Consider the following 72089-nt stretch of genomic DNA (forward strand, 5'->3'; position numbering starts at 1 on the left):
CCCTCACACCAGGACTACCAGACTTCGGTCAGGATGACACCTAGTAAAACGCTGCTGCATCTCCTGCATAGGTCATCAAACCATATATTTTATTTCTTTTATGTCTTTATGTTTATTTTTTAAATCTTGGATGTGATTCTGGAACTGTTTGAGCCTGTGATTTTCTGCTTGGAGATCGTTAGTGTATTGCAGCGCTCTGCAGTCTCCAAGAGGATTCTGGGAGACAGAGGCAGCATGTACAAACCTCACGGCGGACAGCCTGCGGGACAGGGCTCAAGCCAGTGTTTGACTCCATTTCACTGATTAAAACTTCCGTTGTGTGTCGATTAAAGTGATGAGGGAAATTGAAAGATTGAGGTGAGTACGGAGGGTGAGCTACCTGTCCTTCAATCGCTCTGCTACCGGAGAAGGGCGAGCCTGCCGTTGAGCCCGGAGATTAATTCCCAGGTTTCCTGCGTTTTGAATGTGGACTTGGACTGTAGAATTTTTTCAGTTTTATAGTTTTTTTTATATATTCTTTCTCTAGAGATCTTTCTTGTTTTTTTGTGTGGGGAGGAGGATTTGGGTGTTAATGATCGTGCTGCCTTTCTTTATTTCCTGGTTTCATGGCTATCTGCAGAAGAAGAATTTCAGAGTTGTATACTTTCATAATAAATGATCCTTGGAAAAACAGGAACTTTCCCCAAACAGTGAGACTGATCAACACCTCCACCCGCTAACCCAGCCCTCTGCACCCCCAACCAACACTACTTTATCATTTCCTGTCGGTCACCTGATGTATAGACTCTCCTGTGTCTAGTGTCACTCTGTGGACATACAGTCACTCTATGTATATAAGCTATCTTACGTATTTATGTTTGTTGTGTTTTTTTATTCGAGTGTTCTTTATCTATTGTGTGTTTTTGTGCTCTATCAGATCTGGAGTAACAATCATTTTGTTCTCCTTTAAACTTGTGTACAGGAAATGACATTAAACAGTCTTGAATATTAGCGGTTTTAAAGAGATTGCAGATTAGCATTATTTGTCACATGTACATCAAGACATATGGTGAAATGCGTTGTTTGCGCAACAACCAACACAGTCCGAGGATGTGCTGAGGGCAGCCCACGAGTGGCGCGATGCTTCCTGCACCAGCAGGGCATGTACTAACCCCAGCAGCACACACAAAATGCTGGAGGAACTCGGAAGGCCAGGCCGCATTTATGGAAAAGAGTGCAGCCGACATCTCGGGCCAAGACCCTTTGACAGGACTGAAGGCAGGACTTTTCCGTACATGCTGCCTGGCCTGCCGAGTTCCTGCAGCATTTTGTGTGTGTTGCTCAGATTTCCAGCATCTGCAGATTTCCTCTTGTGTGTACTACCCCTAACCTGCCCATCTTTGGGACGTGGGAGGACACAGGAGAACATACAAGCTATTTCCAGACTGCGGCAGGAATTGAACCCCAGTCGCTGACGCTGTAATGCGCTTTAGTAACCACTACACTATCATACCGGCCACGGAAAAGTGGAATGTGACCTGGAAGGTTGGCGGAACGGATCTCGACAAAAGTAATAATTTAAAAGCTCTTTCTTTTTAAAGAAAAAATCTTGAATGCATTATTCGTAAACAATGATATTTTTCAACAGTCATGTCAGTGTTGCATTTAAGACATTGATAGATGGATTAGAGGAACTGAGCCCTTTTGTATTTACATTGATCAAATCTTAATTGCTCTCTGCGAAACTGCACACTTAATCCTTATTTCATATTGTATTTTGCTAGCTCAGTAGGTATACAGTGGGGGATTTGTATAAATTGCCTGGAAAGAGAAGTGTCAGATTATCACATTCATTGTGACAGTACATTCTGGTTGCTCTGGGCAAAAGACTAAATGCAGGAATACTGAATGAGTTTGCCTGTGATTTTGTCTATTTGGCATCGTGCCAAAAAGCCATTGGCACTGCTAATCTTTTTATGTACAATTGGCGATCTTTTTTTCCAGCTTTATTTATAAAAGAAGGGATTTAAAACTTTTCTTTGACGACATGTGTAGTGTTGTTTGGCTCAGGAGACGTGCTTTGCAAATCAGATCGTTGCCTCTCTCGTTAAACTTCCTCTGATCTTTTGCAAGTCTACTCACCCAACCAGCTTTCAGACCTTCCAGGTTAAAGTTAAAGTCTGTCCCGAGCCTTATAGGTGCTTATGCCGGTTTCCATGGCGTGAAGCGACTGAGAGTGTGAGACTCCCCCCCCACCCCTGGATAAGACGCCAGCTGATCGTGAAGTTAACCCCCAGCATTTTACCGGTACCCATTTTCAGCTGGGTGGACTGGAGCAGCGTGTGGTTAAGTGCCTTGCTCAAGGACACAACACGCCGCCTCGGCTGGAGCTCGAACTCACAGCCTTCAGATCACTAGTCCAACGCCCTAACCACTTGGCCACATGCCACACAGACCTTCCAGGGATACTCATCAATCATTAACTAGGTTTTCATGGAGGACCCCTGCCTAGCAGGGTAACTTGTGATCTTCTCAATTGTGTCGGCGTGAGGTAAAGTGGATGGCTTGCTGAGGTGCAGGCATACTTTCAGCATCGTTGTTTCTGCAGTCGGATATACTCATCTCTGACTCTCGGCTGGTGTGGGAGAACAGGAAGGAAACCTGGTAAGACCCGGAAAACTCGACCATCCCTCGGTTGGGACCATGTTTGTCTTCCCCCGCTACACACCACAGGAATTGCTTTCCCAAAGCTGAATATTAAAGGTTTCAGTACGTACCTGTGCCCCTACGCTGGTATTTGTGGGAATTCTGTTTTCCAAACACTGTTCTGTGAAGTTTGAGCTTGTGTGAGACAGAAGTTGGACGTTACCATGAATTTGGCTGGAGGTGCTGACTCTAATGCCAAAGAGGAATAGCTAAGGCAGAAATGGAAGGAGTGAGCAGTTCAATTAAAAGTAACTTGTGAGTTGTGTAAGTTTATAGGCTGAGACTGACATGAATTCTACTTCCCAGTCCCATTCCAGCATGTGGGTGCATTTCCTCTACTGCCACAATGAGGCCACTCTCACGGTTAAGAAGCAACGCCTCATGTTCCATCTGAGTAGCCTCCAACCTCACAACATGAATGTTGATTCCTCCAGCTTCTGGTAATTTCTCCCCTCTCCCCCTTCTCTCATTTCCATTTCCCATTCTGGCTCCCCGCTCACCCTTTCCATTCTCCTCACCTGCCCATCACCTCCCCATCACCTCCCCCTGGTGCCTCCCCTCATACTCTTTCTCCCATGGTCTACTCTCCTCTCCTATCAGATTCCTTCTTCTCCAGCCCTTCACCTCTTTTGCCTATCACCTGCCAGATCCCATCCACCCACCTTCCCCCTCACCTATCACCTGCTAGCTCGTACTCTTTCTCCTCCCCCCCAACCTTACTTTGGTCTCCTTCGTTTCCAGTCCTGGTGCTGGGTCTCAGCCTGAAACGTCGCTGTTTATTCATTTCTGTAGATGCTGCCTGAGTTCCTTCAGCATTTTGTATACTGCTCTGAAGTTTTCTAGAACTCAGTAGATCATATGCAAATTAAAATACTAATGACTGTCAGCTACTCAGCCGCCCGTCGCCTGGGCTCAGGTGATTCAAGTGTTTGCCTGGGTGTTCAAGGGTTATGGGTCCGTTTGCCACTGTCAGCCTCAGTGTATTCTGTGTGTCAAACACCCACTGTTTTCCAAAGAACCCACGGATCAATATCTACAGTTGTAAATTGTCCCGTGATTAGGTTAGGGTGTTTGTCGGGGGTTGTTTGGGGCAGTGGCGGTGTGGCTGAAAGGGCCGGAAGGGATGTCTCCAAGCTGCATCAGAAAATAAAATCAAATAAAAATCATCGGTGGATTCTGGTCCTGGGTGCCAGAGAAATAGAGGCTGTGTGGAAGGGAAGGCTTATTTTGATGCTAGAGTAGGTTCAAAGGTCAGCACAACATTGTGGGCCAAGGGGTTTGTGTAGGGCAGTAATGTTCGATATTCTGTGTTTTATGAAAGAGAAATTAAAAGTAGCAGGTGCTACTTTCAGACCAGACTCTTCTGTTTACTCTTCCTCACCTTGTGAGCACTTTCCCCATTCCTGACGCTAAGTTTGCAATCTGCTCCAATGAGGAACGTCTTGAATAATGTCCTGATTTCAAACATCTCAATTCCTGAGATGCTGGGAACTCCAAATCTAGACCCTCCTCATAGTGCAGTAACACATAGGGAAAAACCAGAGCTCAGTCTCCAGCCTAACCAGAGAAAATAACCCCCACTCCTAATAATGCTATAGAAATTATCAGTAATATCTCATAGAAGTAGGACACGACACTAGGAATTAGTAGTCAACTCTTCTTCTACGCATGTGCTTCAAGTTGCAAATTCAAAAAAATAATATTTGAAATAAAGTATCTCATTGAAAGATAAATTGGCCTGAAACATGACAAATGAAATTCATTATAGAAAGCAAAAAGAGATGAAAAAAAGTCATTACTTCCAGAGACAAGACATTGAAGAATGTAACATTAATTTGCATATATATAGCCACCTATAGATCCAAAGCGGTCAACACTAAAACACATGGGTACGATATCACCATGGCATTTTTAAATCACTTTCTAATCAGGAAACAAAAAGGTAAATAAAGTGAAAGAACATGGGGACCTTGGAGTACATAGATATTGATTACTGAGAGCAACAAAGCAGGATAATGCAGCTGTAAGTAAACCAGGCAGTGAGTTTATTTCCAGAGAGATAGAACTGAATTGTTTTGAAAACTCACACAGAGCTTCAGACCACACTTGGAATACCGTGTCTCGCTGCCGATCACCGCCTTATAGAAATAATAGACTCACAGGAGAGGGTGCACAAGGTAGATTTACAAGGTTAATAAAGAAATCCTGAGTCCTGCCAATCCGAATACAATGAACAGGTCATGTCTCATCCCTTGAAATGAGAAGGCTGAGGTTTGACTTTATAGTGGATTTTGAAATGATCAAAGATAATGATTTTGAAATAAATGTGAATCCAAATCTAATGATAGAATAAACACAGAGAAAAATCTGTAGGTTATCAATAAAAAAAGTCACTAAGTAATCAAACATGTAATTGTAGAAGTTTTTTTAAAATAGGAGGCAATTCAGCCTATCATATCAATACTGGCCAGCTACACAGAAACTGAGACATGAGATCCTACATGCCACGTATAAGTTTGGAGCCTTATAGGTAACAGCGTTTTCAGTACTCATCTGATCTGAGTAATATGTGTGCTGAAGGCCTCTGTCTTCACACACACAAAATGCTGGAGGAACTCTGCAGATCAGGCAACATCTATGGAAAGAAATAAACAGTTGATATTTCGGGCCAAGATTCAACTACAGGTGTCCCCCGATTTTCGAACGTTCGCTTTACGAAACCTCGCTGTTACGAAAGACCACATTAGTTTCCTGTTTTCGCTAACAGAAGGTGTTTTCACTGTTATGAAAAAAGGCAGCGCGCGCCCTGAGCAGCCAAGCTCCTCCCCCGGAACTGCATTCTAGCCAGTATTGCTTAAACACATGCCTGTGAGCAGCCATTAGCAAGATGAGTTCTAAGGTATCGGAAAAGCCTAAAAGAGCTTGTAAGGGTGTTACACTTAGCGTAAAACTAGACATAATTAAGCATTTCGATTGTGGTGCACGAAGTAAGGACAAAGTGAGTTTGGCTTGTGGAAGGTGACAAAGGTGATGTTGAAGAGGTTTTGGCATCCCGTGACCAAGAACTGACAGATGAAGAGCTGATGCAATTGAAAGAGGAAAGGATAACAATCAAAACCGAATGCAGTAGTGAATGGACCAAAAGTGAAGTGTCCAGGAACTGAACGTGAAGCAACTGCGTAGATTTTCGCTGCAATGATTGTAGAAAAATACGACTTTAATTTTGAAAGGGTACGTAGGTTCATGGCATACTCGCAAGATGGTTTGAGTGCTTACAAAGAACTGTATGATAGAAAAATGCGTGAAGCTAAGCAGTCAAGCGTACTGTCGTTTTTCAAGCCTTAGCCAGGACGCACCCAACACATCTTTAAGAAAAAAGCTGAAGTAAACAAGCTAATTAATTAGGTGCCACCCGGCACGTAAATGTCGGCCCAGATCAGAGGCTAACCCTAACCCCAATATGATGCAATCGGCAATCACCTCTGATCTGGGCCGACATTTACGTGCCGGGTGGCACTTAATTAGTTAGCTTGTTTATTTCGGCTTTTTTCTTAAAGATGTGCTGGGTGCGTCCCGGCTACCGCTGTACCACTGCATGCTTCGCAGATCGGTATTGGTCGGCGGCCTGGAGGTTAGGTACTGCTGCACCACCCCAACTTCCAACGACTCAGCCTAACACACCATCATCAGTGTGCTCAGCACTGTCTTCCCGATTCCGGTAAGTGACACTACACTGTACATACATTTCTACTTTATATAGGCTGTGTATTTTTATGTGTTATTTGGTATGATTTGGCAGCTTCATAGCTTAAAGGTTACTGGAGAGAGTGTTTTTGCCAAGAGCACTTGCCCCGTGTTTCTGCCGAGAGCACTTGCGTGAGATTTTTGCTACGGAGAACAGTGCGGCAATGATTGTAGAGAAGTATTTCTACTTTATATAGGCTGTGTATTTATCATATCATTCCTGCTTTTACTATATGTTACTGTTATTTTAGGATTTATATGTTATTTGGCATGATTTGGTAGGTTATTTTTGGGTCTGCGAACGCTCACAAATTTTTCCCATAAAAATAAATGGTAATTGCTTCTTCACTTTATGACATTTCAGCTTACGAACCATTTCATAGGAACGCTCTACCTTCGTATGGCAGGGGAAACCTGTATTTGTTTCCTTCCATAGATGTTGCCTGACCTGCTGAGTTCCTTCAGCATTTTGTGTGTGAAGACAGAGGTCTTCGGTATGCGTATTACACAGTTCAGACGAGTACGAAGTGTTGGGGCTGCTGAGGAAGGAGATGCCAGAGCTGGTTGTGAGCTGTTGGATTCTATGCTGGTTTGTGATCCAGCCCCGCCCATCTCTGCTGCCCTCCAGTGTTCACTCAGTGAGAGGCAACCTGGACTGCATTCGACTGTGGCTGCACTGCCTGATATGAGAAACTGCTACAAACTTGTTCTGCAGAAACGTGGCTCCAGGACAACATCCATGCACCATCAATCTTCAGACCAGGACATTCAGGGATTGGGCTAGATTATTAATTTTTGTAGCTATGCCTTTCTACTATCATAATTATATGTGTTGTCTTTGCTGTGTGCTGTGTGTGACTGTTAGTAATGGATATTTCACCTTGGCCTCAGAGGAACACTGTTTTGTTTGGCTGTATTCATGAGTATGGCTAAATGCCAGTTCAGCTTGCATTGGAACCTGAAACTTGAAAGGCTAATTATCTCAAATTGTGGGATTTATTGTTGAGTCCTGAAGGTTTAGAAGTTTCCAGTCAGAAAATGAGATGCCATCCCTTGGGGCTGTTTTGGACTTCTGTTAGAACAGTGAAAGAGGCGAACGTCAAAGTTCTTCTCGCTCTACGGATGCTGTCTGACCAATTGAGCATTTCTAGCAGCTTTGGTTTTCATTTCAGATTTGCAGTATCTGCAGTGTTTTATATCTCTGGCATTTCCTTCGATGTCGATTGTCTCCTCTAGATGATTCGGCTATGGTTATCAGGTTTTCAGCATCCTTTTTCACATCTACCCCCTGGGTCGTTCACACCCTGGTCTTCACCCTATTATACATAATACATAAAACAGCACAGCACAGACCCTTCAGCCCACAATGTTGTGCCAAACTTTTAACCTATTGTAAGATCAATCTAACCTTTCCCTCCAACATAACCCTCCGTTATCATCCGGATACCTGTCTAAGAGATTCTTAAATGTCGCTAATGTACCTGCCTCTACCACCACCCCTGGTAGGTTGGTCCACGCACCCACCACTCCGTATGCAAAGAACATACCTCTGACGTCCCCCCAGCCATATTTTCCTCTAATCACCTTAAAATTAGCCATTTCCACCCTATGCTTTGTATCATCCTCTACCAAGTCACCTTTCAATCTCTTTTGCTCCAAAGAGGAAAGACCTAGTTATAGAGTCATAGAGAAGTACAGCACAGAAACAGGCCCTTCAGCCCATCTAGTCTGTGCCTAAACCACTTAACCTGCCTATTCCCATCCCTCTGCACTGGGACCATATCCCTCCATACCCCTGCTATCCATGTACCTATCCAAACTTCTCTTAAACATTGAAATCAAGCTTGCATGCACCATTGTGCTGACAGCTCATTCCACACTCCCACGACCCTCTGAATGAAGAAGTTTCCCCTCATGTTCCCCTTAAACTTCTCACCTCCATTTTGTACACCTCCATTAAATCTTCCCTTGTTCTTCTTTGTTCTGAGGAATATAGTCTTAACTTATTCAATCTTTCTTTATAACTCAGGTCTTCCAGAGCCGGCAGCATCCTTGTAAATTTTCTCTGCACTCTTTCAACCTTGTCCACATCTTTCTTGTAGGTAGGTGACCAAAATTGCACGCAATAGTCCAAGTTAGGCCTCACCAATGTCTTATACAACTTCAACATAACATCCCATCTCCTGTACTCAATACATTGATTTATGAAGGCCAGTGTGCCAAAAGCTTTCTTTACGATCCTATCTACCTGTGATGCTACTTTCAATGAATTATGTACCTGTATTCCCAGATCCCTTTCTTCTAGCACACTTCTCAGAGCCCTACTGTTCACTGTGGAAGACCTACACTGGCTGGTCCTACTGAAGTGCAACACCTCGCTCTTTTCTGCATTAGATTCCATTAAATTCCATCTGATATTTTTCTGCCCATTTTTCCAGCTGAGGAAGAACCCTCTGGAAGCCACAAGAGTCTTCCCTGCTGTTCACTACACTCCCAATCCTCCTCCTGAATTGAATTGAATTGACTTTATTTCATAAATCCTTCACATACACGACGGAGTAAAAATCTTGGTATGTTACATCTCCATCTAAATGTGCAATGCACAATCATAGTAATCTATAATAATTTATAATAAATAGAACAGTCAATGTAATATAGAATACACTCAAATCAGCGTGAGTTCATCAGTCTGATGGCCTGATGGAAGAAGCTGTCCCGGAGCCTGTTGGTCCTGGCTTCCCGGATGGCAGCAGCTGGAATAGATTGTGGTTGGGGTGACTTGGGTCCCCAATGATCCTTCAGGCTCTTTTTACACTCCTTCCTTTTTTCCTATGGTCCACTCACCTTTCTTATCAGATTCTTTCTTCTTCAGTTCTTTACCTTTCCCACCCACCAGGCCTCACCTATCACCTTCCAGCTACCCTTCTTCCCCTTACCCCATCTTTTTATTCTGGCATCTTCCCCCTCCCTTCTCTGTCCTGAAGAAGGGTCTCGGCCCAAAGCTGTCGAATGTTTACTCTTTTCTCTGAATATTGCCTGACCTGCTGAATTCCTCCAGCATTTTGCGTCTGTTGATACAATATTCTCTTTGTTCTCTCCCTTCTTACACTTAAGCTATGTTTCATTTCCAACTTTCCTGGTTCTGATGAAAGGGCATCCAACCTGAAATTTAACTCAGTTTATCGATGTTGTCTAACCCACGGAGCATTTTTAACATTTTCTGATTTAACTTGGTCTGTTTTACACACAGATAAAAAGAATTGGATTGGAAAAATGGATGGCACATTTAATCAAAAAGGGAAAAGTAAAATTGGATTTCTGGGGGCCTTTCCTGAAACTCTGGTCAATCCTGCTCCACCAGGACAAGTAATATTGACTCACAGATGGTGTAAAAGAGCCGAAGGTACATATTAAATTGCAGTACTGAAGGGGCAGATATGTGTGTGGGTGGGATAGAGAAACGGGGCAGATATGTGTGTGGGTGGGAGAGAGAAACGGGGCTCATTTTGCTCTTGTTCTTTGGTTGCTTATTGTGCTCTGTGTTGTTCTGCCGACCGTTGTGGGGATGCTACGCTGGCGCCAGAATGTGTGCCGACACTTGCGGGCTGTCCTCAGGTGTGTTGGTTGTTAACGCAAATACATGTTTAATTGTATGTTTCAATGTATATACACAGTCGTAGGTAGAGGCGGAGTCACGATAGCACTAAATTGTGACTCCTGCACGTTCATCTATAAAAATAGCTTGATTTCATAGAAACGTAGAAAGCCTACAGCACAATACAGGCCCTTCGGCCCACAAAGTTGTGCCGAACATGTCCTTACCTTAGAAATTACTAGGCTTACCCATAGCCCTCTAGTTTACAAAGCTCCATGTACCTATCTAAAAGTCTCTTAAAAGACCCTATCATATCCACCTCCACCACTATTGCTGGCAGCCCATTCCACGCACTCACCACTCTCTGAGTAAAAAACTTACCCCTGACATCTCCTCTGTACCTACTTCCAAGCACTTTAACCCTGTGTCCTCTTGTGGCAGCCATTTCAGCCCTGAGTAAAAGCCTCTGACTATCCACACGATCAATGCCTCTCATCCTCTTATACACCTCTATCAGGTCACCTCTCATCCTCCGTCACTCCAAGGAGAAAAGGCCAAGTTCACTCAACGTATTCTCATAAGGCATGCTTCCCAATCCAGGCAACGTCCTTGTAAATCTCCTCTGCACCCCTTCTATGGTTTCCACATCCTTCCTGTAGTGAGGTGACCAGAACTGAGCACAGTACTCCAAGTGCTGCCTTTGATGTCTCTCATTTTCCCTTTCTGGGTGGATGGGGTTCTGTTGAAGACTCTGACCTGGAGTTACACTCAGATTTCAGTTCTTTGCGGTGGTGGGACCCGCTCTTGGTGTCTCACATCCGGCTGCTTTTCAAAATCCCAAGGAGGCGACCAAGAAGACGAGTGTGCCTCCGGGGTTCTGAGGTTTTGTGACCCTACGGACAGGCTGGTTCTAAGCCACTGCTGCTGACTGAAGCACTGTGGGAGAGAGCGGAACATCGGGAACAACGAGTCAGCTGTAGGAGGTAAGTTGTGCTCTCTCCCTCCCTCTCTCGTCGGTGAGAGAGATCGTTGCTGATTCTTGGGTCGCAGAACTTGGGGGGAGAGAGATAGAGAGAGAGAGAGAGCTTTCAAGTTTATTGGTATCTTTCCTGTAGGCAGGTGACCAAAAGTGGCCACAATACTCCTAATTAGGCCTCACCAACGTCTTACTTAACTTCAAAATAACATCCCAACTCCTGTACTCTATATATTGATTTATGAAAGCCAATATGCTAAAAGCTTTCTTTATGACCCTATCTATATGTGACACTACTTTCAATGAATTGTGTACCTGTATTCCCAGACCCCTTTGTCCGAGCACACTCCTCAGTACCCTACCGTTCACTGTGGAAGACCTACACGGTTGGGCCTCCCATCTTCACACTTGTCTGCATTAAATTCCACCTGCCATTTTTCAGCCCATTTTCCCAGCTGATGCAGATCGCTCTGCAAGCCAGGATAGCCTTCCTCACTGTCCACTAGACCCCCAATTTTGGAGTCATCCACAAATTTGCTGATCTAGTTAACCACATTATCATCCAGATCATTGATATAGATGGCAAACAACAAAGGACCCAGCACTGATCCCTGTGGCACACCACTAGTCACAGTCCACTAGTCAGAGAGACAACCCTCTACTACCACTCTTTGGCTTCTCCCATAAATCCAATGTCTAATCCAATTCACTACCTCATCCTGAATGCTGAGCAACTGAATCTTCTTGACCAGCCTCCCGTGACCTTGTCAAACGCCTCACTAAAGTCCATGTAGACAACATCCACTGCTTTGCTTTCATCCACTTTCTTGGTAACTTCCTCCAAAAGATCTATAAGATTGGTTAGACACAACATACCACATAACCAAGGAGACTGAAGTAAAGCATCAGCCAGTTCCTGGGGAATCATACACTGAGCCAAACATCACAATCAACGGTCAAAGACTCAACCCAGTGAACAGGCTCATGTATCTTGTCAGTACACTGTCCCTAAACGTCATTATTGATGGTGACGTTAACACCAGGATGCCCAAAACAAGTGTAGCCTTTAGCAGACCTTATACCAACGTCTGGAATAGAAGTGGCTTAAGTCTACAGTTGAATCTGAAGGCGTATAGGGCTATAGAACTTCAAACTCTGCTTTACACCAGCAAATGGACAGTGTACCAACAACATGCCATGAGACTATGCCATTTCCAAAGTCTGCCTCAGAAAACTCCTCAACATTAAGTGGCAAAACGGAATCCCTGACACTGAGATACTTACCAAGGTGGGCCTGCCCAGTTATCTACCCTATCCTAATACGCTGGGCAGGCCACATAGCTTGTATGCCAGACCAGCGGCTGCCTAGGAGACTGCTTTATGGTGAACTACAGAACAGAACCCTTTCCCGTGGAAACCAAAGGAAATGTTATAAAGACGCCCTGAAAATTTCACTAAAAGCCTTTGGCATCAACCCAGACACATGGGAACATATTGTCCAGGATTGGGTTGAGTGTCGCTTCACCCTCCATAAAGGTGCAGTGACACATGAGGCAGAGAGGACAATTGCAGCACAGAGACATAGGCTGGCCAGGAAAGCCCGAGCCAGCAACCCCCAGTCCAACGTGGCTGCCATCTTTTGTCCACACTGTCAAAGAGCGTAGATTGACCTCGGTAGCCATCTATGTACCCACAGACCAGTCCAGCCTGTAGAGTGGTTCTCATCGCTGCATGATGGAAGAACGAATGAACAAATACATATATACATACATATACATACACACACACATAGGAGAGAGAGAGAGAGCAAAAAGAGTGAAAAACATAATGAGGTAGTGCTCATGGGTTCATGGGCCGTTCAGAAATCTGATGCTGATGGCGGATATCTCACTTCATCCCCCCCCCACCCCACCCATCTACTGCCTCACCTGCTCTCACCTACCACCTGTCAGCTTGTACTTCTTCCCCTCCCTCCCCCACCTTCTTATTTGGGCTTCTTCCCCCTTCCTTTCCAGTCCCGATGAATAATCTCATTGATTCCCTCCATAGATGCTGACTGACCTGTTGAGTTTCTCCAGCGTTTCGAGCAGCATCTCCTGTGTTTATTGATTTTCATGTGTTTTTTTTGCTGAAACTAAAACCCACAAGGCAATTTAACTTTGAAAGATTTATAACTTACCAATTGTGACAATATTTCCCCTTTCAGTATCGTGCTGCCGTGGTTCTATGATAGGGTCTGTGCTGTAATATCCATTCCTTCCATTGTCAGTCTGGTCTTAAATAATATGCTCCTTGATTTGATTCTGCACTAATGTGGTGTGTGCCTGATAGGTTTGAAGCTGCCTGAGTTATTGTACCTAAATTAACACAGAATTGTGCAGATATTTCAGCTCTTCTAAATCAACCGGTTTAAATATGTAATTCATCGACACTGTGCCAAGTCATCCGGTGCATGTCAGGCTCCAGGGCTCCAAGAAATAAAATGTCCCCCCAAAAAATTATATATATATACACATACACACATACATACATATACATACATATATAAAAAAAGGCATCCATTAGTCTTGCGAGATCATGGATCTGCGCCTGGAAAGTCTTCACTCTCCAGGGCGCAGGCCTGGGCAAGGTTGTATGGAAGACCGACAGTTGCCCATGCTGCAAGTCTCCCCTCTCCATGACACCGATGTTGTCCAAGGAAAGGGCACTAGGGCCGATACAGCTTGGCACCAGTGTCATCGCAGAGCAATGTGTGATTAAGTGCCTTGCTCAAGGACATAACACATTGCCTCGGCTGGGACTCGAACTCACGACCTTCAGGTTGCTCGTCCAATGCCTTAACCACTTGACCACGTGCCCACACATATACATACATACATATACACACACACACACACACACACACACACACACACACACACACACACACACACACACACACGCACACACATATATAAACACACATACACTCAGGATCCTCTTTATTAGGTACCTGTTAGTGCAAGTATCTAATCAGCCATTCATATGGCAACAACTCAATTCAGAAAAGCATGTAGACATAGTCAAGAGGTTTAGTTGTTGTCTGGACCGAACATCCAAATGGGGAAGAAATGTCTTTTAAGTGACTTTGGCTGTGGAATGATTGTTGTTGCCAGATGGGGTGGTTTGAGTATCTCGAAAGCGTCTGATCTCCTGGGATTTTAACACACAACAGTCTCTAAAGCTTACAGAGAGCAGTGCAAAAAACAAAAAAAAACAAAAATCTGGTGAGTGGCAGTTCTGTGGGCGAAAATGTCTCATTAATGAGAAAGGTCAGAGGAGAATGACCAGACTGGTTCAAGCTGACAGGAAGGCAACAGGAACTCAAATAACGACATGTTACAACAGTGGTGTGCAGAAGAGCATCTCTGAATGCACAACACATAGAAGCCTGAAGTGGATGGAATATAGCAGCACTTTATTAGGTACATGACGTACATAATAAATGGTCACGGAGTGTGTATATATGTAACTATCTAGTGATCTTTCCAGCATATAGTACCCTTGGTTCTGTATTTTTCTCTAAACCTTTTAGTTTTCAGTAGCAGGCGTCATATCACTTGAATCTGGCTATTTGATAGGTTAATTGTTATCACTGGAATTTGTGTTCTCCCTAGTCTGGTTATGACAAGACACAACTGCTTTTTCCTTTGTATTTCCTTTGTTGTCTTGGCTCATCTTTCATTCCTGCAATATTCAGTAAAACAGCGAAAAGCAACAAGTTCTATGCTTCATTCTTGCCTTTCAAATAACTTTTGATTGCAAAAGTATCAGGATCCAACAAACACAAGCATATGAACTGACAAAAAAATAAACTATGCAGGAAACGACCCTGGAACTGCATGCAGCAGGAGTTCTGCTGGTATTTATATCTTATCTGGCTCTTCCTCTTCCTTTGCTCCCTTGGTGAACGCATATTATTATGTGAATTAAAGGTTCTCAGAATACTCCGACAGAAACATTAATTGTGAACAGTCAGTGTGGAGACTATAAGTAGTCCACAGAAACTCATTCCTGGTGTCCCAGATTTGGAGTTATCAAATGGTATCCGTTTGCAGAGGGGACTCCTACAGCTTCCCATGTAAACCTGTCACTTGCACCCTCTTGTTTCTCAGACAGAACGATGTTTGTTCATCTAGGCTTGAACAGGTTGAACAGCGAACGTGAAATTGCATGGAACCCACAGTGAACTGGCCATTTGGATTCAGACCAAACAAGCCCGAGCCTTCCCATTACCCCCATGTGTCCAAGTGACCTACTAACCCATGCGTCTTTGGAAGGTGGGAAACCGGAGCACCCAGAGGAATCTACGTGGTCATGGGGAGGATGCACAATCTCCTTACAGACAACAGCGAGAATGGAACCGCGGTTAGTGATTGCTGGTACTGTAAATCACTGTGCTAACCACTACTCTACCCTGTTGCCCCCAAGTATAACTCTCAGAACGTTGATTGAGGGAAGGGAACACTGGGCAATGAGAACATCATTTAACGTTGAATGAAGGGGATTAGACTCTCCTCTGTCAGAGACAGTTACTAATTCTTACAAATGTGGTTACTTGCTACGTGGTGTGCATGTTACTTGCTACATACACTCCGATATTATCCAGGTCTTGCTGCATGCAAAGCTGCCTTATATGCAAAGTCTTATCGACTGAACTAAATACTGTGTAATTAACAGCAAATCTTCTCATCTTTGACTATGTGATATAAGCAGGGACATGAATAAAGCTGTTGAAAATTTCTGGACACATCCAGGGTGTCACGATGCTTGCAGACAATGTCAGAACTCAAGTGCGAAGGAAAGACAGGTTCCAATGTAGAGATGGTGACTCGAGTTTACTCTTAAGAATTTCAACAGAATATCGGTGGCTCAGCCAAGTAACAGCACAAGACGTAACATTCTCAAAACTAGGACCCCGCGGCTAGTGCTAATCTGGCATCCACTTAAATAATCCAAGTAACATGAAATCCCTGAACAACAGGAATTCTGCAGATGCTGGAAATTCAAGCAACACACATCAAAGTTGCTGGTGAACACAGCAGGCCAGGCAGCATCTCTAGGAAGAGGTACAGTCGATGTTTCAGGCCAAGACCCTTCGTCAGGACTAACTGAAGGAAGAGTGAGTAAGGGATTTGAGAGGGGGAGGGGGAGATCCAAAATGATAGGAGAAGACAGGAGGGGGAGGGATAGAGCCAAGAGCTGGACAGGTGATAGGCAAAAGAGGATACAAGAGGATCATGGGACAGGAGGTCCGGGAAGAAAGACAAGGGGGGGGGGACCCAGAGGATGGGCAAGAGGTATATTCAGAGGGACAGAGGGAGAAAAAGGAGAGTGAGAGAAAGAATGTGTGCATAAAAATAAGTAACAGATGGGGTACGAGGGGGAGGTGGGGCCTTAGCGGAAGTTAGAGAAGTCGATGTTCATGCCATCAGGTTGGAGGCTACCCAGACGGAATATAAAGTGTTGTTCCTCCAACCTGAGTGTGGCTTCATCTTTACAGTAGAGGAGGCCGTGGATAGACATGTCAGAAGGGGAATGGGATGTGGAATTAAAATGTGTGGCCACTGGGAGATCCTGCTTTCTCTGGCGGACAGAGCGTAGATGTTCAGCAAAGCAGTTTCCCAGTCTGCGTCGGGTCTCGCCAATATATAAAAGGCCACATCGGGAGCACCGGACGCAGTATATCACCCCAGTCGACTCACAGGTGAAGTGTTGCCTCACCTGGAAGGACTGTTTGGGGCCCTGAATGGTGGTAAGGGAGGAAGTGTAAGGGCATGTGTAGCATTTGTTCCACTTACACGGATAAGTGCCAGGAGGGAGATCAGTGGGGAGGGATGGGGGGGACGAATGGACAAGGGAGTTGTGTAGGGAGCGATCCCTGCGGAATGCAGAGAGTGGGAGGGAAGGAAAGATGTGCTTAGTGGTGGGATCCCGTTGGAGGTGGCGGAAGTTACGGAGAATAATATGTTGGACCCGGAGGCTGGTGGGGTGGTAGGTGAGGACCAGGGGAACCCTATTCCTAGTGGGGTGGCGAGAGGATGGAGTGTGAGCAGATGTACGTGAAATGGGGGAGATGCGTTTAAGAGCAGAGTTGATAGTGGAGGAAGGGAAGTCCCTTTCTTTAAAAAAGGAAGACATCTCCCTCGTCCTAGAATGAAAAGCCTCATCCTAAGAGCAGATGCAGCGGAGACGGAGGAATTGCGAGAAGGGGATGGCGTTTTTGCAAGAGACAGGGTGAGAAGAGAGAATAGTCCAGATAGCTGTGAGAGTCAGTAGGTTTATAGTAGACATCAGTGGATAAGCTGTCTCCAGAGACAGAGACAGAAAGATCTAGAAAGGGGAGGGAGGTGTCGGAAATGGACCAGGTAAATTGAGGGCAGGGTGAAAGTTGGAGGCAAAGTTAATAAAGTCAACGAGTTCTGCATGCGTGCAGGAAGCAGCGCCAATGCAGTCGTCGATGTAGTGAAGGAAAAGTGGGGGACAGATACCAGAATAGGCACGAAACATAGATTGTTCCACAAAGCCAAAAAAAAGGCAGGCATAGCTAGGACCCATATGGGTGTCCATAGCTACACTTTTAGTTTGGAGGAGGTGGGAGGAGCCAAAGGAGAAATTATTAAGAGTCAGGACTAATTCCGCTAGACGGAGCAGAGTGGTGGTAGAGGGGAACTGATTAGGTCTGGAATCCAAAAAGAAGCGTAGAGCTTTGAGATCCAAAAAGAAGCGTAGAGCTTTGAGCTCCCTTACCACCATTCAGGGCCCCAAACAGTCCTTCCAGGTGAGGCAACACTTCACCTGTGAGTTGACTGGGGTGATATACTGCGTCCGGTGCTCCCAATGTGGCCTTTTATATATTGGCGAGACCCGACGCAGACTGGGAGACCGCTTTGCTGAACATCTACGCTCTGTCCGCCAGAGAAAGCAGGATCTCCCAGTGGCCAAACATTTTAATTCCACATCCCATTCCCATTGTGACATGTCTATCCACAGCCTCCTCTACTGTAAAGATGAAGCCAGACTCAGGTTGGAGGAACAACACCTTATATTCCGTCTGGGTAGCCTTCAACCTAATGGCATGAACATTGACTTCTCTAACTTCCGCTAAGGCCCCACCTCCCCCTCGTACCCCATCCGTTATTTATTTTTATACACACATTCTTTCTCTCACTCTCTTTTCTCCCTCTGTCCCTCTGAATATACCTCTTGCCCATCCTCTGGGTCCCCCTCCTTGTCTTTCTTCCCGGACCTCCTGTCCCATGATCCTCTTGTATCCCCTTTTGCCTATCACCTGTCCAGCTCTTGGCTCCATCCCTCCCCCTCCTGTCTTCTCCTATCATTTTGGATCTCCCCCTCCCCCTCCAACTTTCAAATCCCTTACTCACTCTTCCTTCAGTTAGTCCTGACGAAGGGTCTCGGCCTGAAACGTCGATTGCACCTCTTCCTAGAGATGCTGCCTGGCCTGCTGCGTTCACCAGCAACTTTGATGAAATCCCTGAGCCTATCAAAATTACAAACTTAAGTAGAAAGCACTAGGAGACTGGATCACAAAGAGTGAGTCGCTTGAGAAAAACACAAGGAATTTGAAACAATTAATGACTCACGTTAAACAACAATTAACCAATTCAGGTGCTCTGAAAAACCTTGGAGACCAACACTCTCCGGCGCCCCCACAAGCCCAAAGAGCCCACGACGCAGGGAGCCTCGGAAGTAATGTCCGCAGGCTGAGGTGATCGATCTCCAGAAACGACACATATATATCCAGTTCTGGCTCCTGTGAAAAAACAAAATCAGAATCAGGTTCACAACCATCATTACATATGTTGTGAAATGTGTTGTTTTACAGCAGCAATACGTGCAATACATAGAAAATTACAGTAAGATCCACAATGAATAAATTGTGCAGAAAAAGAGCAGAAGTCGAGGGGGTGTTCCTGGACTGTTCAGAAGTCTGACGGTAGAGGGGAAAAACTGCTGCAGGCTCCTGTACCACCTCCCTGATGGTAAGAATGAACCGAGGGCCGGTCCTGGTTGGTGGGAGTCCTTAATACTGGATGCTGTTCTTTTTGAGCCATCACCTGTTGAAGATGTCCTTGATGGTGGGGAGGCTCATGCCTGTGATGGAGCTGGCTGAGTTTACAACCTTCCGTAGTGTTTTCCGGTCCTGTGCGGTGGCCCCTCTGTAGCAGACTGTGATGTCAATAGTCAGAGTGCTCCATGGTACGTCGGTAGATATTTGCCAGAGTTCTTGGTGACATACCCCCTAATTCACGTTGGCTTTGGTCTGCCTTGTGCATTTCATTCTACTGGTTCGAGTTGCTGCTGGTTTGAGTTGCTGCCGACGGAGGGGCCACTATGAATCACTACCCTTGGAGGGGACGCTGGTTCCAGTCACTGAGGTCGGAGGGGCCGCTGGTTTGAATTACTGCTTTGGAGGGGACGCTGGTTCCAGTCACCGCCCTTGGAGGGGACGCTGGTTTAGGCTGCTGCCGTCAGAGGGGCTGCTGCTTCAAGCTGCTGCCTTCAGGGGGACCGCTAGGTCCCGACGCTCTCAGAGATGTTATTGAAATTCTGAGATTTATGGATTGGACTGTAGTTCAAACTAACTGCAGCTCATACTGGCCTCTTTCAGCTCTGTGTTTTTTTCATGTTCTCTCCTATTCTTTCTTAGAAACCATAGAAACTACAGCACAGAAACAGGCCTTTTAGCCCTTCTTGGCTGTGCCGAACCATTTTCTGCCTAGTCCCACTGACCTGCACACGGACCATATCCCTCCATACACCTCCCATCCATGTATCTGTCCAGTTTATCCTTAAATGTTAAAAAAGAACCCGCATTTACCTCCTCGTCTGGCAGCTTATTCCATACTCCCACCACTCTCTGTGTGAAGAAGCCCCCCCCCAATGTTCCCTTTAAACTTTTCCCCCTTCACCCTTAACCCATGTCCTCTGGTTTTTTTCTCCCCTTGCCTCAGTGGAAAAAGCCTGCTTGCATTCACTCTATCTATACCCATCATAATTTTATATACCTCTATCAAATCTCCCCTCATTCTTCTACGCTCCAGGGAATAAAGTCCTAACCTATTCAACCTTTCTCTGTAACTGAGTTTCTCAAGTCCCGGCAACATCCTTGTAAACCTTCTCTGCACTCTTTCAACCTTATTTATATCCTTCCTGTAATTTGGTGACCAAAACTGAACACAATACTCCAGATTCAGCCTCACCAATGCCTTATACAACCTCATCATAACATTCCAGCTCTTATACTCAATACTTTGATTAATAAAGGCCAATGTACCAAAAGCTCTCTTTACCACCCTATCTACCTGTGACGCCACTTTTAGGGAATTTTGTATCTGTATTCCCAGATCCCTCTGTTCTACTGCAGTCCTCAGTGCCTTACCATTAACCCTGTATGTTCTACCTTGGTTTGTCCTTCCAACGTGCAATACCTCACACTTATCTGTATTAAACTCCATCTGCCACTTTTCAGCCCATTTTTCCAGCTGCTCGAAGTCCCTCTGCAGGCTCTGAAAACCTTCCTCACTGTCTACTACGCCTCCAATCTTTGTATCATCAGCAAATTTGCTGATCCAATTTACCACATTATCATCCAGATCATTGATATAGATGACAAATAACAATGGACCCAGCACTGATCCCTGTGGCACACCACTAGTCACAGGCCTCCACTCAGAGAAGCAATTCTCTACTACCACTCTTTGGCTTCTACCATTGAGCCAATGTCTAATCCAATTTACCACCTCTCCATGTATACCTAGCGACTGAATTTTCCTAACTAACCTCCCATGCGGGACCTTGTCAAAGGCCTTACTGAAGTCCATGTAGACAATATCCACTGCCTTCCCTTCATCCACTTTCCTGGTAACCTCCTCGAAAAACTCCAATAGATTGGTCAAACATGACCTACCACGCACAAAGCCATGTTGACTCTCCCTAATAAGTCCCTGTCTATCCAAATGCTTGTAGATTCTTTCTCTTAGTACTCCCTCCAATAACTTACCTACTACCGACGTTAAACTTACCAGCCTATAATTTCCCGGGTTACTTTTCGATCCTTTTTTAAACAACGGAACAACATGAACCACTCTCCAATCCTCCGGCACCTCACTTGTAGACAGCGACATTTTAAATATTTCTGCCAGGGCCCCTGCAATTTTAACAGTAGTCTCCTTCAAGGTCTGAGGGAACACCCTGTCAGGTCCTGGGGATTTATCCACTTTAATTTTCCTCAAGACAGCAAGCACCTCCTCCTTTTCAATCTGTCCAGATTCCATGATCTCACTGCTTGTTTCCCTTAATTCCATAGACTTCATGCCAGTTTCATTAGTAAATACAGACGCAAAAAACCTATTTAAGATCTCCCCCATTTCCTTTGGTTCTGCACATAGCCAACCACTCTGATCTTCAAGGGGACCAATTTTATCCCTTACAATCCTTTTGCTCTTAATATACCTGTAAAAGCTCTCTGGATTATCCTTAACTTTGACTGCTAAGGCAACCTCATGTCTTCTTTTAGCCCTCCTGATTTCTTTCTTAAGTATTTTCTTGCACTTCTTATACTCCTCAAGCACCTTATTTACTCCCTGTTTCCTATACATGTCATACAACTCCCCCTTCTTCTTTATCAGAGTTGCAATATCCCTTGAGAACCAAGGTTCCTTATTCGTATTCACTTTGCCACTTCTTGTTGTGGATCGGCGGGCTGGGAGTTTGGGAGATCTGTTAGTCCTTGTGCGAGGGAGGGATTGGGGATTGTTTGGGTTTGTGACTTTTTGTTTCTCTTTCTTTTCATGTGGGCGGATTGATGTCTTTCTTTCAACTGCTTCTATGGTTTTCTGTATTCGATGGCTATCTGGAGAAGGCAGATCTCAAAGTTGTATTCTGCATATATACTTTGGTAATAAAATGAACCTTTGAACTTTTTGAGCCTTTCATCACCAAAGTTCGATAAATACCGCCTTGATGTTCGTGGAAATTGCTCTTAGTATTTATTGGAGTTTAACTCTTTTCATCCATGCTTGTCCATTCATCATCTGTTCTTCAGGAGCTCAGGAACCCAGATTGAGCTCCTATGAGCTCATAAATCGTGTGAGACCTTGAACGTACCATCAACATCTCTTCAATGGGTTGTTAAGACTGCTCATTGGGCTCTGCATCGGGTCATTAAAACTGTCCAATGCATCACCTGCCATCAAGAACATCTATACAGAAAGGTGCTGGATAAGGGCCAGTAACATCATGAAGAATTCCACTCACCCTGATCCAGCACTGTTTGTCCCACTCCCATCAGGGAGGAGGCTACATAGCATCCATGCCAGGACCACCAGACTCAAAAACAGTTACTTTCCCCAAGTAGTGAGGCTGATCAACACCTCCACCTGCTAACCCACCCCTCCACACCTCCCACCACTACTTTATCATTTCCTGCCAGAGACACTTCTGTACCTAACATTACTTCGTGGACATACAATCAATCTATGCGTATGAGCTGATATTATGTATTCACGTTTACTGTGTTCTTATGCTGCATCAGATCCAGAGTAAAAATCATTTTGGAATCAGAATCAGAACCAGGTTTAACATCACTGGCATATGTCATGAGGTTCCTTGTTGGCAGTACAATGCAATACATCGTAATAAAACACCTTTAAATTTCAATAAACTGTACATATAAAATTAAATTAAATAAGCAGTGTAAAAAAAGGGAAGGAATTGTGAGATAATGTATAGTACTTGTGTTTGATATCGATTCATTACTCTTGTGTACTGAAGAATACATAATCCAGAATCATTTTGTTGAGGATTGAAAGTAGACTTAAAGTGAAGTAATTGCCCGAATTGGAAGTATCTTTTGCATGCACAGTGACTGGGCAAGTTTCCTCTTTCCTGAGGAGATGCTAGTGTGGACTGAACTGCTGCAGCAAGCCCTGTAGCTAATTTTCAGCACCAAGTCCGGTACGATGTCTGATTTAATCAGGTGAAAACATTGCCTTTTTAATGAACGATTAAATATACAACACCATGTGGAATTCTCTCAACAGCAATGTCAAGCCTTTTAATGTATTCTGTCCATTTGGTGAGAAGGCATCTCATTTTCCAAGATCAGTCTTTGGTGTTTTTGAATGGTCTTTGATCTATGAATATGCTTTCACATCACATCCCCGCAGAATCCCAGAGTAACAAACTGACCAAAACTGAAGTTGCTCATACAGATCAAATCATTAGGCAGTATATTGAGGTGGAACAAAGCACAATAACAGAATGCAGAATAAAATGTAACAGTGCAGTGCAGGTAAACAGTAAGGTGGAAGATCATAATGAGTTAGACCGTGAGGTCGAGAGCCCATCTTATCATAATAGCGAACCATTCCAGAGTCTTATAACCATTCCTTAAGCCTGGTGGTATGTGCATTCAGGTTTTGTATTTTCTTGCTGATGGGAGAGGGGAGAAGGGAGAAGGTCTGGCGTGAGTGGGGTCTTTGATTATGCTGTCTGCTTTACTGAGGCAGGGAAAAATATAGACGGGGTGCATGGAGGGGAGGCTGGTTTCAGTGATGATGCTGGCTTACTTTGCTTTGAAAGTAGTCATAATCAGAATCAGGTTTATTATCACTGATTATATATATATGTCATGAAGTTTGTTGTTCTGTGGTAGCAGTACATTGCAACACATAAAACTATTAGAGATCACAAGAAGATATATATAGATATACGTTTGTATATATCTATATATATATATATATATATACCTTTTATTGTGCTCATGGACTTCTTCATAAAGTTATGGTATTGTTGCACTGTTGTAACTATATGTTATAATTATGTGGTTTTGTTAGTTTTTTTCAGTCTTGGTCTGTCCCGTGTTTTGTGATATCACACCGGAGGAAGTATTGTATCATTTCTTAATGCATGCATTACTAAATGACAATAAAAAAGGACTGCGTGTCTTCATAATCTAAATATATAAAATAAATAACGAGTACAAAAAGAGAGCAAAATTACTGAGGTGGTGTTCATGGGTTCAATGTCCATTCAGAAATCAGATGGCAGAGGGGAAGAAGCTGTTCCTGAATCATTGAGTGTGTGTCTTCAGGCTCCTGTACCTCCTCCCTGATGGTAGCAATGAGATGAGGGCGTGCCCTGGGTGATGGGGGTCCTTAATGATTGATGCCACCTTTTAAAGTAGTCCAAGAAAGCGATTGTTTAATTGAAGAGCAGTTGATTAGTAGTGTCACAGCACTAGAAAAGCCTCACTTGATCCAGAGAAGAAAGCAAGGTATTTAGTTTGGATCTACCAACTACGAGGAGGTGAACCCATCCTCCAGGAACTATCCGTCGTTTGACATCCTGACAGCCATACTCCAATGGTGAGGTACCCATTATTTTATTTTATTGTGGAACTTTAGATGTTGCCTCACTAGCCCATTCGAGCTGTGCTGTGTCTCGAGAGAAACAGGTTTGAGTCTACGACTGACTTCAGTGGAGTTACTGAAGTGAGATGTACTTTGCGTCTACAGGATGGTCCATAGTTCCAAAGGGTTTTTAAAAATATTTGGAATTGTTATTGTCAAAGTTCAAAACAAACTTGTTATCAATGTACATACTGTGTATGTCACCATATACAACCCTGAGGTTCATTTTCTTGCAGACATTCACAGTAACTACGAGAAAAGCCAGAGGATGAAGCTACAATGGTGCTAGACAGTGACTTCTTCAAGCTCCTCTGTGGAAACAGCTTGATTTCTCCCTTTCATGCCTCTCTCTTTCCATTTCAAGGTGGATGGGGTTCCGTTTAAGACCCTGATCCTGAGCTTTACTCAAACTTTGGTTCTTTGCAGTGATGGGGTTCCCTGTCTGGCAGTTTCCTAATACCCCGAGAAGACGAGCTCTCCTCCGGGGTTTCGAGGCTTTGCGGCCCCAGGAATCAGCTGATTCTAAGCCGGTGCCATTGACTGAAGCATCACGGGAGAAAACGAAATATCAGGAATAGCAGATCAGCTGTCAAAGGCTCTGTACTTGGCGAATTGCACACTCCCTCTCTTTTTGTCGTTGGCTAGGGAGAGTTTGTTGCTGATTCTTGGGGGGGGGAGAACTCGGAAAAAAACACAGCGTGGCAGACTTTAACACCGCAAATCAGCGAGTATGTTTTTTTTTGTCTCGTTAGTCTCCCCCCTCGCTGTGTGACACCTCTCTAACCCTTTATTAGGGAGAGACGGAGCCCATGGTATGTCAAAGTTGTGCTGCAGATCATGGTCTTTCTTGGGGGCTTTGCTATTGCTTGCTTGGTGGGTGGAGAGAAGTGATGATTTTTTGCTGAAGTAAGTGGGGAGGGGGAGGATCGTTCTTTTGCTGCTGCTTGTGCGTGGGAGTGGGGAGTGGGGTGCTTTGGGGTTCTAATGTTTTTACTGTCACTCATTCTTCGGGGCAACTTTCTGTTTAGTGGATGTCTGTGAAGAACAAGAATTTCAGGTTGTATGCTGTTTACATTTCTCTGATATTAACTGGAACAATTGAACTACTGAAACACTGAGGATCAATGAAGGACCATACCCAACGGGATGGACAAATGTGCAAAAGGCAACAAACTGCTAATATCAAAGATTAAAAAAGAACTATTAATAATAATAAATAAACAAGCAATAAATTTCGAGAACATGAGATGAGGAGTCCATGAAAGTGAGTCCGCAGGTTGTGCGAACAGTTCAGTGAAAGGGGAGAGTGAAGTTGAGCGAAGTTATCTTCTTTGATTCAAGACCCTGATGGTTGAGAGGTAATAACTATCCCCGAACCCCATGGTGTGAGACCCGAGGCTCCTTGTTATGATTATTTTCTAATTATTTTATTAATCATTTTATTATTATTGTTAATAATTGGCATTGTTATAATTATTCTTAAAAATACCAAATCAACCGTTTATTTCCTTAGTCTGCTACAGTATATCCCACGTTGTAGAATTTAACATGTTAAAGGTAGCTTGAGCAATTAAAGCATTAATGAGTATTTCTCTCTGTCCCACTGGGAAAGGCTGGCAGATACTAGAGATCTAACCTCATATCTTACCTAAACAAATGAACTAAAGCAGTGGACTTCACTGGCATGGTAGTGTAGAGGGATGAACAGTCACGTAAAGAGTGGCATAAACATGTAGAGAGAGACACAGTCACGTAGAGAGAGAGAGACAGTCACGTAGAGAGAGGTACAGTCATGTAGAGAGTGACACAGTCAAATAGAGAGGGACATAGTCACGTAGAAAAAGACACAGTCATGTAGAGAGAGACACAGTCACGTAGAGAGAGATACAGTCACATAGAGAGAGAGAGGTACAGTCACGTAGAGAGACACACAGTCACGTAGAGAGAGATACAGTCATGTAGAGAGACACACAGTCACGTAGAGAGAGGTATAGTAGCACAAAGAGTGATGCCATTGGGTAGAGAGTGCCACATTAGTGTAGAGAGCAGTACAGTCGTGTAGAGTGTGTCACAGTAGTGTAGAGTGTGGTACAGTCGTGTAGAGCGTGTCACAGTAGTGTAGAGCGTGGTACAGTGATTTAGAGTGTGTCACAGTAGTGTAGAGCGTGGTACAGTGATTTAGAGTGTGTCACAGTAGTGTAGAGCGTGGTACAGTCGTCTAGAGTGTGTCACAGTAGTGTAGAGTGTGGTACAGTCGTGTAGAGTGTGTCACAGTAGTGTAGAGCGTGGTACAGTCGTCTAGAGTGTGTCACAGTAGTGTAGAGTGTGGTACAGTCGTGTAGAGTGTGTCACAGTAGTGTAGAGCGTGGTACAGTCATCTAGAGTGTATCACAGTAGTGTAGAGTGCGGTACAGTCATAGAGTGTGTCACAGTAGTGTAGAGTGTGGTACAGTCGTGTAGAGTGTGTCACAGTAGTGTAGAGTGTGGTACAGTCGTGTAGAGTGTGTCACAGTCGTGTAGAGCGTGGTACAGCCGTGTAGAGTGTGTCACAGTAGTGTAGAGTGTGTACAGTCGTGTAGAGCGTATCACAGTAGTGTAGAGTGTGGTACAGTCGTGTAGAGTGTATCACAGTAGTGTAGAGTGTGGTACAATTGTGTAGAGTGTGTCACAGTCGTGTAGAGTGTATCACAGTAGTGTAGAGTGTGGTACAGTTGTGTAGAGAGCGGTGCCATAGTAGAGGGAGTGACTGGTAATGTAGAGAGTGGTTGGTAGTGTAGAGAGTGGCTGGTAATGTAGAGAGTCACTGTTAGTGTAGAGAGTGGCTGATAGTGTAGAGAGTGGCAGGTAGTGTAGAGAGTGGCTGGTAATGTAGAGAGTCACTGTTAGTGTAGAGAGTGGCTGATAGTGTAGAGTGGCTATAATGTAGAGAGTGACTGTTAGTGTAGAGAGTGGCAGGTAGTGTAGAACGCATCAGGGTAACATAGGAGGCAATATGTTGGTGTCACGAGTGGTTTGCATGGTTCTCCTCAAGACTGTATGGGTTTCCGCCGAGTGCTCTGGTTTACTGCCACTTTCTAAAAATGTACAGGTTAGGGTTGTGGCATGTTCTATTGACACTGGAAGTATGGCAACACTTGTGGGCTGCCCCCCACATCCTTAGACTGAGCAGGTCATTGACACCAGTGACGAATTTCACCGTATATTTTGATGTTTCAATGTACAAGTGACATATAAAACTAGTCCAATCTAATCTAATCTAATCTAGCCACACATAAAATCCAGGTATAACCTCAGTACGGAACAGTTCTGGTGGAGAGAAGATGAAAGTGATTCTACCTGTGGTAAAATAGGCCTAGATTACATTACTGTTCATAAGCTAGCAGCTCATTCCTCAATTCTAATCACGTTTGAAACTCTAGTCGTTTAAACTGTAGTATTTATAGAATAATTTTTAGGGTTCTGGAGTGGAAGTGGGTACAAAACTAAAGCAACACACATCAAAGTTGCTGGTGAACACAGCAGGCCAGGCAGCATCTGTAGGAAGAGGTGCAGTCGACGTTTCAGGCCGAGACCCTTCGTCAGGACTAACTGAAGGAAGAGTGAGTAAGGGATTTGAAAATTGGAGGGGGAGGGGGAGATCCAAAATGATAGGAGAAGACAGGAGGGGGAGGGATGGAGCCAAGAGCTGGACAGGTGATCGGCAAAAGGGGATACGAGAGGATCATGGGACAGGAGGTCCGGGAAGAAAGACAAGGGGGGCAGACCCAGAGGATGGGCAAGAGGTATATTCAGAGGGACAGAGGGAGAAAAAGGAGAGTGAGAGAAAGAATGTGTGTATAAAAATAAGTAACAGATGGGATACGAGGGGGAGGTGGGGCATCAGTGGAAGTTAGAGAAGTCGATGTTCATGCCATCAGGTTGGAGGCTACCCAGACGGAATATAAGGTGTTGTTCCTCCAACCTGAGTGTGGCTTTATCTTTACAGTAGAGGAGGCCGTGGATAGACATGTCAGAATGGGAATGGGTTGTGGAATTAAAATGTGTGGCCACTGGGAGATCCTGCTTTCTCTGGCGGACAGAGCGTAGATGTTCAGCAAAGCAGTCTCCCAGTCTGCGTCGGGTCTCGCCAATATATAAAAGGCCACATCGGGAGCACCGGACGCAGTATATCACCCCAGCCGACTCACAGGTGAAGTGAAGTGAAACTAAACCTTGTTTCAAGGGACCACGTTTCTGATTTAAACCATTGACAACCTGCATTGCAGTAAAACCACTTGCAAAATATAGATTCTACCGAAACAATACAATCGGTGGTGGTTGTTGGTTTAGCCCATCAGCTCCCCTGGGGCACAGGCCGTCGAGGGCAGCTCACCAGAGACCTCTGTGCTGGGCCAGTCTTTCAAGTTGTTCCCAGGAGAGGCCCATCTTTGATAATCCTTCTTCTCCCAGGGACAAGGTCTCCGCAGGCTCTGTGGCTCTGGGTTTTTATATGATGCGGTTGCTAGCTCCTTGTCCAACCCTCCTGCTCCTTTCACAGCCGGGCTTGGGACCATCCACGGCAGAATTAGTACAATCTGCAATGTGTTATGTGGCTTTGTTACTTACATTTTTGAGATATTACATCACTTTCCTCTGAGAAACATTTATCCAGCTCTGGGCAGGCTGAGACTTCTAACTGCATCTTCCTTTGCTGACAGAATTGAACACTTTCAAAAAGTCGTCACTAATTAAAAATGCAGCTTAATGTTTTAATCAAAAGCTGAAGAATCTAAACTCCAGCTAGAGGCAAGTCCCTCCTGGAAAATATTTCTCTTCCAGCCCTTTCAGAATTGTTAATGAATTCAAGTAAGTTACTACCTGGTAAAATTATGCAGAGTTTCATCAATTTCTCTGTGAAGGAACAGTCATTCTTTTAATAAAGTGAAATGTCAGATTTTTAAAATATATTATTTTAAATTAGCATAAACTGTAAGATAAATAATATTTGCACTTTAAATGTTGAAGACTGAGTTGAGTTGCTGGATATGTTGTTTTGCCTCATGAGAGAGTGGAGAAAAATGGACACCTTTACAAAGAGTCTTCAAAATCATGGGTTAAATTTCTGCTCATGGAGAAGTCAGTTGTTTCGGGGTAACTGGATGAGCCTCGTCTCATCCTTTCCTTCTTCACCTGCATGAAGCGAGGCTCTATCAATTTTCATCAACAATATCTTGACCTGAAATATTAAATTAGTTTCTTCCTTCGTAGCCGCTGCCTGGACTGCTGGGTGTCTCCAGCATTTTCTGTATCACCGTAGATCATTCCAAATTATCATGTGCAGAAAGGTTTAAGGAAAACAACTTTAATTATTTTGGAAGTCATCCAGCAGGGAAAGTTCAAAGTTCAAGGTAAATATATTATCAAAGTTTGCAGAGGAAAAGCTAGCGGATGGAAGAAGCGCTTTACACCTCCTTTGGTAGAGACATATCTCCACCCCCACACCCAATGCATGGAATTATTCAGTGAGTTTTCCAGCAGTTATGGTAGAGCTGCTCTAAATATCCTAGAAACTTCTTAGTTTTCAGTAGCAGGTATTACACCATTTAAGTCTGGCTATTTTATAGGTTACTTGTTATCTGGATGGTGGGGTGGAGATACGTCTCTACCAAAGGAGGTGTAAGACTCTTCTTCCCTCTGCTAGTCTGCAGGTCGCCCTTGGGCAGATGTAGCACCTGCTTAGCCCCCAATCAGGGTCACATGAAGCCATAGGAGCAGGTGGTGGATGGTCGTACGAGCAGCCGGTGCATATCACAAGTCCTGGTTATGTGACCACTGACACCAGGCAGACAATCTCTGAAGAGTATTGATAATGGCTGGGGTCACCCGTCTTGTAAAGACACTGCCCGGAAGAAGGCGATGGCAAACCACTACTGCAGAAATATTTGCCGAGAACAATCATGGTCGTGGAAAGATTAGATTAGATTAGATTATTGTCGTTTATTGTCATTTAGAAATGCATGCATTAAAAAATGATACAAAGTTCCTCCAGTATGATATCACAAGAAACACAGGACAAAACAAGACTAAAACTGACAATACCACATAATTATAACATATAGTTACAACAGAGCAAAGTAATACTGTAATTTGATGAAGACCAGACCATGGGCACAGTAAAAAAAAGTCTCAAAGTTCCGTTAGCTTCATCATCTCACGCAGACGGTAGAAGGGAGAAACTCTCCCTGCCATGAGCCTCCAAGCGCCGCAAACTTGCCGTTGCTGCACCATTGGAAGCACCTGACCGCAGCGGACACTGAGTCTGTCCGAAAACTTCGAGCCTCCGACACCGAGCACTGAGCGCCATCCTCTGCCGAGCGCTTCGACCCCGCCCCAGCCGCTGAGCAACAAGCAAAGCTGAGGACTCGGGGCCTTCCCCTCCGGAGATTCTGGGCCACACAGTAGCAGCGGCAGTGAAGCAGAAATTTCAGAAGTTTCACCAGATTTTCCTCCGTGCTCTCACGTCCGTCTCCATCAAATCAGGATTGTGCACGGCATCCTACTTGACAGATAACAGATATCGCCACTGGAGTGGCCGCTGTGCGCTGCGTTGCACTGCCATCTTCTCCTCCCATTACACCCACATCACACGGGACTGGTGAATGGTCTCAGCCCAAACTTTTGACAATTAATTCCCCTCCATAGATGCTGCTGGGCCTGCTGCATTCCTCCAGCATTTTGTCTGTTGCTAACTAACATCTCTGTGAGTATATGCTTTATTTTCTGTTCTATATTCCCATGGCCTGTAGTTACAGTTAATTTGAATCAACCCCCAGCCCCACCACCACCCCTCTCCTCTCCCAAGTTCATCTTTTCCCCAAGGTCAAAGATTTTCTTCTAACTTCACTTGAGCAGTGTTAAAAAAGACAAAACTAAAAATCAGACTTGATCCTCTTTCACACTTCTCCCTAGGACTCTGAGTGTTCCAGGTGGAGACAAACTGAGAAAAGCACTAAATGTCAGGCTGAAGTCTGGGAACATGCACTCTGACGTTCAATGTTATCTCCTCTTCTGTTCCCTTGACTGAGTATAGTTCAGGATTCAGTTTCTTTTATTTATTGTTGCTCCACACTGGGTGTGACGAACCTTGAGTCAGTAGTGAAGAATGTTTCTCAACCTTTCTCCTGACTAATTCAACAGTATTCATTTCGTAAATCTTCTGCCCATGTGGATTCGGATTCAGATTCAGATTCACATTCCGGATTTGGATTGGATTTGGATTCGAATTCAGATTCACATTTCGGATTTGGATTTGGATTCGAATTCAGATTTGCATCGGAGTCAGATTTATTTATCACGTGTACATTGAAGCACACAGTGAAATGTGTCATTTGCATTAACAACAAGCACAACCCAGTGACGTGCTGGGGGCAGCCCAGAAGTGTTTACTACACATTCCGGTGCCAACATAGCATGCCCACAATGTTCGGCAGAACAACAAAAATGACAACAGCAATAGAACAACAAGAACAAAACAACAACATCAAATCATAAATATAAGCAATTCCACAGATGCTGGAGATCCGGAGTAACGCACACAAAGTTCTGAAGGAAACCAGCATGCCAGGTACCATCTATGGAGACAAATAAAGAGCTGACGTTTTGGACCAAGACCCGTCATCGGGACTGGAAGGTAAGTAGGAAGAAACCAGAATAAGAAGGTTGGGAGAGGGGGAGGAGCACAAACTACAATGTGATAGGTGAGACCAGCTGAAGGGGAAAATGGACAGGTGTAAGAGGGGGGATGAACTAAGAAACTGGGAGGAGATCAGTTTGAACTAAATTTAGTGATCAACTGTAATGTCCTGATGAAGGTTCTCACCCAAAGTGTTGATTTTTCGTTCCTTTTTATGGGTGCTCCTTGACCTACTAAGTTCCTCCACCATTTTGTGTGTGAAACAGCAAAACTAACCCCTCCCCCCCACCAATACGCAAACCCAAAGTTCATATATGTCCCCATACACAAGCCTGAGATGTATTTTCTTGCAGGCATACTCAATAAATTTATAGGATAATAGTTATGACAGAATCAATGACAGACCACCCAACTAGGACGTTCAACCAGACTGCAGAAGGCAACAAACTATGCAAATACAGTAAAAAGAAAACAATAACACTTAAATCTCAAGAACATGAGATGGAGTCCTTGAAAGTGAGTCCACAGGTTTTGGGAACAGAACAGTGTTGGGGTGAGTGAAATTGAGTGAAGTTATCCCTGCTGGTTCAAGTGCCTGGTGTTTGACGGGTAATAACTGTTCTTGAACCTGGTGGCGTGAGTCCCTAGGCTCCTGTATGCTCTTCCTAATGGCAGCAGCGAGAAGAAAGCATGACCTGGGTGGTCTCTGATGATGGATGCTGCTTTCCTGTGACAGCGTTTCATGTAGATAGCTCAATGGTGGGGAGGGCTTTACCCATATGTACTGGGCCAGAGAACCAGGTATGATTTGCAGAGGGTTATTTCAAGGGCGAGGAGACAATTTTAAACGAGGTTGGAGGCGACATCAGATGTACGACAACTCTGGCAGGGTTTGCAAGACATTATTTCGGACAAAGTGAGACCCAATACCATGAATGGCAGAGATGCTTCACCACCAGATGAACTCAACGCCTTCTATCCCACTTTGAAAGGGAGAACACAACTACAGCTGTGAAGATCCCTGCTGCACCTGATGACCCTGTGATCTCTGTCTTAGAGGCCGATGTTAGGCTGTCTCTAAAGAGAGTGAACCCTCACAAGGCAGAAGGTCCGGATGGAGTATCTGGTGATGCTCTGAAAACCTGTGCCAACCAACTGCTGGGAGCATTCAAGGACATTTTCAACCTCTCACTGCTACGGGCAGAAGTTCCCATGCTTCATAAAGGCAACAATTATACCAGTGCCTAAGAAGAATAATGTGAGCTGCCTTAATGACTATCGCTCAGTATCACTTACATCTACAGTGATGAAATGCTTTGAGAGGTTGGTCATGACTAGACTGAACTCCTGCCTCAGCAAGGACCTGGACCCATTGCAATTTGCCTATCGCCACAATAGGTCAACAGCAGGTGCAATCTCAACAGCACATCACATGGCTTTAGACCACCTGGACAACACAAACATCTATGTCAGGATGCTGTTCATCGACTATAGCTTAGTATTTAATACCATCATTCCCACAATCCTGATTGAGAAGTTACAGAACCTGGGCCTCTGTATCTCCCTCTGCAATTGGATCCTCAGCTTCCTAACCAGAAGACCACAACCTGTGTGGATTGGTGATAATATCTCCTCCTTGCTGACGATAAACACTGGTGCACCTCAGGGATGTGTGCTTAGCCCAATGCTCTACTCTCTCTATATCCATGACTGTGTGGCGAGGCATAGCTCAAATACCATCTATTTGCTGATGATATCACCATTGTTGGTAGAATCTCAGATGGTGACGAGAGGGCGTACAGGAGCAAGATATACCAACTAGTGGAGTGGTGCTGCAGCAACAACCTGGCACTCAACGTCAGTAAGATGAAAGAGCTGATTGTGGACTTCAGGAAGGGTAAGATGAAGGAACACGTACCAATCCTCATAGAGGGATTGGAAGTGGAGAGAGTGAGCAGTTTCAAGTTCCTGGGTGTCAAGATCTCTGAGGATCGAACATGGTCCCAACATACCGATGCAGCTATAAAGAAGGCAAGACAGCGGCTATACTTAATTTGGAATTTGAAGAGCTTTGGTATGTGAACTAATACACTCAAAAACGTCTATAGTTGTACCATGGAGAGCATTCTGACAGGCTGCATCACTGGCTGGTATGGAGGGGCTACTGCACAGGACCGAAAGAAGCTGCAGAGGCTTGTAAATTTAGTCAGCTCCATCATGGACACTAGCCGACAAAGTACCCAGGACATCTTCAGGGAGCGGTGTCTCAAAAAGGCAGCATCCATTATTAAGGACCCCCAGCACCCAGGGCATGCCCTTTTCTCACTGTTACCATCAGGTAGGAGGTACAGAAGCCTGAAGGCTCACACTCAGCGATTCAGGACAGCTTCTTCCCCTCTGCCATCCGATTCCTAAATGGACATTGAACCCTTGGACACTAACTCACTTTTAAACAATATATTATTTCTGTTCTTTGCATGATTTTTAATCTATTCAATATACGTATACCGTTATTTATTTATTATTTTATTTTGGTTTTTTTTCTTCTGTATTATGTATTGCATTGAACTGCTGCTGCTAAGTTAACAAATTTCACAACACATGCCGGTGATAATAAACCTCATTCTGATTCTGATTCTACTTTTGTAGGATTTTCCATTGGTGTTTCCATACTGGGCTGTGATGCAGCCGGTCAATATACTCTCCACCACACATCTGTATAAGTTTGTCAAAGTTAGCCACTCACACACACACACACAGTCCACCAATCACCAACACACTCAGTCCTCCAACCACCAACTCACACACAGACAGTTCTCCAATTACCAATTCACACACAGTCCTCCAACGACCAATTCACACAGTCCTCCAACCACCAACTCACACTCAGTCCTCCAACCACCAACTCACACATAGTCCTCCAACTACCAACTCACACACAGTCCTCCAACCACCAACTCACACACAGACAGTCCTCCAATGTCCAACTCAGACTCAGTCCTCCAACCAGCAATTCACACTCAGTCCTCCAACCACCAACTCACACACAGTCCTCCAACTAACTCACACACAGACAGTCCTCCAACCACCAACTCACACACAGACAGTTTTCCAACCCCAGGACAAATATAGAGGATTTGTCAGTTGTTATGAAGCTCTGAATATTTACCACAGACACTCCATTGTATATTTCTGTGCTTTCAATATTTCACTAGATCTTAGGCTTTTCAATTACTGAGCATTCCTGTGGCCAGGGTTGACATAACTGATCGCTCGGTTATTTAGCAAATGCTCGCTAAATTTAGTTCATACAGAGAACTCTGAATGCATACCATGTAAATCCCTTGCAGATCTGTGTAAAGTCATGTTGGGAACTTGGCAATTGATCACATCCAGAAATATTGGCAGGTTTTGAATTTTGTCAAAAGCTGGTGTTGGGAGAATGATTTATTTGGTGTGTTTTAATAAAGTTGCATCACAGCCAGTGAATGCCTCTGAGTGTTTAACACAGATTAGTGATTGGGCAGATGAACGCATTTGCCTTGGATTGCTGCCAGACATACCCGCCTCACTCTCATCAAACACACAAAACCGTTGCCTTGTGTGCTCCACATATTCAACTCCACCATGGACATTTGCCATCCCCGCTGCGGAAGGAGGAAGGGCTGGCATGGGGCTAACAACCTCACCTGGTTAAATCCCAGAAATGACAACAGAAGTTCCAAAAACCTCAGCCCTGTGGAAGGATGGATCTTCGGAAACGGGTTACACCTGGGGACAACATGAAAGGCTGGCCCAGTGAACTCTGGCTAGCTGGTTTCAGGGGCCTGTGCCCCAGCAGAGGAAATGGGCTTAACGCATTCATCAGCCTTGCTTGGTGCTCTGACCAATGTCCCACCCATCACACACTCAGCACTGGCTCCTCCACCTGGAGATTGCTTCTTGCCTCTGGTTGAACTACGCTGATTATAGGAAGAATGTCAATAAAATTGAGAGAGTACAGAGGAGGTTTACTAAAATGTTGCCTGGGTTTCATCTCCTAAGTTACAGAGAAAGGTTGAACAAGTTAGGTCTTTATTCTTTGGAGCGTAGAAGGTTGAGGGGGGACTTGATAGAGGTGTTTAAAATTATGAGGGGGATTGATAGAGTTGACGTGGTTAGACTTTTTCCATTGAGAGTGGGGAAGATTCAAACAAGAGGCCATGGGTTGAGAATTAGAGGACAAAAGTTTAGGGGTAACATGAGGGGGAGCTTCTTTACTCAGAGAGTGGTAGCTGTGTGGAAAGAGCTTCCAGCAGAAGTGGTTGAGGCAGATTCTATGTTGCTGTTTAAAGTTAAATTGGATAGATATATGGACAGGAAAGGAATAGAGGGTTATGGGCTGAGTGCAGGTTGGTGGGAATAGGATAGGGTAAGAGTTTGGCATGGACTAGAAGGGCTGAGATGGCCTGCTTCCATGCTGTAATTGTTATATGGTTATATGGTTATACCCTGTTCACTTTGTTAATAGAAGATGATAAGAGACATGGATAGAGTGGAGAGCCAGAGACTATTTCCCAAAATGGAAATGACTGATACCAGGGGGCGTCATCTCAAGGTGATTTGAGTTACTGTAAGTATGGGGGGGGTGTCAGAGGTAGGCTTTTCATACAGAGATTAGTGGGTGTATGGAATGCTCTGCCGGGGGTGGTGGCAGAGCCAGACACATTAGAGGCACCCAAGAAACTCTTAGATAGGCACACAGATGGAAATGGAGAGCTAAGTTTGAGGGAGTTTGTAGTTTTCAGACAATACCAAGATGCATGGAGGGGCAGGTGGCACTGAGGAAGTAGGGAGTCTGCAGAAGGACTTGGACAGATTAGGAGAATGGGCAAAGAAGTCGCAGATGGAATTCAATGTAGGGAAGTGCAAGGTAGAAGGAATAAAGACATAGATTATTATAAATTTGGAGCAGATTCAGAAATCAGAGGACATGGGAGTGCTCGTGCAGGATTCCCTAAAGGTTAACTTGCAGGTTGAGTCAGTTGTAAGGAAGGCAAATATTTCCATACTTTGATGTACATGAGAAAAGTAAAGCTAATCTTTATTTTTATAAATAAAGGAGAAGGCAGGAAGGGGGAACTGAGGCCAAAATCACTTTCGTTCAGTGACTGAGTCAGCTCACAGCCCTTGCTTGCATCTAATTAGTACGTTAGTGTAAGTCTGGACTGCTATGGAGATTAGACAAACAGAAGCTTGGTAACTCCCTGTACTTTCACAGTGTGCAGCATAAACACGTGGAAACTGTGTGAGGGACAGCTTTGAAAGTTGTAATCTCAGGGATCCAAATAACTGTTTAGTACTATAAGACCATAAGACATAGAAGTAGAATTAGGCCATTTGGCCTATCGAGTCTGCTCTGCCATTTAATTATGACTGATCCTTCTTTCCCCTCCTCAACCCCACTCCCCGGCCTTCTCCCCATAACCTTTGATGCCATGTGCAATCAAGAACCTATCAAGCTCTGCCTTAAATACACCCTGGCATCCACAGCTGCCTGTGGTAATACATTCCACTAATTCTCCATCGTCTGGCTAAAGAAATTTCTCCGCATCTCTGTTTTAAATGGATGCCCCTCTATCCTGAGGCTGTGCCATCTTGTCCTAGACTCCCCTGCCACGGGAAACATCCTTTCCACATCCTTTCAACATTCAAAAGTTTTCAATTAGATCCCCCTCATCCTTCTAGATTCCTGCAAGCACAACCCAGAGCTATCAAATGTTCCTCATATGATAACCTTTTCATTCCTGGAATAATTCTTTTGAACTTGCTCTGGACCATCTCCAATGCCAGCGCATTATTTCTTAGATAAGGGGCCAATGCCTTGTACAGCCTCACAGTCTCGCTGCCCACTGCATCTACTTGTATACCAACTATTCCTTCCTCAGCCCTATCATTCTAATTCCCACCCTCCGGCCAAATTCGTTTAAACCCTCCCCCAACGTCTCCCTCTCGGTGTAACCCGTCCTTTTTGTACAGGTCATGCCTTGCTTGCCCAGAAGAGATCCCAATAATCGAGAATTCTGAAACCCTGCCCCCTGCACTAATTCCTCAGCCATGCATTCATCTGCCAAATCGTCCTATTCTTACTCTCACTGACACACGATGCAGGCAGCAGTTCAGAGATTGCTACCTTGGAGGTCCTGCTTTTCAGCTTTCCGGCTAACTTCTTATATTCTGTCTTCAGGACCTCCTCACTTTTCCTACCTATCTTGTTGTTACCAATATGTGCCACGAGTTCTGGCTGTTCACTCTCCCCCTTTAGAATGCCATGGACCTGACCTGAGCAACATACCGTCTGGATCTCTCTATGGTGCCCACAGAATCTGCTTCCTGCTCCTCTAATTGTGGAATCCTGCTCACTACTTCAGTCCTCTTCCTCCGCACCCCCCTTCCCTTCGGAGGCAGAGTCAGAGATCTAGTCGCTGCAGCTTCCCCGTGCCTTGCAAAAACGATATTGTAAATTGATATGGTATTGACAATGAACTGGGACTGGCTTTGTCAACAGTAAACATCTGTTCTGCTTTGCAGTCAAAGTATGGAGAGTTTAACCTCGCAGTGGAGTTAATCATACAGTACGTAGTGTTGGTTTTGGGGACTGGGTGACCATATACCTTAATGTGCGTTATATTTTGAAACGATATGATTCACCACCAATTGAAGAGGCTGTCAAATGTCGACTTCGCTGATTTAGTGCGTTGAGAGCTCATGCGGTTTATGAGAAGCAAAGTAGGCATTGAGTTATATATGGAGCACAGGACAGCAGATGTTGGTGAACAGCCTGCTTCTCCCCGGCGTGCATTGCATATGTGTGGGGTTCCACATCACGGTGCATACAAGCTGTACGGTATCAGTCTGGTGTGAACTTTATTTTATTTAGAGATACCCTTCCAACCCTTTGAACCGCGCTGTCTGCCGATCCCCGACAACCCCGGTTTAACCCTAACCTAATCACGGGACAGTTTATAATGACTAATTAACCTGCCCGATCTGTGGGAGGAAAGCAGAGAACCCGCGAATTCCACAGGGAGGACGTGCAGAGACTCGGTACAGGCGACGCGGGATCGAACTCCGGAACGCCCCGAAAGTTGTGAACTCTGGGCGCTAGTGCCCGTCGTATCCAGGACATCTCAGAAAAGGCGGCATCCATCATCAAGAACTCCCACCACCCAGGACATGCCCTCTTCTCATTGCTACCATCAGGGAGGAGGTACAAGAGCCTGACAGCTCACACCCAGCGATTCAGGAACACCTTCTTCCCCTCTGCCATCAGATTTTGAATGGACTTTGAACCCTTGCCTACTACCTCACTACGTTTTTATTTCTATTTTTACACTATTTATTTAACTATTTAATATATACACTTACTGTAATTCACAGTTGTCATGTTTTACGTGTACTGCTGCCACTAAATCTCACGGCATGCGTTGGTGATATTAAAGCTGATTCTGACACGCCTGTTTGTTTATTTAATTGAGAGATACGGCACAGTAACAGGTCCTTCCCACCTAATGAGCCCACGCTGCCTAATTATACCCACGTGACCAATTAACCAATTAAACCCCCAAAGGTATTTCACGGGGGTAAACGGGGGAAAATACCGAGACGTCTGCACAGACGGTTGTTTAAAGAGTAGAGTTTTAAGAGATTAGCTTCATTTGTCACATGTACACCACACACAAAGTGCCGATCGGCCTCCTTTTTGTTGACAGCGACAGTCTGAGGATGTGCTGGGGGCAGCCCACAAGTAATGCTTTGGCCAGTGACCAGTCCAGCCTGTGCAAGTTTGAGACTGGAGAACTCGTCTAGTGAGACGTCATGGATGGAACTGAGAAATAAGAAAGGTATGACCACGTTAATGGGGCTCTGTTACAGACCACCCGACAGTCCCAGGGATTTAGAGGGACAAATTTGTAAAGAAATTGCAAACTGTTACAAGAAACATAAGGTTGTTATAATAGGTGACTTTAACTTTTTACATATTGACTGTGATTCCCATACTGTAAAAGGACGAGATGGGATAGAGTTTGTCAAATGTGTTCAGGACAGTTTCCTTCATCAGTGCATAGAAGTCTCAATGAGAGAGAGTGAGATACTGGATCTACTATTAGGGAATGCGACAGGGCAGGTGACAGACGCTTGTGTAGGGGAATGCTTTGCATCTAGTGATCACAATGCCATTAGTTTCAAAGTAAATCTGCAAAAAGATAGGTCTGGTCCACGGGTTGAGATTCTAAATGGGAAAACGGCCAATTTTGCTAGTATCAGCAATGATCTGGCAACTGTGGATTGGGGGCAGGCTGTTTTCCGACAAAGGTGTACTTGGTAAGTGGGAGGACTTCAAAAATGAAATTTTGAGCCTACAAAGCTTGTATGTGCCTGTCAGAATAAAAGGTAAAGATAACAAGTGTAGTGAGCCTCAGTTTTCAAGGGATATTGAGGCCCTGGTTAAGAGAAAAAAGGGGCCGCACAGCAGTTATAGGCAAACGGGAATAAATGGGGTGCTTATGGAAAACAACAAACTGCAAGAGAACACTTAAGAAAGAAATCAGGAGGGCTGAAAGAAAGCATCAAATTGCACTAGCAGACAAGGTGAAGGAGAATCCTAAAGGATTCTACAGATATGTTAAGAGCAAAAGAATTGCTAGGGACAAAATTCCTCCTCTAGAAGACCGGAATGGTAATCCATGTGTGGAGCCAAAACAGATTGCAGAGATCTTAAATGCTTTCTTTGCATCTGAATTTACTCTGGAGACGGATACAGAGTCTATAGAAGTGAGGAAAAGCAGCATCAACTTCATAGACCCTGTACAGATCACGGAGGAGGAGATGTTTGCTACCCTGAGGCAAATCAGGGTGGATAAATCCCCAGGGCCTGACAAGGTGTTCCCTCGGACCCTGCAGAAGGCAAGTGCAGAAATTACCGGAGCCCTAGCAGAGATACTTAGTGATGGGGAGGTACCAGAGGATTCAGTTCAGTTCAAGTTTAACTGTCATTTAACCAGACATAAATACAGCCAAACGAGACCGTGATCCTATGGGGTCAAGGTGCAAAGACAGATTACCACCAGTCACACACAAGATGACAGTCACGTTATAAGAGTCTCGAAGATCCCCACCACCACCGTGATGCTGTGGTATGATACATACAAGTCAACAAACCCACATAGAATATTGGTAAAAATACACTGATGCAGAATATGCAAGTTTATACAGTCCAGAACTCCCCCACCCCCCAGACCATCGATATCATGTGTCGGCTGGCCCCCGATGCCTGTTGAGCAAATCTGTGGCTTTGAGGCCCAGTCCTTACATATGCAAGCACATATGGATGAGTAAAAACATAACCAAGACAAATATATATTTATACAGTCCAGACCCCTCAGTCCATCTTAAACCCTCTGTCACCACAAATGCGCTACGCCACCGCAGTAGACAGCAATGGTTCGAGTGCCTCACCTCCAGCGGCTGAAAGCAAGCGACCCGCAGCTTGAGGCCCGAATCAACTGAGAGGCACTAAAATAAAAATCTGCAATCGGCCACAGTAGGGCTTATCTTCTGCCAAGCGAAACCCTGGGAAGGCAGCTCTGACTCCGTGTGGACGCCGTGTCACACTGCTCCCGGTGAAACACAACAGCTTTGTCCCCTCACTCTGGGTGGCTGCAAACAGGTGACACCATGGCTTCAGGCCTAGTGCTCGCTATGATGGAGGACTAGGCCTCTCGATCTGCCCCTGCTCGCATCCAATAAACCAGCCAATCGAACTTGCAGCGTACTGGATTACCAATGTCCATATGGGTCTTGCGATCACAAGAAAAGTGACCATGACAGTCACTCGCTATTAGACGGTAAGCCTCCATCGACTTGGGCAGCAGCGTGTTGTGCAGCTCCTTCATTTTCTCTCCCAATGAGTAGCTTGCTGATGGGGTAGACCTGCAGTACTTCCAGTTCTTATAGCAGCATCCTGCAATCATTAGACATACATTTAAATAGAACGGTAGCACAACTTGTTCACTCTGTAGAAGCTGCAGTGACCAGTCACGCCACCATCTTGCCACCATTTTGGACTTCAGTAGGATTGGAGGATAGCCAATGTTGTTCCACTATTTAAAAAAAGGCTCTAAACAGAAACCAGGAAACTATAGGCTGGTGAGTCTGACACCAGTTGTGGGAAAGTTATTGGAAACTATTCTGAGGGACCAGATATATAAGTATTTGGATAGACATGGACTGATTAACAATAGTGAGCCTGGCTTCATGCTTGGTAGGTCATGTCTAACCAATTTTATAGAGTTTTTTTGAGGAAATTACTAGGAAAGTGGATGTTGTCTATGTGGAGTGTGATAAGACATTTGACAAGGTCATGGGAGGCTGGTCAAGAAGGTTCAGTTGCTCAGCATTCAGGATGAGGTAGTGAATTGGATTAGACATTGGATTTGTGGGAGAAGCCAGTGAGTGGTAGTAGAGGGTTGCCTCTCTAACTGCAGGCCTGTGACTAGTGGTGCGCCGCAGGGATCAGTGCTGGGTCTGTTGTTGTTTGTCATCTATATCACTGATCTGGATGATAATATGGTAAACTGGATAAGTAAATTTGCAGATGACACCAAGACTGGCCATGTACAGGACAGAGAGGAAGGCTATCGTGGCTTACAGGGGGATTTGCTTCAGCTGGAAAATGCACTGAAAGATGACAGATGGAATTTTATGTGAGGTTTTGCACTTCAGTAGGACCAGTCAGGGTAGGTTTTATACAGCAAACAGGAGGGCACTGAGGAGTGTGGTAAGACAAAGGGATCAGGGAATACAGATACAGTACATAATTCATTGAAAGCAGCATCACAGGTAGATAAGGTCATAAAAGAAGCTTTTGGTACATTGGCCTTAGTAAATCAATGTACTGAGTACAGGAGATGGGATGTTATGTTGAAGTTGTATAAGACATTGGTGAGGCCTAACTTGGACTATTGTGTGCTGTTTTGGTCACCTACCTACAAGAAAGATGTCGACAAGTTTGAAAGAGTGCAGAGGAAATTTACTAAGATGTTGCTGGGTCTGGAGGACCTGAGTTATAAGGAAATATTGAACAGGTTAGGACTGTTTTCTTTAGAACATAAAAGATTGAGGGGAGATTTGACAGAGGTATACAAAATTATGAGGGGTATAGACAGGGTAAATGCAAGCAGGTTTTTTCCGCTGAGGTTGGGTGGGACTACAACCAGAGGTCATGGGTTAAGAGTGAAAGGTGAAAAGTTTAAGGGGAATGTGGGGGAAACGTCTTCACTCAGAGGGAGGTGAGAGTGTGGAACGAGCTGCCAGCACAAGTGGTGCATGCAAGCATGGTTTCAACGGTTAACAGAAGTTTGGATAGGTACATGGATGGTGGGGGTATGGAGGGCTATGGTCCCAGTGCAGGTCGATAGGAGTAGGCAGTTTCAGCATGGACTCGATGGACTGAAGGGCCTGTTCCTGTGCTGTATTTCTCTAAGTGTCATGTTTCCGGCACCTCCATAGCCTGCCCACAACTTACCAACCGTAACCTGTATGTGTTTGGACTGTGGGAGGAAACTGGAGTCCCCAGCGGAAGCCCACTTGGTCACAGGGGTAACAGACAAGTTGCTTATAGACAGCGGTGGAAATGAAACCAGGCACTGGCCTTGTAATTACCTTACGGTAACCGCTACGCTACAATTCCTCATTGTTTTAAGTTTTGATGCGCTTTTGCTGTCTTATTAATTATTTGGTTCAATTTTAATAGTTTTTAGTTGTCTCTGAATAGCAGAGACTTTTACATTTAATTAATTTGCGTACATAATTGATATTTAGAAACCACAGGGGCTGCAGTAGAATGTGCTAGGGTGCGTGCCAATTACTTTGAGTGCATTTGGGTGAAATATTGGTTAATTTTCACAAACATTCTCTGTCGGTTAGTTGGGTTATCTCCATTACTGTGTTACTCTGGGGTATGTGTGCTAAAAGGCCCTGAGAGAGGGAAAGCATCCTGGTTTGAGCAGACCTTTGCCAGACTGTCCTAGAGTAGGCATTCAGGTATCTGAAGTAAAGAAAATTACAAGGCTTAGCGACTCATAGAGCACTACAGAAAAGAAACAGACCCTTCAGCCCAGCTAGTCTGTGCTAAACTGTTATTCTGCCTTGCCCCATCGACCTGCACCCAGGCCACAGCCCTCCATCAACGTACTTATCCAAATTTCTCTTAAATGTTGAAATCAAAACCACATCCACCATTTCCACTGGCAGCTCATTCCACGCTCTCACTTCCCTCAGAGTGAAGAAGTTTCTCCTCAGGTTCCCCGTTTTACATTTCACCCTTCACCCTAACCTGTAACTTTTAGTTCTAGTCTCACCCAACCTCCGTGGAAAAAGCCTGCCTGCATTCACCCTATCTATACCCCTTGTAATTTTTACACCTCTATCAAATCTCCTCTCACTCTCCTGCACTCCAGGGAATAAAGTTCTAACCTCTTCAACCTTTTCCTATAACTCAGGTCCTCAAGTCCTAAAACATCCTTGTAACTTTTTTCTGTACTCTTTCACTCTTGTTGACATCCTTCCTGTAGGCAGGTGACCAAAACTGCACCCAATACTCTAAATTGGGCCTCACCAACGTCTTATACAACTTCAACATGACATCCCATCTCCTCTACTGAATATTCAAGCTTATTCTCCAGGTGTACACACAGTGAAACGTGTCGTTTGTGTTAACAACCAACACACCCGAGCTGGGGGCAGCCCACAAATGTCACCACACATTCCGGTGCCAACATACCATGCCCACAATGCTCGGCAAAACAACAATCAGAACACAGCAAAACAATAACAGAGAGAACAATTCTCATCCCTCCCTCCTACCCACACATAAACACAGTCCTCCAAGCCCAGGACAGGCCTCCTGCCTCTAGCATCAAGCAGAATGGACTCAAGCCCACAGACACCAGGTTTTTACTTCCCCAACGGGCTTGCAGATTCGCAGGCTCGGCTCTGGCCAATGGGCCTTGACTTCTGGGCTTCTAAATCAAGAGTTAAAAGTGGCATGTCACAAAGGTGATACTATAGTTGTTATGGGGGATTTCAACATGCGGGTAGACTGGGAAAATCAGGTTGGTACTGACCCCAAGAAAGGAAGTTTGTGGAGAGCCTCAGAGATGGATTCTTAGAGCAGCTTGTACTGGAACCTACCAGAGAGAAGGCAATTCCGGATCTAGTGTTGTGTAATGAGCCAGATTTGATAAGGGAACTCGAGGTAAAGGAGCCATTAGGAGGTAGTGACCATAATATGATAAGTTTTAATCTACAATTTGAGAGGGAGAAGGGAAAATCGGAAGTGTCAGTATTACAGTTGAACAAAGGGGACAATGGACCCATGAGGGAGGAGCTGGCCAAAGTTGACTGGAAAGATACCCCAGCAGGGATGACAGTGGAACAACAATGACAGGTATTTCTGGGAATAATACAGAAGGTGCAGGATCAGTTCATCCCAAAGAGGAAGAAAGATTCTAAGGGGAGTAAGGGGCGACTGTGGCTGACAAGGGAAGTCAGGGACAGTATAAAAATAAAAGAGAGGAAGTTTAACTTAGCAAAGATGAGTGGGAAGCCAGAGGATTGGGAGACTTTTAAGGAACAGAAGATAACTAAAAAGGCAATACGGGGAGAAAAGATGAGGTATGAAAGCAAGCTAGCCAAGAATATAAAGGAGGATAGTAAAAGCTTCTTCAGGTATGTGAAGAGAAAAAATTAGTTAAGACCAAAGTTGGGCCCTTGAAGACAGAAACGGGTGAAATTATTATGGGGAACAAGGAAGTGGCAGACGAGCTGAACAGGTACTTTGGATCTGTCCTCACTAGGGAAGACACAAACAATCTCCCGGATGTAATAGTGGCCAGAGGACCCAGGGTAACAGAGGAACTGAAGGAAATTCGCATCAGGCAGAAATGGTGTTGGATAGACTGATGGGACTGAAGGTTGATAAATCCCCAGGGCCTGATGGTCTGCATCCCAGGGTACTTAAGGAGGTGGCTCTAGAAATCGTGGACGCATTGGTAATCATTTTCCAATGTTCCATAGATTCAGGATCAGTTCCTGTGGATTGGAGGGTAGCTAATGTTATCCCACTTTTTAAGAAAGGAGGGAGAGAGAAAACAGGCAATTATAGACCAGTTAGTCTGACATCAGTGGTGGGGAAGATGCTGGAATCAATTATAAAAGATGAAATAGCGGCATATTTGGATAGCAGTGGCAGGATAGGTCCAAGTCAGCATGAATTTACAAAGGGGAAATCATGATTGACTAATCTTCTGGAATTTTTTTGAGGATGTAACTATGAAAATGGACATGGGAAAGCCAGTGGATGTGGTGTACCTGGACTTTCAGAAAGCCTTTGATAAGGTCCCACATAGGAGGTTAGTGGGCAAAATTAGAGCACATGGTATTGGGGATAGGGTACTGACATGGATAGAAAATTGGTTGGCAGACAGGAAACAAAGAGTAGGGATTAACGGGTCCTTTTCAGAATGGCAGGCAGTGACTAGTGGGGTACCGCAAGGCTCGGTGCTGGGACCGCAGCTATTTACAATATATATTAATGACTTACATGAAGGGATTAAAAGTAACATTAGCAAATTTGCTGATGACACAAAGATGGGTGACAGTGTGAAATGTGAGGAGGATGTTATGAGAATACAGGGTGACTTGGACAGGCTGGATGAGTGGGCAGATGCATGGCAGATGCAGTTTAATGTGGATAAATGTGAGGTTATCCACTTTGGTGGCAAGAACAGGAAGGCAGATTACTATCTGAATGGTGTCAAGTTAGGAAAAGGGGAAGTACAACGAGATCTGGGTGTCCTTATTCATCAGTCACTGAAAGTAAGCATACAGGTACAGCAGGCAGTGAAGAAAGCTAATGGCATGTTGGCCTTCATAACAGAAGGAGTTGAGTATAGGAGCAAAGAGATCCTTCTGCAGTTGTATAGGGCCCTGGTAAGACCCCAGCCGGAGTATTGTGTGCAGTTTTGGTCTCCAAATTTGAGGAAGGACATTCTTACTATGGAGGGAGTGCAGCGTAGGTTCACTGGGTTAATTCCAGGGATGGCGGGAATGTCAAATGTTGAAAGATTGGAGCAACTGGGCTTGTATACACTGGAATTTAGAAGGATGAGAGGGGATCTGATTGAAACATATAAGATTATTGAGGGATCGGACACGCTAGAGGCAGGAAACATGTTCCCGATGTTGGGGGAATCCAGAACCAGAGGCCACAGTTTAAGAATAAGGGGTAGATCATTTAGAACGGAGTTGAGGGAAAACTTTTTCACACAGAGGGTTTTGGATCTGTGGAATGCTCTGCCTCAGAAGGCTGTGGAGGCCAATTCTCTGGATTCTTTCAAGAAAGAGTTAGATAGAGCTCTTAAAGATAGGATATGGGGAGGAGGCAGGAATGGGGTACTGATTGTGGATGATCAGCCATGATCACAGTGAATGGCGGTGCTGGCTCAAAGGGCCGAATAGCTTATTCCTGCACCTATTGTCTATTGTCTAATTCATCTTGGGCCTCAGTCTTTGGCATCGATCCCAGGACACACTGATCACTGAGCACTAAGTCTCAAAATCTAGAATCGCTGATGGCGGGAACTCGAACACTAGGCCTCAAACTCTGTTTTATGGAGGCCAGTATGTCTGAAATTCTCCTTACAACCCCATCCATCTGTGACATCATTATGGATCTGTATTCCTGGCTTCCAAAAGCGCAATGCTGCAAATGCTGGAAGTCTGAAATTAAATGCTAGAAAGAGTAGAGTTAATGTTTCAGCTTTATGTACTTTCATCAGGGCTATACATCAGTTCTCTTTTACCTTCTGCATATGATGTGTGTGGTGGTAGGGATTTGCAGTATTTTCAGCTGTAATTTTAGGGCCCGGACTTTGTGTTGTCAAGTCCTTAAGCCCAGAACTTACTGATCGGCTAAATGAGCTGAATCGGTCAGCTTTCTCTGTCACTGGGAGTCCACAAGCCTGGTCTTTATGATGTTCTCCAGAGTAACGCTGGGAATTACTGACCCCCCTCCCCGATTTCAATGAGATGCATAAGGTAAAGATTTGGATTAGATTAGCATTAGAGGGGAAATAATTAAATGGGGACTGGGAGGCAAGTTTTTTCACGCAGATGTTGGGTACGTTGGGTGGCGGAGTGGAGATACGTCTCTACCACAGGAGGTGTAAGGTGCTCTTTCCCTCCGCTAGCCTGCAGGTCACCCTTGGGCAAGGTGTAGCACCTGCTTGGCCCCCTGATCATGGACACGTGAAGCCATGGGAGGAGGTGGTGGATGGTCATATAAGCAGCTGGTGCAGATCACAGGTCCTGGTTATGCGGCCACTAACACCAGGCAGACAATCTCTGAAGAGTATTGATGATGGCTGGGGTCACCTGTCTTGTAAAGACTCTGCCCAGAAGAAGGCAATGGCAAACCACTTCTGTAGAAAAATTTGCCAAGAACAATCTTGGTTCTGGAAAGACCATGATCGCCTACGCCATATGACATGGCACACAATGAACAAACAGTGGGTATGTGGAAAGAGCTGCCAGAGGAAGTGGTGCATAGAACATTACAGCACAGTACAGTCCCTTCAGAGCCGGCTGGTGGCATAGTGGCATCGGCGCCGGACTTCGGAGCGAAGGCTCCCGAGTTCGAATCCAGCCGGCTCCCTTGCACGCTTTCCATCCGTGCTGGGTTGAGCGTCGAGCTAGTAACTCGGCCTCGTAAAAATAAGAATGCCTGCTAAAACAATGCCGTCATGACGGCGTCCCAATGACTCCACTCGGAGTTATGGGCTTTCTTCTTCACAGTCCCTTCAGCCCACAAAGCTGTGCTCACCTTTCAATCCAAGATCAACCTTGCAAATAATCGTCTATCTTCCTTTCATCCAAGAGTCTCTTATATGTTCCAAATGAATCTGCCTCTACCACCACCCCGGCAGTGTGTTCTGCTTTACGTATGACAAGTAAGGCTAATTTTTAATCTTTAGTCTCTTTAATATGCAATGATGGTACCGTGTCAGTGCAGCAGCCCCTGAATACTCCATCATGGTGTCGGTCTAGGTTATGAGCTCAGATCTCTGGAGTCGGGATAAGCCCACGGTCGTCCAACTCAGCGGAGTGAGTACTGCCCACTGTGCCATGGCTGACTATTAAATCCACACTGTTTCAGCCCGGTGAACTGTCACACCAGTCCATTGGCAGCCCACCCCTGGCCCCACCAAATGTCCAGAGTACACACAGGAGCAAGGCTCTCAGTCATATTTTCCCATCCAGAACAGATGAATTTCAAGTGAATTATTATACATTTTATATCCTGCTTTCTCATCTTATGAGATTACTTTTCAATTTGTGTTGGAAATATGTCAGGCAAGCAAGTCTGGGCTACAAACAAAAGCTTCCCAGCTTAATTAAAAACGTGGCAATTTGTGTGTCATCTGCTTCAATCCAATCTGCCCCTCACTCGATTTCAAGAGAAAATGCTTCCCAGTTCATCCTGCTATTTGTCACGGAGAGCAGTGAAGCTTCTGCAATAAAACCACCAATGCGGCATGCAGATTAAATTTTAAACATGCGAAAGAGAACAGAAATTATTCTGGCCCATGAACTTGCAACAAAGAAGCTTTGGCAGGAATGGGTCACACTCGTGCAAGTGCCCCAGTGAGCCGGCAATGGCACATTTCTCCGGTATGACTGGAACATTGTCAATTCTCTGGTAGGACTGCTTGCCTTCTCCGAGGGTCATCCCCTCGTCGTGGTGGAGAGGTCTGTGAGTTCCTGAGGTCCCGAGAGTGATGCCGTCTGGGGCTTAGCTCCTGTTAAGATGGTAATGGGCGGCAGGGTGGAGATACGTCTTGACCAAAGGAGGTGTAAGAACCCCCTTCCCTCGCTAGCCTGCAGGTCTCCCTCAGGCAGGGTGTAGCATCTGCTTAGCCCCCTCCCCAGCCTGATCAGGGTTGCATGAGGCCATGGGAGCAGGTGGTGGATGGGCGTATGAGCAGCCGATGCATATCATAAGGCCTGGTTATGCGACCACTGACACCAGGCAGACAGTCTCTGAAGAGTATTGATAATGACTGGGCTCACCCGCCTTGTAAAAACACTCTCCAGACAATGGTAAGCCACTTCTGTAGAAAAATTCACCAAGACCAATCATGATGTGGATTGAGAAAAGAGTAAGAACAACAGTGTGGGGGTGGGGACGGTGGGGGGGATCTTCTTCACAGGCCACGATCAGATTAAAAACATAGGAGACCATGATCACCCAAGTCATACCTCACGGCACATATTGATAACAATAATGAAGGTGTAAGGTCTAGGGGGAGGTTCCAGACACAGACCGATCCCACCAAGGCCTCGGTGGTGGAGCTGGTGGGAGATGGTGACAACACCACAGCAGTGATGGCAGCGGGGGGCTCCGGCAGCGATGGGTCGGTCCCCAGTTGTCTTGCACTCCATGCGACTGGACCCTGACCCTGATCTGCCCAGCATCAGCCAAACAAAGCCTCGCTCCAGCGTTCTCCATTGAGGGAATCAGGATTTTGAGGCCCGGCAGCAGAACGTGTCGCTCCTGGATTGGCCTCTACAGCCACCTGAAGATCCACCAGTAAGCAGCCCCTGAGGAGAGCATTATCCTCGATTCGAGTGAGCACACTGATACTGTTACTACCTCTGTGACTGGCTCCTTCATCGTCTGGTATGGATCAGAGAAAAGATGCAGAGGGTTATAAGCTCAGTCACCGCCATCATTGTCACCAGCCTCCCCGGCATCCAGGACATCTTCAAAGGAGATGCCTCAGAAAGGCAAGGTCCATCAGAAAGGTCCCCCACCACCCAGGACATTGCCACCGTCAGGGAGGAGGCACAGGAGCCTGAAGACACACACTCAACGATTTTGGAACAGCTTCTTCCCCTCCGCCATCTGGTTTCTGAAATGTCCAAGAACACTACCTCACTATTTTTGATCTTTGTTGGCCCTCCTTATTTAATTTTTATATCTATTTCTTACAGTAATTTGTATGTATTTCACCACACTGCTGCTGCAAATCAACAAATTTCACAACATATGCCAGTGATAATTAGCCTGATCCTGATATTAAGGAGGCCTGTGAACGCACCAGGTTTTTGATATTACCTGGCCTTTGGGGTAGAATTCATTTCAACAGAACTGTATTTGTTTGATGAAGTGATGATTCTCAAATTTGTTCTGATTATCTCAAGAATGGTGTGGAGCGTTTGCTGTTCCACGCTCAGTGTAATCAGCAATGTTGGATTTCCACTGCCGGGTAACACAGCATGGAGGAAGTTAAGATTAATTTTGAAGTTTTTGATTCATGATTCCAGTTATTAACTAAGGGTATACTGTGCATGGTGTTCAGTAAACCCAAAACGTTCAGTAATTGAAAGACATGAAATAACCTTTGTTAATTTCATTGCCAAAGTGAGTATAAGGATTAGCTTTATTTGTCGCATATACATCGAATCATACAGTGAGATGAATCACGCAAACACGAGGAAATCTGCAGATGCTGGAAATTCAAGCAACACACATCAAAGTTGCTGGTGAATGCAGCAGGTCAGGCAGCATCTCTAGGAAGAGGTACAGTCAATGTTTCAGGCCGAGACCCTTCGTGTCTCGTGTCTCGACTGTACCTCTTCCTAGAGATGCTGCCTGACCTGCTGTGTTCACCAGCAACTTTGATGTGTGAGATAAATCATTTGTGTCAGCGACCAACACAGTCCGAGGATGCATGGGGCAGCCTGCAAGTGTCGCCGTGCTTCTGGCACCAAGATAACATGACCATAAATCACTACCCTTCAGCCTTACACCTTTGGACTGTGGGAGGAAACCAGAGCACCTGGAGGAAACCCACACAGTCACAAACTCCTTACAGGAATTGAATCCCGGTCGGTGATCACTAGCACCGGAACGCTACCCTACAGTGTGTGCAAAGTGGGAGATGTTAATCTGAGACATGCAGTACTACAATGGTAAGTATGTGAGAACACATTTTATCACTTACTGTGGATACAAGTCCTGAATGATAGGCCAGTTTTGGTTTGTGGTTTGCTGCACACGTCCTGACACTACTAGTTTAGTTGGTAAGAAACGCTATATGAAAACACATTCTTTCACCTCAGTGATACCTTGCAAAGCCATCAAACTTCTCAAACCAACAGTGTGGCTAGACCATTGGATTTCAACACTTGCAATAACCCCTGCAACTTCCTCCTGTCACCCCCATGGGCATGGGACGTCCAATTGAATGGGCCAATAACCTCTAAAGATTTCTCCCATCGCTCCCATTGGCATAGGTGGTCCAAATGAATAATCCGATAACCCCAGCAGTTTCCCCCGTTACTCCCATTGGCATGGATGGTCCAACGGGATGGTCCAATATGCCTAACCACTTCCCCGATATTCCCATTGACATAGATGGTCCAACGGGATGGTCCAATATTCCTGACAGTTTCCCCTGTTACTCCCATTGGCATGGATGGTCCAACGGGATGGTCCAATATTCCTGACAGTTTCCCCTGTTACTCCCATTGGCATGGATGGTCCAATAGAAAAGGACACCTCTGCTATTCATTGTTTCCTCACCAATGCAGAATTTCAAATCCACTCACCTTTCTCTCTCCCGTGAAGTAGATTTTTGAGTGTTTTCCAGGTCAGCATGGTACTGATCACCATCTCTAATCTCTATGACAAGCACACAACACAACAGCTACAGTTAACCAGCTGAAACGTGTGACAATAATCCGTCGCGGCTATCCCTTGAGGTCGAGGATGATGGTCTTCGTTCTGTTGATCTACTTATGGGCTCTCAAGTGGCTTATGAGTCCAATCTTGGCTTTGAAAGTTCTTCCGCATTCAGGACCGGTAGTTCCAGATGGCAGATCGGGCTTTGGTTGTTGCTGCCTCTCTTTCCATTTTCTTCTCTTTTCTTCTAATTCTGCACATCTGTTGGCTTGGAAATACTGTAACCCCTGGTGCAGGAGTGGCCTTGACCAGCTTTGGAGGTGGTGTTGATATCATCACTTACAAAGCACCAGTAGCACTATGCTGTTTACTTTTTAACCTGTGTCGTAAATGCACCTTATACTAAATATCAATAACCTTATAACATAAGATATGCATTTTATTACTTGTTACCTTGTTTGTGGTAATATTGTTCCATGTGCACCTTGGTCCAGAGGAGCACTGTTTCATTTGGTGGTAGACATGTGTACCTCAGACTGACAATAAGGTTGAAGCTGCAGGTGCAGATACATTTTTTGTTCATCTGCGTCTCGTTGCTTTATCTGCTTTGATTTGCAGACTCTAGAACGATCATGGGTGCCGTGGTAACATAACATTAGCGTGACACTGTTACAGCTCAGGGCATTCCGGAGTTCCCAGTCCAATTCCAACCCCGTTCTGTAAGGAGTCTCTGTACATCCTCCCTGTGGAATGTGGATTTTCTCCCAGGTGCCCCAGTTCCCCACCCCCCCCAAGTCCGAAGATGTACCCGAAAGTCTATTTGGTCATTGTAAATTGTGCTGTGATTAGGTTAGGGTTAGATTATGAAGACACACATTCCTCTTTTATTGTCATTTAGTAATGCATGCATTAAGGAATGATACAATATTTCCTCCGGTGTGATATCACAAAACACAGGACAGACCAAGACTGAAAAACTGACAAAAACCACATAATTATAATATATAGTTACAACAGTGCACAATACCATAACTTGATGAAGAAGTCCGTGAGCACAGTAAAGTTCAAAATCACTCAAATGTCCCACATCTCACGCAGACGGGAGAAGGAAGAAAAACTCTCCCTGCCATACCCGACCACAATCCGACTCTGAGTCATCTGAAAACTTCGAGCTCTGATCAGCTCTCTGACACCGAGTACTGAGCACCATCACTATCCAAACGATTCGATCTCCATCTCGGTCACCAACAGCAGGCAAAGCCGGGGATTTTGAGCCTACCCTCCGAAAGATTCCCAACCACGCAATAACGACAGCAGCGAACAAGCGTTTCAGAAATTTCTCCAGATGTTCCTCTGTGCTTTCACGTCCATCTTCATCAAATCAGAATTGTCCACGGCCCCTATTTGACAGATTACCATTTTTCACTGGAGGGCTGCACACACGCAGCGCGCTGCTTCTCTTCTCCTCCCGCCTAATCGGGGTTATGGAGTTGCTGGGGCAGTGTGGCTCGAGGGGCCAGAAAGGCCTATCCCCCACAGTATCACTAATAATAAGGAAGAGACCAGCCTTATCAGAGCAATTCATGAAGACCCCACTTCCCTGGAGATGGTCAACAATACAGTCTAGACAATGTCCTACATATTGTGGAGCCAAACTTCCTTCCGTTCACAACCTTGAAGATCGCTGTTGCAATGTAGGTATATGAATGGCAACGCCGTTCTTTTTTAAACACTCTTGAGTTCAATAAAACCTGCCTCGTTTCTCCAAAGAGTTCTCTTACAAATAGTGAGTAAAGTATCAGTATCAAAAATGTGAGCTAAAATGGTGCTCAGAGGCACCTAACCAGTCAGCTGTAAGGGCTAGTGTCAGATTAATTTGGTGTACTGAACTGTAAAGTTGTGCATTTTAATTAAGTCATGACAATAAAAAAAGTTGGATAAGGGATAGAATGTGGATTCTTGACATTTTTTCCAGACAATTTGAAAATATTATGAGCAAAGCTAATCAAGTATTAAGGTTCAGTTTGAGAGATTTTCAGTGAAATTAAATCATGCTATGTTGCAACTTTATAAAACTCTGGCTAGGCCACGTTTGGAATATTGCATACAGTTCTGCTTATCCACCTGCAGGAAGGATGTTGAGGGCTTGGAGAGGTTTACCAGGATGCTGCCTGGTTTAGCGGGCAGGAGCTATCATGAGAATCTGGATAAACTTGGATTGTTTTCTGTGGAGTGTTGGAGACTGAGAGGAGACCTGATAGAGTTTAACAAGATTATGAGAGACATAGATAGAGTGGGCAGGGAGTATCTGATTCCCAGGATTGAAATGTCTAATATCAGAGGGTATGCATTGAAGGCAAGAGGGGGTAGGTCAAAGGGGAATGTGAGGGGTAAGTTTTTTACTCAGTGAGCCATGGATGCCTGGAATGTATTGCCTGGTGTGGTGGTGAGGCAAATACATTAGAGGCTTTTAAGAGTCGTTTGGATAGGCACATGGATGTCAGGACGATGGAGGGATATGGACATGGTGTAGGTTGGAGGGATTAGTGTTTGAGTGTTTTTGATTTGCTTTTTTAGCTGACTGTGGGCTGAATGGCTGGTCCCTGTACTGTACTGGTCTATGTTCTATGTGTAGTTCATTAATTATGCCGCACTTGGAGTGTTTGTATCTCTCCTGCGCAAACTTTAAAAGGCAAGGATGGATTAGGCTGAACAACACACACAAAAACGATGAAGAGTCTCGACCCGAGAGGTTGATGTTCATTCCCCTCTATAGACGCTGCCTGACCTGCTAAGTTCCTCCAGCATTTTGTGTGTGTGTGTGTCACTCCAGATTTCCAGCACCTGCAGAGTCTCCTGTGATCATGGATGAGAGGGTGTGGAATTTTTGTGTGTGTGAGATGCTTTGGACTTGGTGCTCCCGAGAGACTGGCAGGACTGAATGTTCATAGAGCATAGAACAGTACAGCACAGTGCAGGCCCTTCGGCCCACAGTGCTGTGCCGACCCTCAAACCCTGCCTCCCATATAACCCCCCACCTTAGATTCCTCCATATACCTGTCTAGTAGTCTCTTAAACTTCACTGGTGTATCTGCCTCCACCACTGACTCAGGCAGTGCATTCCACACACCAACCACTCTCTGAGTAAAAAACCTTCCTCTAATATCCCCCTTGAACTTCCCACCCCTTACCTTAAAGCCATGTCCTCTTGTATTGAGCAGTGGTACCCTGGGGAAGAGGCGCTGGCTATCCACTCTATCTATTCCTCTTATTATCTTGTACACCTCTATCATGTCTCCTCTCATCCTCCTTCTCTCCAAAGAGTAATGCCCTAGCTCCCTTAATCTCTGATCATAATCCATACTCTCTAAACCAGGCAGCATCCTGGTAAATCTCCTCTGTACCCTTTCCAATGCTTCCACATCTTTCCTATAGTGAGGTGACCAGAACTGGACACAGTACTCCAAGTGTGGCCTAACCAGAGTTTTATAGAGCTGCATCATTACATCGCGACTCTTAAACTCTATCCCTCGACTTATGAAAGCTAACACCCCATAAGCTTTCTCAACTACCTTATCCACCTGTGAAGCAACTTTCAGGGATCTGTGGACATGTACCCCGAGATCCCTCTGCTCCTCCACACTACCAAGTATCCTGCCATTTACTTTGTACTCTGCCTTGGAGTTTGTCCTTCCAAAGTGTACCACCTCACACTTCTCCGGGTTGAACTCCATCTGCCACTTCTCAGCCCACTTCTGCATCCTATCAATGTCTCTCTGCAATCTTTGACAATCCTCTACACTATCTACAACACCACCAAACTTTGTGTCGTCTGCAAACTTGCCAACCCACCCTTCTATCCCCACGTCCAGGTCGTTAATAAAAATCACGAAAAGTAGAGGTCCCAGAACAGATCCTTGTGGGACACCACTAGTCACAATCCTCCAATCTGAATGTACTCCCTCCACCACCACCCTCTGCCTTCTGCAGGCAAGCCAGTTCTGAATCCACCTGGCCAAACTTCCCTAGATCCCATGCCTTCTAACTTTCTGAATAAGCCTACCGTGTGGAACCTTGTCAAATGCCTTACTAAAATCCATATAGATCACATCCACTGCACTACCCTCATCTATATGCCTGGTCACCTCCTCAAAGAACTCTATCAGGCTTGTTAGACAGGATCTGCCCTTCACAAAGCCATGCTGACTGTCCCTGATCAGACCATGATTCTCTAAATGCCTATAGATCCTATCTCTAAGAATCTTTTCCAACAGCTTTCCCACCACAGACGTAAGGTTCACTGGTCTATAATTACCCGGACTATCCCTACTACCTTTTTTGAACAAGGGAACAACATTCGCCTCCCTCCAATCCTCCGGTACCATTCCCGTGGACAACGAGGACATAAAGATCCTAGCCAGAGGCTCAGCAATCTCTTCTCTCACCTCGTGGAGCAGCCTGGGGAATATTCCGTCAGGCCCCGGGGACTTATCTGTCCTGATGTATTTTAACAACTCCAACACCTCCTCTCCCTTAATATCAGCATGCTCCAGAACATCAACCTCACTCATATTGTCCTCACCATCATCAAGTTCCCTCTCATTCCCTCTTAACAAGAAGGAAAGTCGATAGGATATAATGCATATTTGTCACAGTGAGGGTTGTAGGAGATGTAGAAGGAATATACAGAAGAACATATAACTCATGAAGACAAATTTGATTTTAACAAGTATAAAATATGACTGCAGATTAGAAAATCTTTCCTCCCCATTGTTTTTCTGCACCTTATTGACTGTATTTCCAAGGCAAGCAGCCCATTTTTGATTATCTATTCTTTCGAGAGAGGAACAGAATATGTATCTAATTGTGTATAGGGCTGGAAGCTATATATGCATAAGTACTGAGATGATAAATACAGAGCTTACTGGATCATGAGTATAATGATGGAAAAATGAGGATGAATGAACTCTGACGTTTTCTTTTATTGCTCTCACACTCAGAGAATCGGAATGCAGAAATTTCCCCAGGGAAATTAGATGAAAGGGAGGGAGTAGGAGGAAGATTACAAAGAATGTAGATTCTGCATGGTATTGGGATGAAATGTCTTTGATACACCAAATGGCCCCCTATTTCTATTCTACATGGTATCAGGATGAAATGTGTTTGATACACCAAATGGCCTCCTATTTCTATGCTTGGTTTCTTAACTTAGGACTTTTTGTCAGAGAGTAATCACAATATTATGCATTCAGATCTTTTACAAGTGTTGCTGACGGTGTTTCGAAGCCGCTGATGAAGGTACTGCCTGAGGCCTGTGTCACTTTCTGAACAGAGAGCATTATTTTATCTTCACTGCTGTACAGTATCAATTGTTCCTCACAGAACCAGAAAACGAGTCTGTTTACTTAGGCCGAGCAATATTGATCGGACTTCTTTTACCGGCAGGGTTGCGTGGAAGTTGAGGATGCTTCCTTGCGTCAGCGAGATTGTATTCTCCTCAGCGATAAAGGAATAAATTCACTTTTTGTCCTATATCATTGATAATGCCACAGGTCAGAGGCTGGCACCTTCATCAGTTCCAGCAGCACCGTTAACAGATGCAATCTATAAACTGTTAAATAATTTCTTTAAACACACACAGAACACTGGAGGAACTCAGCAGGTCAGGCAGCAGCTATGGGAAATGTTTTGGACTGAGACCCTTCTTCAGGACGGGAAGGGAAGCCAGAATAAGGAAGTGGGGGGAGGGGATGGAGGACAAGCTGGAAGGTGACAGGTGCAACCAACTGGGTGGGGAAAAACAAAATTTAAAAAGAGAGATTTAGGCCAGTTAGAAGAGTGGGCTGAAAGATGGCAGATGGAGTTTAATGCTGAAAAATGTGAGGTGCTACATTTTGGTAGAACTAATCAAAATAGGACATACATGGTAAATGGTAGGGCATTAAAGAATGCTTTAGAACAGAGGGATCTAGGAATAATGGTGCATAGTTCCCTGAAGTTGGAATCTCATGTGGATAGGGTGGTGAAGAAAGCTTTTGGTTTGCTGGCCTTTATTAATCAGAGCATTGAGTATAGGAGTTGGGATGTAATGTTGAAATTGTACAAGGTATTGGTAAGGACAAATCTGGAGTATTGTGTACAGTTCTGGTCACCGAATTATAGGAAAGATGTCAATAAAATTGAGAGAGTACAGAGGAGGTTTACTAAAATGTTGCCTGGGTTTCATCTCCTAAGTTACAGAGGAAGGTTGAACAAGTTAGGTCTTTATTCTTTGCAGTGTAGAAGGTTGAGGGGAGACTTGATAGAGGTGTTTAAAATTATGAGGGGGAATGATAGAGTTGACGTGGTTAGACTTTTTCCATTGAGAGTGGGGAAGATTCAAACAAGAGGGCATGGGTTGAGAATTAGAGGACAAAAGTTTAGGGGTAACATGAGGGGGAACTTCTTTACTCAGAGAGTGGTAGCTGTGTGGAAAGAGCTTCCAGCAGAAGTGGCTGAGGCAGGTTCTATGTTGTCGTTTAAAGTTAAATTGGATAGATATATGGACAGGAAAGGAATGGAGGGTTATGGGCTGAGTGCAGGTCTGTGGGACTAGGATAGAGTAAGAGTTTGGCATGGACTAGAAGGGCCGAGGTGGCCTGTTTCCGTGCTGTAATTGTTATATGGTTATATGGAAAGGGGGATGAAGTAAGAGACTGGAAGGTGAGAAGTGGAAAAAGCGAAGGGCTGGAGAAGGAATTTTAAAGAAGAGGAGAGTGAACCATGGGAGAAAGGGAACAAGGAGGTGAGAGGTAGGTGAGGAGAAGAGGCAAGAGGCCGGAGTGGGGAATTGGGAAGGGAAAAAAAATGACTGGTAGATATACAATTTGATGGTCATGCCATCAGGTTGGAGGCTACCTGGACAGAATATGAAGTATTGCTTCTCCAACCTGAAAGTGGCCTCATCGTGACGGAAGAGGAGGTCATGGAACACCTTTTTTTTAGTTGTTTCTTATCACCAGAATGGAATAGTTTTACTCCAGGTCTTCGGATCTTCAGATCTGAGCATCTTCTAGATCTTTCGATCGATGTGCTTTGAGCAAATACTGTTTCTTTATAAAGTGAGACAGGGTAGATGGTGATTTAGTGAGACTACTATCATTCGATCTTCAAAAGTTTAACCTTAATTGCAGATAACAAGAAAACTATTTTTGACAGCTGTACTTTTTTTTTCAGAAAGAACTTCATAAGGTCTTTATAACTTTCCAAAGGCATTATTACTAGCACTATAGGTGGGATTGGAATTTTGGCATTACTTGTCCAGCCCTTTGGATACCATTCCAGTAACAAGAGACTATGTTACACATTTTCTGCTATATTGCAAAAAAAAATACCAGTTGCTGGAGTAAGTTAGAAGGCAGCATCAACTTCTCCCTTCCCCTTGTCTCTCTTTCCATTCCCCATCCTGGTTCCCCTCTCAACATTTCTCCTCAACTGCCCATCACCTCACCTGGTACCCCTCCTCCTTCCCTTTCTCCCACGGTCCACTCTCCTCTCCGATCAGATCCCATCCACTTCAGCCCTTTACCTTTCCACCTGTCACCACCCAGCTCCTCACCTCATCCCCTCTCCCCCACCCACCCACCTTCCCCCTCACCTGGTCTCACCTATCACCACCCAGCTCCTCACCTCATCCCCTCCCCCACCCACCCACCTTCCCCCTCACCTGGGCTCACCTATCACCTCCCAGCTCCTCACCTCATCCCCTCCCCCACCCACCCACCTTCCCCCTCACCTGGTCTCACCTATCACCACCCAGCTCCTCACCTCATCCCCTCTCCCACCCACCCACCTTCCCCCTCACCTGGTCTCACCTATCACCACCCAGCTCCTCACCTCATTCCCTCCCCCTACCCACCTTCCCCCTCACCTGGTCTCACCTATCACCACCCAGCTCCTCACCTCATCCCCTCCCCCACCCACCCACCCACCTTCCCCCTCACCTGGTCTCACCTATTACCAGCCTTCCTTCCCAGTCCAGATGAAGAGTCTCAGCCCAAATCATTGATTGTTATTCTCCTCCATAGGTGCTGCCTGACCTACTGAGTTCCTCTAGCATTTTGTGTGTGTTGCTCAAGATTGCCAGCATTTTCAGATTTTCTTGTGCATCTATGGAGGGAAATCTTTTAGGTCAAGACCATTCACGTAGTACAGGGGTTCCTCAGTTAATGGTCGTCGTCGTGGCTCTCCCTCGAGGTTGAGGATGATGGTCTTCGTTCTGAAGAAGTGGCCCACAGAGTGAAGACGCCTGTGCGTGTATTTGTTTAACGTGCACTTGATGTTGCACTCCAAGAAGCACACAATACTTCACAAATCAACCAACTGATTCCAATGGCATGGAAACCACGACGACTGGAGCTGATGGATTTGTTGCAGCCTTCATCTGCCTTCACAGCTGTTGAGTTCGAAGTAACTTCATCCGCCTGTTCCACCATTGAGGTCTTGGTTGGATTGTTCTTTGTCAGGGACCTCACCCTCGACCTTACCACCATGGATGACCCTACCAGGAGCATAGCTCCAGACGACATTGCTCTCGGGATCACAGGACCACACAAGCTTCTCCACCGCGACAAGGTGACAATGGTAGTGGTCGATACATAAAAAAGGTTGGGAACCCCGATCTAGACTGAAAGAATAAAGGTGTAACAGCCAGCATAAACAGGCAAGGGGTAGAGGGGGGGAGGTTCGTAAGCAGTAGCATCTGGGGTGGAGGTGCTGACTGGCAGGTGGAGTCAGGAGGTGGGAGATAGCAAAGAGGCCGGGAGGTGATAGGTATAGACAACAAAGGGTAACAGATCCCTCTTCTCACTCCTACCCAGACAGGAGGTGCTGAAGCCTTGGGTCCCACACCACCAGGTTCAGGGACAATTGTTACTCTACAGCCACAGGATTCTGAGCTAGTGTGCTTGCCTCAATGCTGAACTGAATCCACAACCTACAGACTCACTTTCGAGGACTTGGCAACTCCTGTTCTCAGAGTTATTTATTTATCTATTATTAATATTATTTTCATACTTTCGCAGTTTGTCTTCTTTGGCATATTAATTGTTTGTCAGTCTTTGTGTAGTTTTTCGTTGACTCTGTTGTGATTCTTTGTTCTACTGTGAATATCTGCAAGAAAATTAACCTCAGGGTAACGTATGGTTGCACAATACTGTAATTGTCGACATGGAACGGAGAACGAGTTTGTAAATCTGGGAGCAAAAGATGTTGGGAATGGTGAGGGTGGAGTGCTGTGCGAGGGGTGTTGGACAGGTGGGAGAGGAGGAGTGCCAGGGGTGGCTACAGACACACCCAGCCCTGAGACACCAGGCAAGGTCATTTAATTTCAAACAATTGGTTCATTGATCATTACAGAATGTCTCTCTGGTGCTTCCTGCTCCCTCCCCTCTCCCTTCCCCTTTTCCCAACTATAATTCCCCTCTCCCTGTCCCCTTCCCACTCTCAGTCCGCAATAGAGACCCAAATCAGAATCAGGTTTATTATCACTCACATATGTCATGACATTTGTTTTGTTGTGTGGCAGCAGTACAGAGCAATACATAAAATTACTAGTCTTTGGAACCCTAGCTATATTTATGTGCTTAAGACTTTTGCACAGTGCTGCACATACTTTGATAACAAATTTACTTTGAACTTTGAACTGTAGGAAAGATACAGATAAGAAAGAATGCTGGAGATTGGAACCAAATAAGGGTTAGTCACTTCCCAGCTCTTTCCACCTCTTTATTCTAGATAAGTCTCCTTAACTCCACTGAGAAATCGGCTGCCCATCTCCCTCCACATGTGCTATGGTCCAGGTGTGGGTTGACAGGACTAGGCAGAATAACAGTTCAGCATGGACTAGATGGGCCAAAGGGCCTGTTTCTGTGCTGTGCTCTGTAACTCTAAATTATTTCAGATTTTCGATTCATTCTTCTAGATTACTCATTGAACCGTTATGTGTAGGTCAAAAGGTACACTGAGTTCCTCACTCAGACGAGCACCTCATTCTTTACTCCAGATTCTGGCATCTGCAGTTCCACATGTCTCCCCCACGTAAAAGAGATTTTAATGATTAGTGATACCACCACATGGACATTGAAAAATAAAGTGAAATGCGATCATTATGTCAATGACCAACACAGTCCGAGGATGTGCTGTGAGTCCTTCATAATTGTCACTACACTTCCAGCACCAACATAGCACGCCCACAACTCAGTAACCACGACTGAGTGGTTTTGGAATGTGGGTGGGAACCAGGACACCAGGAGGAAACCCACGTGTCGGGGGGAGAGGGTATAAACTCCTTACAGTCAGCGGCACACTAACCACCCTGCTACCCTGTCACAATACGTAATTGCTCTATTACCAGCAATGACCATAATTCCTTTTGCAAGCAACTCTCGTCTCATCTAGCTTTAATCTTTACTATTGCCCAACCTTCCCTCTCCATGTTTATGAATTCATCTGAAGCTGAACAATTCTTCCTTCCCTCTCCATGTTTATGAATTCATCTGAAGCTGAAACATTCTTCCTCACTTGGAGGGAGAGAAAAGCTGAAGATTCAAGATTCAAGATTCAAAAGATTCAAAAAATTTTATTGTCATTCTAACCATATAACAGCTCTGCAGGACAGAATGAGACAGCGTTTCCCAGGGGCAGTGCAATCATAACATAACAAATGCAACACTAAATAATAAACATAACAATAAATAGTAAAACACAACAGTCACGTCAGTTAAATCAGTTATAAGTGTCCAAAGCAGAGTCAGGTGGAGCAGCTTTTTAGCAGTCTGACTGCCTATGGGAGGAAGCTGTTTAGTAGCCTTGTGGTTTTAGTTTTGATGCTCCTGTAACATTTGCCTGATGGCAGAAGAACAAACAGTTCATGGAGAGGGTGTGAGGGGTCTTTAATGATGTACCGTGTCTTCTGGAGGCATTGATTCTGAAAGAGGTCTTGGACAGAAGGTAGGGAGACCCCAATAACCTTCTCTGCTCCCCTAACCACCCTCTGCAAGGCTTTTTTGTCGACAGCACTGCAGCTGGAGTACCAAGTTGTGATGCAAAAGGTCAGCACACTCTCAACCACGCCTCTGTAGAATGTAGTTAAGATGTTAGTGGGGAGTGATGTTTGTTTAAGCTTCCTCAGAAAGTGCAATCTCTGCTGGGCCTGTTCCACAATCCCAGTGAAGAGAAATAAGTAGTCCTGTTTGAGTACTGTTGGAGGGGAGAGGGGACAGTCTACTTGGGGGAAGCAACAGTGGCCATGCCTCTAGCACAGAGTCCGGCCCTGTGGCTCAGAAGGGTAGGGAAAGGAAGAAGAAGGCAGTAGTGATAGGGGACTCTATAGTTAGGGGGTCAGACAGGCGATTCTGTGGACGCAGGAAAGAAGCACGGATGGTAGTTTGCCTCCCAGGTGCCAGGGTCTGGGATGTTTCTGATCCCGTCCACAATATCCTGAAGTAGGAAGGAGAATAGCCAGACGTTGTGGTACATATTGGTACCAATGACATAGGTAGGAAAAAGGAGGAGGTCCTGAAAACAGACTACAGGGGGTTAGGAAGGAAGTTGAGAAGCAGGACCTCAAAGGCAGTAATCTCAGGAATACTGGATTACTGCCTGTGCCATGCGACAGTGAGTGTAGGAATAGAGTGAGGTGGAGGATAAATGCATGACTGAGGGATTGGAGCAGGGGGGAGGGATTCAGATTTCTGGATCATTGGGACCTCTTTTGGGGCAGGAGTGACCTATACAAAAAGGACAGGTTGCACTTGAATCCAAGGGGGACCAATATCCTGGCGGGGAGGTTTGCTAAGGCTATTGGGGAGCGTTTAAACTAGAATTGTTGGGTGTTGGAATCAGAACTGAAGAGACGGAGGAAGGGGCTGTTGGCTCACAAATAGGGAAAGCTTGTAGGCAGTGTGAGAGGGAGGATGGGCAGGTGATAGAGAAGGGATGTGCTCAGACTGATGGTTTGAGCTGTGTCTATTTTAATGCAAGGGGTATCATGAACAAAGCGGATGAGCTTAGAGTGTGGATCAGTACTTGGAGCTATGATGTTGTGGCCATTACAGAGACTTGGATGGCTCAGCAGCAAGAATGGCTGCTTAGAGTGCCAGGCTTTAAATGTTTCAGAAAGGACAGGGAGGGAGGCAAAAGAGGTGGGGGCGTGGCACTGCTGATCAGAGATAGTGTCACGGCTGCAGGAAAGGAGGAAGTCATGGAGAGATTGTCTACGGACTCTCTGTGGGTGGAAGTTAGAAACAGGAAGGGATCAATAACCCTACTGGGTGTTTTTTATAGACCACCCAATAGTAACAGGGACATCAAGAACCAGATAGGGAGAGAGATTCTGGAAAGGTGTAACAATAACAGGGTTGTCGTGGTGGGAGATTTTAATTTACCAAATATTGATTAGCATCTCCCCAGAGCAAGGGGTTTAGATGGAGTGGAACTTGTTAGGTGTGTTCAGGAAGGTTTCCTGACACAATATGTAGATAAATCTACAAGAAGAGAAGCTGTACTTGATCTGGTATTGGGAAATGGACCTGGTCAGGTTCAGGTATCTCAGTGGGAGAGCATTTTGGAGACAGTGATCACAATTCTATCTCCTTTACCATAGCATTGGAGAGGGATAGGAACAGACAAGTTAGGAAGGCATTTAATTGGAGTAAGGGGAAATATGAGGCTATCAGGCAGGAACTTGGAAGCTTAAATTGGGAACAGATGTTCTCGGAAATGTACAGCAGAAATGTAGCAAATGTTCAGGGGATATTTGAGTGGCGTTCTGCATAGGAACATTCCAATGATACAAGGAAATGATGGTAGGGTACAGTAACTGTGGTGTATAAAGGCTGTTGAAGATTTAGTCAAGAAAAAAAGAAAAGTTTATGAAAGGTTCAAAAGACTAGGCAATGATAGAGATCTAGAAGATTATAAGGCTAACAGGAAGGAGTTTAAAAAGGAAATTAGGAGAGCCAGAAGGGGCCGTGAGAAGGTCTTGGTAAGCAGGATTAAAGAAAACCCCAAGGCATCCTACAAGTATGTGAAGAGCAAGAAGGTGTGAGAGAATAGGACCGATCAAGTGTGACAGTGGAAAAGAGAGTTTGGAACTGGAGGAGATAGCAGAAGTACTTAATGAATACATTGCTTCAGTATTCACTATGGAAAAGGATTTTGGTGATTGTAGTGATGACTTGCAACGGACTGAAAAGCTTGAGCATATAGATATTAAGAAAGAGGATGTGCTGGAGCTTTTGGAAAGCCTCAAGTTGGATAAGTCTCTGGGACCGGATGTGATGTACCCCAGGCTACTGTGGGAGGTGAGGGAGGAGATTGCTGAGCCTCTGGCGATGATCTTTGCATCATCAATGGGGATGGGAGAGGTTCCGGAAGATTGGAGGGTTGCAGATGTTGTTCCCTTATTCAAGAAAGGGTGTAGAGATAGCCCAGGAAATTATAGATCAGTGAGTCTTACTTCAGTGGTTGGTTAAGTTGATGGAGAAGATCCTGAGAGGCAGGATATGATTAGGAATAGTCAGCATGGCTTTGTCAAAGGCAGGTTGTGCCTTATGAGCCTGACTGAATTTTTTGAGGATGTGACTAAACACATTGATGAAGGTAGAGCAGTAGATGTAGTGTATATGGATTTCAGCAAGGCATTTGACAAGGTACCCCATGCAAGGCTTATTGAGAAAGTAAGGAAGCATGGGATTCATGAGGACCTTGTTTTGTGAATCCAGAACTGACTTGCCCACAGAAGGCAAAAAGTGGTTGTAGACGGGTCATATTCTGCATGGAGGTCGATGACCGGTGGTATGCCTCAGGGATCTGTTCTGGGACTCCTTCTCTTTGTGATTTTTATAAATGACCTGGATGAGGAAGTGGAAGGATGGGTTAGTAAATTTGCTGATGACACCAAGGTTGAGGGTATTGTGGATAGTGTGGAGGGTTGTCAGAGGTTACAGTGGGACATTGATAGGATGCAAAACTGGGCTGAGAAGTGGCAGATGGAGTTCAACCCAGGTAAGTGTGAGGTGGGTCATTTTGGTAGGTCAAATATGATGGAAAAATTTAGTATTGATGGTAAGACTCTTGGAAGTGTGGAGGATTAGAAGGATCTTGGGGTCCAAGTCCATAGGACGCTCAAAGCAGCTGTGCAGGTTGACTCTGTGGTTAAGAAGACATACAGTACATTGGCCTTCATCAACCGTGGGATTGAGTTTAAGAGCCGAGAGGTAATGTTGCAGCTATATAGGACCCTGGTCAGACCTCACTTGGAGTACTGTGCTCAGTTCTGGTCACCTCACTACAGGAGGGATGTGGAAACTATAGAAAGGGTGCAGAGGAGATTTATAAGGATGTTGCCTGGATTGGGGAGCATGCTTTATGAGAATAGGTTGAGTGAACTCGGCCTTTTCTCCTCGGAGCAGCAGAGGATTGGAAGTGACCTGATAGAGGTGTATAAGATGATGAGAGACATTGATCATGTAGATAGTCAGAGGCCTTTTCCCAGGATTCAAATGGCTAACACGAGAGGGCACAGTTTTAAAGTGCTTGGAAGCAGGTACAGAGGGGATGTCAGGGGTAAGTTTTTTACGCAGAGAGTAATGAGTGCGTGGAATGGGCTGCCAGCACGGTGGTGGAGACGGATATGATAGTGTCTTTTAAGAGACTCCTGGATAGGTACATGGAGCTCAGAAAAATAGAGGGCTATGGGTAACCCTAGGTAATTTCTAAAGTAAGTACACGTTTGGCACAGCATTGTGGGCCAAAGGGCCTGTATTGTGCTGTAGGTTTTCTATGTTTCTAGAAAGGTTAGGTACATTAGCATTGTGGTTAGCACAACACTTGACAGTACCAGTGACCCAGGTTCAATTCCTGCCACTGTCTGTAAGGAGTTTGTACGTCCTCCCCATGACTGCGTGGGTTTCCTCCAGGTGCTTCGGTTTTCTCCCACAGGCCAAAGATGTACCAGTTGGTAGGTTAATTGGTCATTGTAAATTGTCCCGGGGTTAGGCTGGGGTTAAATTGGGGGATTGCTGGCGGCATGGCTCAAAGGACTGGAAACATCTACACTGTGTTGTGTCTCAATAAATAGATAAATAAAAACAGGTGTTGGAATTTTGGGAGTGAATCATAACGCAGATGCAAGCTAAATCCATTTTGACTATCGTAGAGCTTACTTGGCTATTCCTATTGTGGTGCAGGATGGTAGTGTCGCAGTCAGGGTATTGCTTTGCAGTTCCAGTGATCAGAGTTTGACTCTCACTGCTAGTTGTAAGGTATTTATAATGCAGGTTCACCCCTTGTCCATGATGGGTTACCCCTGGTGCTCCGATTTTCTCCCTTACTCCTAAGGTCAGGTCAGGATTAGTGAGTTGCGGGCTTGCTACGTTGGTGCCTGGACAGCAGTGACACTCATGGGCTGCCCCGGCACGTCCTCCTACTGTGTCAGCTGTCTCACATCATTCTTCGATGTACATCTGACAAATAGCGTTCAGGTTCCAGTTTATTGTCATTTATCCGTGTACATGTACACCGCCAAGCGGAGCAACGTTCCCCTGGACCAACCTGCACAACCCAGTACACGTAACAAACACACACTACACAAAGTCATATTCCCACAAATAAATTATCAATAATAAAATCTATTCCCGAAGATTGGAATTTAGTATAAGGTACTTTTACAACACAAGACTATAAGATATAGGAGCAGAATTAGGCCATTTGGCCCATCGAGACTGCTCCACCATTTCATCATGGCTGATCCAATGCCCAAATTCTCTTGCCTTCTCTCCAGATCCCTTCATGCCCTGACCAATCAAGAATCTATCAACCTCTGCCTTAAATGTACCCAATGACTTGGTCTCCTCAGCTGCCTGTGGCAAAGAATTCCACAGATTCATCACTCTCTGGCTAAAGAAATTCCTCCTCGTGTTGTGTGTGAGTTATATGTACAGTGTTGTATCATGAACCTCTTTTGAACCCTCTCCAGTGTCAGCACATCCTTTCTAAAATAAGGGGCCCAAAACTGCTCATAATACTCCAAGTGAGGCCTCACCAGTGCTTTATAAAATCTCAACATTACATCCTTGCTTTTATATTCTAGTCCTCTAAAAATGAATGCTAACATCACACTTGCGTTCCTCACCACAGACTCAACCTGCAAATTAACCTTTAGGGAATCCTGCACAAATATTCCCAAGGCCCTTTGCACCTCAGATTTTTGTCTTTTCTCTCCTTTTAGAAACTAGTCAGCCCTTTCATTTCTTCTACCAAAGTACATGACCATACACTTCCTGACACTGTATTCCATCTGCCATTTCTTTGCCCATTCTCCTAATTTGTCTAAGTCCTTCTGTAGTCTCTCTACTTCCTCAAAACTACCTGCCCCCCACCTATCTTCGTATTGTCTGCAAACTTTGCAACAAGACTATCAATTCCATCATCCAAATCATTGACATACAATGTAAAAAGAATTGGTTCCAAGACAGACTCCTGCGAAACACCACTAGTCACCGGCAGCCAGTCAAGAGAGGCTCTTTTTATTCTCACTCTTTGGCTTCTGCTCATCAGCCACTGCTTGATTCATGCAAGAAACTTTCCTATAATACCATGGGCTCATAGCTTGTTAATCATCCTCATGTATGGCACCTTGTCAAAGGCCTTCTGAAAAGCCTAGTACATAACATCGACCAATTCTCCTTTGTCCATCCTACTTGTTATTTCTTCAAAGAATTCCAACAGATGTGTCAGGCAGACTAGGGCCTATTTTATCATGTGCCTCCAAGTACCCCGAGACCTCATCCTTAATAATCAACTCCAACATCTTCCCAACCACTGAGGTCAGACTAACTGGCCTATAGTTTCCTTTCTTCTGCCTCTCTTCCTTCTTGAAGAGTAGACTGACATTTGTAATTTTCCAGTCTTCCGGAATCATTCCAGGACCTAGTGATTCTTGAAGGATCATTCCTAATGCCTCCACAATCTCTTTAGACACCTCTTTCCGAACCCCGGAGTGTCCGTCATCTGGTCCTGGTGACTTATTTACCTTCAGACCTTCCAGTTTCCCAAGAACCTTCTTTCTAATAAAGGTAACCTCACACATTTCATACCCCCTGATACCTGGAACTTCCACCATACTACTAGTGTCTTCTCCATGAAGACTGATGGAAAATACTTATTCAGTTCATCTGCTAGTTCATTGTTCCTCATTATTACCTCACCAAAATTGTTTTCCAGCAGTCCAATCTCACCTCTCTTTTACACTTCATGTATCTGAAGAAATTTTTGGTATCCTCTTTAATATTATTGGCCAGCTTACTTACGTATTCTGTCTTTACCTTAATAACTTTTTTAGTTGCCTTCTGTTGGTTTTTAAAAGCTTCCCAATCCTCTAACTTTCCACTCATTTTTGCTGTATTACATGCCTTTTGAAAATCTATCCACTGCCTCTCCTTTGTCCACCTTGCTGGTTACTTCCTCGAAGAACTTTAACAGATTTGTCAGGCAAGATTACCCTTTACAGAAAGAATGCTGACTTATTATTAGCCTCCAAGTACCCCGAAACATCATCCTTAATAATAGACTCCGACACTTTCCCAGCCACTGAGGTTAGGCTAACTGGCCTATAATTTCCTTTCTTTTGCCTTCCTCTCTTCTTAAAGGGCAGAGTGACATTTGCAATCTTCCAATCCTCTAGGATGATGCCAGAATCAAGTGATTCTTGAAAGATCATGACCCATTCATTCCTTGAAAAATTTTGGAAGGGATACCTGGTTGCAGTGTGGTGTTCGTCATGTGATCCACCCATTGCCCGACGGTAAGGGATGTTGTCCTGGGACAGGGTGCTGACATTGCCCGACAGTAAGGGGCTGTCCTGGGACAGGGTGCTGATATTGTGCTATCAACACCTACGAAGTACTGGAGTAACTCAGCAGTTCAGGCAGCATCCATGGAAAAGTGTACAGTCAATATTTCAGGCCAAGACTCTCATGAGTTCTGATGCAGGGTCGTTGCCTAAAACGTCAACTGTTTACTCTATTCCATAGATGCTGCCTGGCCTACAGAGTTCCTCCAGCATTGTGGTGTGTGTTGTTTGGATTTCCAACATCTGCAGATTTTCTTGTATGTATCTAGGGAGAGGAATAAAGAATTGATGTTTTGGGCTGAGGGCCTTTATCAGGACTGAAATGTCGACTGTTTATTCAGTTCCATAGATGCAGCCCAGCCTGCTGAGTTCCTCCAGCATTTTGTGTGTGTTCCCTCATATTCTGGTGTCACCCAACTTCAGTGGAAAAAGTCTGCTTGCATTTACCCTGGGCATATCCCTCATAATTCCCCTCTATGAAATTTCCCCTCATTCCCCTGCACTCCAGTGAATAAATTCCTAACCAGTTCAACCTTTCCCAATAAATCAGGTCCACTCACTGAACTACAGCTGATACCAGGCAGTGCCAACCTTCAGCACCAAAATATCCTGCTGATGCAGATTGGCAGACACTTTGTGGTGAACATCACAGCTGAAGAACGGACCGTGCTGAATTTCAATGTGCCATTGAGTGGTGAGGACTCTTCTTTCTTTTTCAAACTTTCTATTGGTTTCAAAATGATAAACATACTAAGTTATTTGGATTACATTGTTATAATTAACATAGTTAAATATAAACCTAGTTGACACATGGGTATTAAACCTCCCAATCATACAGGATACAAATATAATATACAAAAAATAATATAGAAAACGAATCATGAAATAGGAAAAAAAAATAAAAATATACCCCAAAAGAAAAACTAACCTGAACAGTGTTAATCAACTAAACTAAGAAAAAAAAGACATGGGCTGTTCTGTAACATCAAAAAAAAAGGAACCATTAGAGTTGTCGACTCCACTCCTCTCAACATATATTAAAAAGAAATAGAATAAGTTTGGAAAAGGTCGAATTACATCATATGGCTACTCTTCGTAAGTGGAAATTGTGTCTTTTAGAAAAATGTATATAAGCAGATTATGGGAGAAAAATCCGGCATTGATCAATGCATACATCACCGCTATTCATTCACAGTGGGCTGAAATCATTTTTTGTTGGTTGAAGTTCGACATTAATTAAAATATTAAATATTAAACTGAA

Source organism: Mobula birostris, chromosome 24 (genome assembly GCF_030028105.1).
Source record: "Mobula birostris isolate sMobBir1 chromosome 24, sMobBir1.hap1, whole genome shotgun sequence".
Lineage (NCBI taxonomy): Eukaryota > Metazoa > Chordata > Chondrichthyes > Myliobatiformes > Myliobatidae > Mobula > Mobula birostris.